At 42.4% G+C, this 66,645-nt stretch overlaps 6 protein-coding genes and 2 long non-coding RNA genes across 8 annotated transcripts; 4 read left to right on the top strand and 4 right to left on the bottom strand.

The window, feature by feature from the left end:
• Positions 1-6,101: 6,101 nt before the first annotated feature.
• On the top strand, positions 6,102-11,272 carry LOC133736873 (disease resistance protein RPV1-like). Its single transcript, XM_062164473.1, has 8 exons — positions 6,102-6,805; positions 7,055-7,722; positions 8,363-8,790; positions 8,930-9,661; positions 9,770-9,891; positions 10,047-10,218; positions 10,410-10,487; positions 10,570-11,272. The coding sequence occupies exons 1-4, from the start codon at positions 6,189-6,191 to the stop codon at positions 9,641-9,643; spliced, it is 2,427 nt and encodes an 808-aa protein (XP_062020457.1). The 5' UTR covers positions 6,102-6,188; the 3' UTR covers positions 9,644-9,661; positions 9,770-9,891; positions 10,047-10,218; positions 10,410-10,487; positions 10,570-11,272.
• A 16,604-nt stretch (positions 11,273-27,876) lies between these two features.
• Positions 27,877-28,668, top strand: LOC133737204 (B3 domain-containing protein Os03g0184500-like). The gene is made up of 5 exons (XM_062164812.1): positions 27,877-27,921; positions 27,992-28,023; positions 28,118-28,289; positions 28,385-28,501; positions 28,645-28,668. Exons 1-5 carry the CDS (start codon positions 27,877-27,879, stop codon positions 28,666-28,668), a joined length of 390 nt encoding a protein of 129 aa, XP_062020796.1.
• A 216-nt stretch (positions 28,669-28,884) lies between these two features.
• LOC133739498 (uncharacterized) lies at positions 28,885-29,988 on the top strand. Its single transcript, XR_009860661.1, has 4 exons — positions 28,885-29,045; positions 29,124-29,210; positions 29,462-29,745; positions 29,851-29,988. It is a non-coding gene; the product is annotated as an uncharacterized LOC133739498 (long non-coding RNA).
• Positions 29,989-30,039: 51 nt separating this feature from the next.
• Positions 30,040-38,649, bottom strand: LOC133739497 (uncharacterized). The gene is made up of 2 exons (XM_062167277.1): positions 38,511-38,649; positions 30,040-31,421 (listed from the first exon to the last, which is right to left on the bottom strand). The coding sequence occupies exons 1-2, from the start codon at positions 38,647-38,649 to the stop codon at positions 30,703-30,705; spliced, it is 858 nt and encodes a 285-aa protein (XP_062023261.1). The 3' UTR covers positions 30,040-30,702.
• Positions 30,196-30,681, bottom strand: LOC133737203 (uncharacterized). Its single transcript, XM_062164811.1, has one exon. It carries the CDS (start codon positions 30,679-30,681, stop codon positions 30,196-30,198), a length of 486 nt encoding a protein of 161 aa, XP_062020795.1.
• Positions 38,650-40,312: 1,663 nt separating the features above from the next.
• On the bottom strand, positions 40,313-41,014 carry LOC133737202 (uncharacterized). The gene has a single exon (XM_062164810.1). The coding sequence runs from the start codon at positions 41,012-41,014 to the stop codon at positions 40,313-40,315; it is 702 nt and encodes a 233-aa protein (XP_062020794.1).
• Positions 41,015-42,721: 1,707 nt separating this feature from the next.
• On the top strand, positions 42,722-43,734 carry LOC133737201 (B3 domain-containing protein Os01g0234100-like). Its single transcript, XM_062164809.1, has 2 exons — positions 42,722-42,923; positions 43,034-43,734. The coding sequence occupies exons 1-2, from the start codon at positions 42,842-42,844 to the stop codon at positions 43,732-43,734; spliced, it is 783 nt and encodes a 260-aa protein (XP_062020793.1). The 5' UTR covers positions 42,722-42,841.
• Positions 43,735-49,420: 5,686 nt separating this feature from the next.
• On the bottom strand, positions 49,421-51,852 carry LOC133741093 (uncharacterized). The gene is made up of 2 exons (XR_009861599.1): positions 51,600-51,852; positions 49,421-50,811 (listed from the first exon to the last, which is right to left on the bottom strand). It is a non-coding gene; the product is annotated as an uncharacterized LOC133741093 (long non-coding RNA).
• Between the last annotated feature and the right edge of the window lie 14,793 nt (positions 51,853-66,645).

Raw genomic sequence — 66,645 nt, 5'->3', positions numbered from 1 at the left:
GCAAATCAAAAAAAAAAAAAAAAAAAGAGCTGCACCCAAAATTTAATTAATTAAATTGTTGCACGTTCTGTTAGTGTTACTTTTTGAATCTCTTATTCTTTTCATTCCGTTGCATATTCTGTGATTTTGCTACTGTATTGTTAAGATGGGTGGTGATGACAGTGAAGGTCAGAGTTCCAAGATCCATGAGGTCCGGAAGGTTGAGGTTTCTGTCCCACAAGGCTTCACCAACCGCCCTCGTCCTCAATGCTCTTATTGCAATGACCTTGGACATGTTCGAGAGACTTGTTGGAAACTGAACGGGTACCCTAAAAAGAAGGGTTATCGTCCTAAAGCGAAGGCAGCTGCGGTTCAACTAGTCCACGGACCAGACTTCTATGGTGTGGCCGGACAGGATCATCGTACGACAGGTGAGGCTACTCCTACAGCCTCTATAGCTGGTCGTGGTATGATTGGTATGGCTTTAAAGGTTTCTAACTTTGTTGGTTCTGATACATGGATTATTGATTCTGGTGCCTCCGATCATATGACTTATGATAAATCATATTTTACTGAATTGTCTTCCCCACCAGTGTCCTATGTAACCAATGCCAATGGTGAGGCTTTCCCCGTGTTAGGGTCAGGGTCAGTTCGTATTACTCCTACTTTAGAACTTCATAATGTGTTATATGTGCCTGATTTGTCTCATCATCTGATATCAATTCCCCAGTTGAATACCGAGTCTAAATGCTTCATCACCTTTTATCCTATGTATGTGATTTTTCAGGATCTTATCACCAGGGAGGTAATCGGTCGGGGGTATCTGAGGGGCAGGTTGTTTCATCTGGATCAGACATACGCAGGGGAGAAGCCAGGAGCACAGTCCCGCGCCGCTTTGACTTCGAGTTCTGATAAGCTAAGTGAAATTTGGTTGTGGCATCGCCGTTTAGGGCATCCTTCTTTTAGTCTCATGAGAAAAACCATGCCTACGTTGTTTATTGGTGTGGATGAGTCTGTCTTACATTGTGAAACATGTGTTTTGGCCAAGAGTTATCGTGCTACTTATTCTCCTAGTGTTTCTAATAATAGTGTTATTCCTTTTGAGTTGATTCATTCTGATGTTTGGGGACCTTCTAGAGAGCCTACCGTATCGGGTATGAGATACTTTGTGTCATTTATTGATGATTGTACGAGATTGTCATGGGTTGCTCTTCTTAAAACCAAAGATGAAGTATTTCCAGCTTTTCAAACCTTTCGCACTCTTGTTCAAACACAATACCATAGCACCATTAAAGTTCTTCGTTCAGACAATGGGGGAGAATATGTTAATCATTTTTTCCAAGAGTTTTTTGAAACCCATGGGATTGTTCACCAAACTACATGTCCACAAACACCAGAACAAAATGGAGTGTCCGAAAGGAAAAACCGTCATTTACTTGATATGGCTCGTGCCCTTCTTTTTAGTGCTCATATGCCTAAGTATCTTTGGGGTGATGCTGTATATGCTTCCTCCCATCTTATCAATCGTCTTCCATCTAGTGTCCTTCAGGGAAAAATTCCCTTTGAGGTTCTTGCATCTCATGTCTCCTTACCTTCATTTCATAATCTTCCAGCTCGTGTCTTTGGTTGTGTTGCTTTTGTCCATGTTCCTAAAAACCAGAGGTCTAAGTTAGATGTCCGGGCACTTAAGTGTGTGTTTGTTGGCTACGGAGGTTATCAGAAAGGATACAAGTGCTATCATCCACCTACCAGAAAGTACTATGTCACTATGGATGTTACTTTCTTTGAAGACATGAGTTATTTTTCCTCTTCAGATACAGCTCTTCAGGGGGAGAACTCATTTTTTGAAGAGCTGTATCCTGGAGAGGGGGAGGAATCAGAAGGAGGAGCAGAAGTCACACAGCCAGGAGGTATTTTGACGGATCCAGTTGAGAATATTAGCTTGCCGCCACCTCTAGCAGCAGAAGCTACAGACATCCAGGCACCAGTTTCAATCACTGAGAATGAGGTTGAAGACACAACTGCCCCTCCTACCATCGCTTCTACCCCTGACCCACTGCTTCCTGGTATTGAAGATCACTCATCTGAGGTGTGTTCACCTACTGGTACTAATAGTAGTGAGTCTAATGTTGAACAGTATGTGTTGCCAAATAGGTCTACTCGAGGTCAACCACCCAAAAGATATGAACCCACTGTTCATGCAAAATCAAAGTACCCAGTAGCTGATTACATGTCCACTAGGAGATTGTCTAAGTCATATGCATCATTTGTGAATCAAATATCTGCTGTATCAGTACCTAACAAAGTACAGGATGCGTTGGGAGATCCGAAGTGGAGGAAGGCAATGGAAGAAGAGATGGAGGCGTTACAGAAGAACGATACTTGGCAGCTTGTGCCTTCACCACAAGGCAAGAAGGCTGTAGGTTGTCGTTGGGTGTTCACCGTCAAACATAATGCAGATGGATCAGTGAATCGATATAAAGCACGCCTTGTAGCGAAAGGTTTTACTCAGACATATGGGATAGACTACGATGAGACTTTTGCTCCTGTTGCCAAGATGAACACTATTCGGGTTCTGCTCTCATTTGCTGCTAGTTTAAACTGGCCACTCCGACAGTTTGATGTCAAGAATGCATTTCTTCATGGAGAGTTAGCCGAGGAAGTGTACATGAGCCTTCCACCTGGATATGTAGTTGCTTCTCCTGGTGATTTTGTATGCAAATTGAGAAAGTCTCTGTATGGTCTCAAACAGTCACCTCGTGCTTGGTTTGGAAGATTTTCACAGTTCATGCGGAAGGTTGGTTACAGACAGAGCAACTCAGACCATACCTTGTTCCTCAAACATCAACAAGGGAAGGTAACAGCTCTAATTATTTATGTGGATGATATGGTAATTACTGGCAATGATACTGTTGAGATAGATAGACTGCAGAGACAGCTAGCCTCTGAGTTTGAAATGAAGGACTTGGGTGAACTTAAGTACTTCTTAGGAATTGAGGTAGCCAGGGGGAGAGAAGGAATCTATCTATGCCAGAGGAAGTATGTCCTTGACTTGTTGACAGAGACAAGTTTGTTGGATTGCAGACCTGTTGATACTCCTATTGAGCAGAATCATTGTTTAGCCGAGCATCCTGACCAGGTACCGACTGATCGAGCTCGCTATCAGAGGTTGGTTGGGCGCTTGATTTATTTGGCTCATACTAGACCAGATGTTGCATATGCAGTAAGTGTGGTGAGTCAATTCATGCATAATCCAAGTGAGAGTCACATGGAAATTGTTATGCGAATTTTGAAGTACTTGAAGTCAGCTCCAGGAAGGGGAGTGCTGTTCTCTAAACATAACAACATTCTTGAGGTTGGTGGCTTCACAGATGCAGATTGGGCTGGAAATATTACAGACAGAAGGTCGACATCAGGTTACTTTACCTTTGTGGGAGGTAATTTGGTTACATGGAAGAGTAAGAAACAGAAAGTTGTGGCACGTTCTAGTGCTGAGGCAGAGTATAGAGGTATGGCTCACGGAGTGTGTGAATTGCTGTGGCTGAGAAATCTGTTACATGATCTGGGTTTCAACTTCAAAAGTACTATGCAGTTGTATTGTGACAACAAGGCAGCCATTGACATATCACAAAATCCAGTACAACATGATCGTACTAAACATGTGGAGGTTGATCGTCACTTTATAAAGGAGAAGCTAGATGCCAAAATTATTAGCTTTCCTTTCGTTCCAACTGAAGAGCAACTTGCAGATATACTTACCAAAGGAGTTTCCAGGAAGGTGTTTTATGACTCACTATGCAAGTTGGGCATGGTTGACGTGTATGCACTAACTTGAGGGGGAGTGTTGGCGTGAGGGAAACATGGAAAAGTAAAAGTGGAAGGAAAAGTAAAAGTGGAAAAGTAAAAAGAAAAGTTGCCAAGTAAAAGTGACTTACCTGCCTAATTTCCGGATCTGTGTCTATTACCTTCACTATTAGAATAGTATACACCTTGTATATATTTACCTCTTCTGAGTAAGAGCTTGTAAGAGAAATATAGGAATTCAATCATTTCTGTTAAACATCAATACAAATTATTCTCTCAATCTTGTTGTCTTTGACTTTATTTCCCTCTAAATTGGGGTGTCTTGGGTGAGATTATGCATGTGGCTTGAGAAGCAGTCTCATGTGGAACTCGTGTTAGTTCGTATTTGGTGATTGCTAAGCTGTCTTCCCTGCTTATAAAGATGGTACAACTTCGCAGACACCATTGTGGCAGACTGGCAGGAGAATGCCATGTGAAGCACTTTGAAGAAAATTTCAGATTTTAGCAGCAAGGTGGCCTGGTGTAACACAGTTGTCCGTCTGAGTTCAATTCTCAGTATCATGAGAAGCACTGCCACTGCCCACAAGGAGTCTATATCACAAGTTTACTACCAATGTGAGTACATGATTACCGTCTTCTTCTACTTTGTGTACTCTTGCATTTTCTGGCGCCATTGCTCTTTTGTGTTAAATGGTAATACATATTTAGCCAGGTTGTCCAGTTCTTTTGGCAATTACTGATATGAGGATGTCTTCCTCATTTTGTAGGCAATCAGCTCACTTTTGCACAGGTTGCATTTGGTTTAGAAGATCTTACCTCAGCATACAGGAATATCAGAAGTATCAAACATCCCACAATATAGGAAATTCTTGATTTCGTCAATGACATCTGTCGACCACCTCTTCCTTTTTGGTCTGAGAATTTCTTTGTTTGATAATAAGTTAAGAATGTAGCATTCTTATTAAAGAGAGATCAATTGCTAAATAAGGTTCCCTGTGATACACCTTTTACATTACAAATGATATTTTAGTCTCGGGTATGTCCTAGGTAAATTGGTAAATCAAATTTGTTGGTCCAAAAAAAATTCCTAGTCTTATTATAAAGGAATTTTTTTTACTAGTCTTCGACTGGAGGGCAGTGAAGAAGTAAAGTATAACTTTCTTGGTAATGACTAATGGCCACTGTTTTCTATCCATTCATTCTTGAAAAATGGTAATACCACTAGCTTGCTGTGGTTTCGGACTTTCTCAACTTTGGATAAGAAACAAGAAACTTGACACATCACGTAACCGACCAATGTGGTTGCTTGTTTCTATCAAAGATTCAAAGCCAACAGGTATTTCTTCTTCAAGCGTGTCTGTACTGTGTGCATGCTTCTTATATAAATATCGACCATACCTAGCTAGTTCCTATCTTCAAAACAATCCCAAGTTTCAGAACAATATCTCACTCTCTAATTTCGGGAAGTACTTGAAGTTGAAGATTTCTCTATCTTTGATCTATAATCGTTGAAGATTTCGAGTCATGTCTGCGCTGGTGTATATGTGGAGTAATGAGACCAAGGAGCAGAGCCAGAAGGATCAAATCCTTTCTTCGAATGCCTCGGCCTCATCAAGCACTAATGTTGGGGTTAACCAAGCGAAAGGAAGGATGAGCTCGTCAACCTTGTTAGCTCCTGTTTTCGGCAGAGTTGTGCGTGTCAACTCACTTTTGACACGCTATTCGTCTGAAGCCTCAGTTTCCATACTTGTAGAGTGGTTTAGCCCTTGAAGATGGGTAGTTGTGTCAATTTATTTCTTCAGCTTTTTGCTTCTTATATTTTTCTTTGCTTGACTTTCAAATCAATGACAGTATTAACTATTAAGGTTTGTAATAATGAAAGTACATATGGTCAATTTAAGACCCCATAGAACGTCTCAGTACGTGTACGTGATATATATTGTCAAACTATTGACTTGAGAAGACCATTCTGAACTGTGTAATTAAGCCAACACTATGACAGAATCTAATTAAGATAGCTAATTACTGGTATTAATTATTATACAACTTCAGTTGTCAGAACTCAGAAGACAGAAAACAAAACTACGAAAGTGTTGAGATTAGAAAAGTAAGGCAGAGGGGACCCAACAGTCCATGTGAACGGAAAAAAAAAAGTTTGCAGCCATTCTTGACTACGTAACGTGAACGCTCATATGTATTCACACGTACTGAAGTTCCCACTGGTGTCTGTCTCCCACTTTCGCTGAAGGTGCCAGGAAACTGCTCTGCACATTGCCAAACCGAGAGGCCTGATATATATATATATATATATATATATATATATATATATAGTCCTTGACATAATCAATACCATCCTAAATTATTTCAATCCAGCCTCCTCACTCATCCTCCTGCAATCAAACACCATGGATCTGCGCTGGTCCCTTCTTGGCCTGGTGGCCTTTGCTTTATTTGTGAAAATTTCTAGGTCCAAGGATCGACCGGCATCACCAAACAACAAGAACAACATGGATCTGAGCAAACCTCAAGTCGGAGCTTCTTCCTCTTCCTCTTCTTCCCCTTCTTCCACCCATTCGTTCACACACGATGTCTTTCTGAGCTTCAGAGGTCTGGATACGCGCAACAATTTCACAAGCCATTTGCACAGCAATTTGGTTAACAAGGGAATTAGGACCTACATAGATAATGACCTTACAAGAGGAGAAGATATAACAAAGGAGCTTCTCGAAGCAATAGGAGGATCAAGGATTTCCATTGTTGTATTTTCTGCCAACTATGCATCTTCGAAGTGGTGCTTGGATGAACTTGTCGAGATCTTTGAATGTGAAGAATCCAACCAACAAATCGTTTACCCAATTTTCTACAAGGTAGAACCGTGGGAGATACGATACCAGAAGGGCCAGGTTGGTAAGGCAATTGCTCGCCTTAGCAAACACAAGGATAACTTAGAGAAGATGGACAGTTGGAAGGCAGCTCTTAGAAAAGCAGCAGATTTGTCTGGGTGGCAGATCAAGGATGGAGGGTACGTATGTTCAATCTCAAGCATCTCAACTTTATAATTAATGCAGATTTTAACATTCCACCATTAACAGATAGTTAACAAATTACATAATGTTTAATCTTACCCATGCATGAATAGTTTCACTAACTAATGAACTAGAATTAGAGTATAATCTTGACTATGATCTAGTCTGCCATTGATCCGTCCCCTAAAAAACTAGACATGTAGGAAAGTTTGATCTGAATATTTTATATGCTTTTACATTTGCAGGCATGAAGCGAATGTCATTGATGAAATTGTTAAACATATATCAACCAAAATAATGAGATGCACCCCTTTAAATGTGGCAACACATCCTGTTGGAATAGAATTTAGTGTAAAAGACATACTTAAGCTCTTAAATGTCGGGCAAGACAAGCCTCACATGGTAGGGATATGGGGAATTGGCGGAATAGGAAAGTCAACACTTGCGAAAGCTGTTTACAATTCAATTAGCAATAAGTTTGAACATAGCTGTTTCCTGGCAAATGTTAGAGAGGAATCATCTTCATCTGGAGGTCTTGTCAAGCTACAAAACAATTTTCTTAAGAATATAGAGAGGAATCCACCTAATGTGGAAAATGTTGCTAAAGGAATCACTCTACTGAAGCAAAAACTAAGCCAGAAAAAGGTTCTTTTAGTTATTGATGATGTGGACTGCTTGGGTCAGTTAGAAGCACTTGCTGCAGAGTCTGGTTGGTTTGGTCCAGGAAGTAAAATTATCATAACAACAAGAGATACAAATTGTGTAAGTCCTGATTCAACATATGAGGTCAAGGAATTAAATCATGAAGATGCTTCAAAGCTCTTCAATTGCTATGCCTTCAAAGGAGATATATGTCCGGATGGCTTCTTTGAACTTGCAACTGAGGTAATACATTATGCTAAGGGAAAATTTCGCAAACAGTACACCAAGTAAAGGCCACTAATAATTCTTATACATAAAGTTCCAAACCAAACATTTCGGTACACAAAATCTGAAACTCGACTCATTATCAGTACACGACGTCAATTTTTGACACTAAAATGTCCATTATGCCCTCAGTTCTTTTTTTTTTTTAATAAATTTTTTTTCCTTCGTTTTTTCTGTTATTTTTTTTTCTTCCTTCGTTTTTTTTTTCCTCGTTTTTATCTCTTTCTTTCTTTTCACATGACTAAATATTGGCTGAGTTACAAATATAAGTTGTAGGACCATAAATCTCACCAATTGGAGGGCAAGGGCGGCGTTGGAAGCGAGGGAGTGAGCGTGGAGGTGAGGAAGAAGAAAGAGATAAAAACGAAGGAAAAAAAAATAACAGAAAAAAAAAATAACAGAAAAAACGAAGGAAAATTAAAATAACAGAAAAAAAAATTTATTAAAAAAAAAAAGAACTGAGGGCATAATGGACATTTTGGTGTCAAAAATTGATGTCGTGTACTGATAGTGGGTCGAGTTTCAGATTTCGTGTACCGAAATGTTTGGTTTGGAACTTTATGTATAAAAATTATTAGTGACCTTTACTTGGTGTACTGTTTGCGAAATTTTCCCTTATGCTAAAGGGATTCTGTTAGTTTTGGAAGTTTTGGGGTCAGACCTATGTAGTAAAAAGGATAAGGATGTGTGGAAAGCTGCATTAGAGTATTACAGGAGATGTCCTAACAAAGATATTCAAAAAATTCTCCAAAGAAGTTATGATGGATTGCATGATCAGATACAAGAAGTTTTTCTTCATATTGCATGTTTCTTTAAAGGTCATGAAAAAAGTTATGTGATTGATGTGCTGCAAAGCTGTGACCTTCCCAAGTATGCTCTCGAAGTCCTCGTAGAAAAGGCCTTAATAAAAATTGAGAAAAACGATTGGATTTGGATGCATGATCTTATAGAGGACATGGGAAAAGAAATTGTTCGGCAAGAATCTCCTGAGATAGGAAAATGTAGTAGACTGTGGCTTCATGAGGATATTCGCGAGGTCCTTGAGGAAAACACAGTAAGTGATATTTAAAATTATTTAGCTTTATGATATTTAATACATCCTTGCTTATAAAATCTTGAAGAATTTTAGAATTTAATGCAAATATTTATTATGAGAATAAATTGCTTAATTTGATGCAATTGTTGTTAATTAGGGAACGGATAAAATTAAAGCCATCGTGTTGGGAAGAGGAGTTTGGAATTCACAAAGCATACAGTTGGACGGCGGAAGCTTCACAAACTTGAAAAATCTTCAAATTTTTGAAGTCAATGGTGATGAGATGCTTAGTGGAGAGAGCGTGGATTATCTCCCCAACCAGTTGAGGGTCCTTGACTGGAGTTGTTGTTCATTACGATCGCTGCCTGTGAAATTGACGGCTCTGTTGACTCTATTTTTCTCTTGTGCGAAATCTGAAGAATTCCAAGTAACATTTCCTGCAAGTGCTCCGCTTCCAAACTGGTTCACCTGCCGTCAGGATGCGAAATTGGATGTGAATGGTAAAGTGATAAATAAAGAGCATGAGTTTTGCATTGAAATTCCTCAAAACTCCAATTGGGACAACAAAGGGTTGGCTCTCTGTATTCAATCGTATTCTGATAAGCCTGATTTTCCTCCTTTTCTCACTCATTTGGTTCACATCAATGGAATAAAGTTTGATGAGAATCTCATGTCTAGGGATGAAGAAGTGTGGGTGCATTATATTCCATTCGTGACAGTAAAAAAGAGGTTGAGTGAAAGTGGGATATCATCACCTGATATGTTTCGAGTTATGGTTCGTCTTAAAGAAATTTTTATTGATACAGAAAGGCCTTTTGGGGTAAGCTGGGGAGTCCACCTGATCGAAGATTTGGAAGGAGAAGGCGGATGATAGTTCAGCTGACTTCCAGTAGGTTCATTATCTTTTTCTTTTTGTGTGTTTTGAGGCTTCTTTTATAGCCTACTATTTATCATTCTCAAAATCATATTTGAATCAGAAACGCATTCTGTTGTCCAGGTATATGCTGATTCTGCTGCCACTGAGGATGACATTCACACACCCAAGTTACAAAACACTTACCTCGGAAGAACTACTCCTTTAAAAGCATGATGCTTGATCATCATAACACAATGTGAAAGGTAGTTATTCCCTGTCTTTGAGATAATGGCACATGCATATGGTGTGTGTATATCATATATTGTTTCTACTTCTGAACTTGCCATGTGTAGTAGAACAGAACTAGTCCGGTTGAACACTAAAACATTTATGAATTTCCTCGACTTACTTCGTTCAGGAGTGTTCAATTTTGAGGAAATGATCTAGTGAGTCGTTGGAAGCAAACCTCTAGAGCATGATCAATGGAGTTGATAAGACCAACACTGAGGGTATCTATGTCTGAATTCCTTGTTTGTTCCAGAGCAGTAAAGACACGCACATTGATCAATATTTCAGAAATGAAAGGACAGGTACACAAAAAGCCTTACACTTGAACTGATCTTTTGGTTGAAATCACGTTTTAGATTGGCTTAATTTAGATCTGCTAGTAACATCCAATAAGTGGGCTGCTTATAAATTGCTCGAGATTGTATTTGGTAATTGGACCTAGTCTGCACTCATGTTTGTAGCCTTTGATTTTTGATGGTTTCTTTTTTTGTAGGGAAAAATCCTTATGCAATGTCTGTATTAAGTTGAGTTGCAAAGGAACTCGATGCTCCAGATATGGCTAATACAATAGGTAATTGCTTTTTTTGGGTGAATTAGTTAGCTAGTTGCTAATAATGGATTTTATTAACAATGGAACTTTTGTATGTATTCAGAGCAAGTGGATTATGTACTTCATTAGCAAGCAAGGTTGGACATACCATGGATTTCATTCAGTTTTTCCTAAGAAGAAGGCAATACATGCCTGTTGCAAGTTTGAGTTATCCTTGATAAAAAGGTTCAAAGGTGTAGAAGAGTTGAGGAAAACAGCATTTGAGCCTCTTAAAAATGTCCGCCCAGATTGAGGAGGACATTGATGCAGAAGAGTTGCAGGCGGGTGGAAGCATTTCACCAAGAGCTTATATTGGAACAACATGGTGATCGATCAACATATATAAAATGCTGAGGTGAACTACATATTCCTTTTGAATCAACAATTAGAGATGGTTTATGAGTTGCTATCATCTGATTAATTAAGGACCCAGCAAGTGTGGGATGATATGCTCAACTTGGGGAAGGAATTTTTCTGTTCAACTGTGGTACAGATTTCTGCTTCCATTGGAGCTTTTAGAGGAGACAGTCTCGTTTGACTACTTTTAAACTTCTTTCTTTGTTTATTTTGTAGAGAGACTGATCTAATCAGTGGGATGCCAAACTGATCGAGATTTAATTAGTTTAGGACAGGGATTTACTCTACACTCATATTTGCAACTCTTGATATTTGACAAGATGAAAATCAGCAATGTTGTCCTCTTAATGCAAGCTAAGATGAATCTAGAGATCTGGTCGAGACAATAATGAATTACTGAGTTTACGTAACTTCTTTTTCTATAAGCGACTGCTGCAGACAATCTTTGCAATTAAGGGTTGGTCTTATGGGATTTGAACTTTTAAAGGTGCTGTCTCCTAATTACACTAGCAGGCAGCCCGCGCTTTGCTGCGGGTGAGTGAATGCCCATTTCGCTACCATTTTCTTTTGTATATATGCAGCTTCTTCTTCGTCTTCTTGTTCCACTACTGGGTCCTTGAGATCAACTTCTCTTTTTTCAGACACTAAAATGGGTTTTCGTTTCCAATTCCTGTGAAATTGAACTGCCTTAGAATTTGAAAGGGTACACGGAGAGCTATATACTGCTAGTAAATACTTAATCAAACACAAATGAAAAATTGAAGATGTGTCACTTTGCATCCACTCATTTATAGAGAGCAATTTAGTATGAATTTGATATCTAACAGGTTTGAACAAAAAGCTATCAAATAATTAGTACATAGATAGATCAAATTCATCTCTTGAAATTTTTACAACAGATAAGGAGGCTGCTCAACTGCTTATTAATTTGAAGATGAATAAATAGCTTCTTTGAGAGGCCAAGTACTCTTCTTTTTGTTAGTGTTCAACAGATCAATTTCATTCTCATAATCCTACACCAGAAAATTTGTAAAAGTTGATGCTCCCCGCTACTTGAGTGCTGCCAACTCAAATGCTTTTGCTGTGGATTCTTCTTCGTCATAAGCCCCTGCATATACATTTTGTGTTAGATGATTGAAGATATGTATATCTGACAATTAAGTGGTTTTGAGCAGTCTAGCTTCTTCCTTTGTGTTGGGTTCCAAGACCCTTTGTTCCATAAATGAGCTTCATATCTCCCCATCCATCTATGCCTGACCAGTTCTTTACCAAATCCTCTTCTCTCACCCATTAGCATGAGAATAAATGATCTCATGTGCTAAATGTGCCTGAAATCACAAACCATAGAATTTGAGATTTAGTCTGACCTAAGACCTCGTAAATGTAAGAGAATTGAGTTTTAAAACTGTTTTACTTACCGAGATAAAACCATGCCTCAGAGTCAAGTACTCATAGTAACTGCCTGAAAAACTGTCTGAAGAAGCACACCTGATAAGAAAAGAAGAATACCCTTAAACCTTGTTGTCATAGCTTTTACATACTGGATGCATTACTGAGTTAATTATTTGTAAAATCCAACAATTGCAAGTACAAATTCCTATTAACAATGCAATAATGCTCGACTTCAAAGTAGTGCTTTACGTACAATGCAAAGGAAAACTGATGACTGGCTCCAGAAGTTCAAATGACTCTTTCCGAATGATGTATCCCTTGCATACCTAAACCTTTCTGAATCTGCAATGCAAACACTTTATAAGGTATAATCCAAGAAGTTCTAGCGACTAAGAAAGCTAAAAATTTGTCAACCGGTATCTGAGATGACATTATAGATTGCAAAAAGGAAAAAAAGTATAGGTCACAAAAGCTTAATTTGTAGGAACACTTGATATGTAAAGAAAGTCAGCCTGCAGACTAACTAATTGATTTGCATAGTTAAGTGAATCATCATGTTGAAGAAATGGATGCATTTAGCTTTTAAGTGAAGAGATTGAACCAATTTACCATTACTAAACTGGTATGCAACTATTTTTGTCTCTTTCTCCCAATACTTCGATATTCTCAATATTAGTCTAGAAAAACAAAAACAATGAATTGTTGAGAGAGAGAGAGAGAGAGAGAGAGAGAGAGAGAGAGAGAGAGAGAGAGAGAGAGAGAGAGAGAGAGAGAGAGAGAGAGAGAGAGAGAGAGAGAGAGAGAGTACCTTGTGCCTCCCAAAGCTGAGGTTGTGATGCAGTAGAGCACATGAAAAACTGCAAGCACAAAGATAAATACATGGAGGTGGTGAATCCCATATACAGATAAAAGGCAACTTTATATATGAATTCAGAGTTGGAGCTTTGAAAATGTCCCATAAGAAGGTCCATAAAATTACCTTTTGATCCACACAATAAGCTAGAGAGTTCGCATATCTCTCTTGAAATAGTTGCCTAATGTCAGACAATGTACGGACGTACTGGTAAATCAGAAAATCTAGCTACAGCAACCATCAGTAATGCAACAGCTTCCTTACATTTCTCAGGGCATTCCCTGCAATGATAATAATGGAGCAAATTAAACATTATAATGAGTTAATCAGTCCTCTGATAAGAGACTTTGAGGCATTCCCTGCAATGACAATACGCGATATCGGCCTGAATAAGAATTGACCATGACTTGTAAACTTAATCACTTAATAGGTCATCACATTGCTAAAAAGGCATAAGATATTCATCAATTTCATATTATTTGGTAGTCGAAAAATCAACGAAGGGAAATGTACACAGATTTGGGACATACAAATAGTTTGTAGACTGTTAATCTCCCATCTAGAGAAAGAAAAATTACTAATTTTTTGAATTTTGCATCTGCAGTTCACCAAACAAATTTCTTACAGCATCATCAAATGCATATTTCATGCTTTCCATATGACAAATTCGTAAGACTTGATTCAAAGGCACATTTCTACCTTTCAGAAAAAGAATGTGATGGATGGTCAATTACATTATAGTGTTGTAATTGAACGGTATAAATCATATTTCGTTTACTGTCATCTTAGCAGCAGTTACTTTCGTTCATAAAAAGACTGGATTCTTCAAAGCTAAAATAGTACTACAGCATCTTAAATTCTCAAAGTCTTTGAAAGACCAATCACAAATAAACTTGTACCTCACACATCACATCACATCACATAAACAGATCGCATAAACAACATTAGAAATTAGAAATCCAACCTGTTTTGGCTGAGATTCTGCTGCAAAACTCATCTCTTCTCATCCCTAAAAATAAAAAATAAATATGAAAACCCTTTCAATGACCTATACAAATCAATAAAACCTTAATCAAAATCAAAACCAATTCCCTACTTTATATCCCAATAATCCTAAACCAAAGAATCCAATTCTTCACCTAACATAATTTCTCAAAATCAATTCCAGATCCCACTCAAATCAGACTCCGAACCTCCAGAACAAAGAACCATGCAGGAATGAAAAGAAACAGAAATCAAAAGGAAGAAAATAAAACAATACCTTTTCCAACTGATAGATATACTTCTTGATAGCTAACCAATCAATTATTCTCACATCATACATCATAGAATTGACAGGATTCAATGTGAAAATCGTACCTTGGAATTTCGATCAGAGCGTATCTAATTGCTGAAGGCTCTCCCTCTTCATCTTCTTTTCCCTTCTCTCCTCTGCATCTTCGTTCCTCCTGTCGGCAGAACCCAGATCAAAACCTCCTCAATATCTCCGTCTCCTCTCGTTTCCTCTTACCCTTCTTCCCTCTTCTGCAGTATTGAGAGTTCAGATTTGAGAGAGAGTGCTTCAGTAGCTGGCAAATGAAGCGGACAGTTGGAGGGACAATTCCGACCAAGCGTCTAATTATTACCACCTAACTCCTCCACCTCCTAATTTAAGAATTAAGACATTATTAAGTCACTCTAGAGCTTTGGACAAAAGGTGCAAGAAAAAAATATAAAACAAAATGCCTCACCCTTGATTTTAAATTCTAGAGCTTTGACACTTTAGCTGCTGGTGTGTTTTAAACGTGCACAAAAGGAGTTGGTCAGCGAATAAAGAAACTCTGGTTTGCAACTGAACTGGAATGCAAAATAAATATGCAAACCAAATGAATTTTCACAAAGAAACTCCGGTCTTTTGTGGACTGCAATGCCTCACACTTCACAAAGAAACTCTGGTTTGCAACTGGACTGGAATGTGAAATAAAGCAGGAGTAAACATCGAATAATCATATAGTTAAAGCCTGTCCCAATGCAAGAAAGAAATATTAAAGAAATGGCTCACCCTTTATTTTAAACTCTGCAGCTTTGACACTTTAGTTGCTATTCTGTTTTAAACCTGCACAAAAGCAGTTGGTCAAAAAAAAAATGTGAAAATAAAACAGGGTAGGTACCATTAGCAATTTAGCATATCGGTAGTAGTTCAGCAAATGTATTAAGATATTCAATACTGTTATGCAAAATTCCATTAGATCACCTTTCTCACACACAGCCTTTAAAGCATATTCACTCCTTCATAAATTGATACATCTATCACATTGTCACACACAAAATCTTGCACTTTTTGGAATTACTTTTTTCTTTGTCAAATCCCAAATCCCGTTCTTTCCATAAAAGAAAAAACCCACATGTTTATATAAATATAACCCACATGATTATTCAGAGCACCGCCGTGCACTTGCACCAACATAAATGAATGGTTAGATTGCATTAAATACACTTTTTGTTTATTAAAAATAAAGTTGATAATAAATATCAATGGTTGAGATTATTTTATAAGGGTTGGGTCACTTGCACCGTCGGTGCATAGAATAATTTCCAATGACAAAACACCAAATATCTCATGTTTCATGGTTCAATCAGGTGGCCTTTTCAAGTCGAACTGTCAAATTTGTAATCAAAATTAGTTGTGAACAATTTTCTGACTTGATGCATGGAGACAAAGAGGGAACAAAGAGTCAAATTTGTAATCAAAATTAGTTGTGAACAATTATTACCACCAAACTCCTCCACCTCCTAATTTAAGAATTAAGACATTATTAAGTCACTGTTCACAATTCTGTCTGATTATGGAACCAAGATTATTTTCCCCTTCTAAGTTTATCCAACCCAGATTATTTTCCCCCTTCTAAGTTTATGCAATTCAGAGAACTTAACCAATATCAACAATCCAGTTAGTTGCAGTCATAAAGATTGAAAAATCAAGGCGAAATATAAAACAAAAACAGGCAATCACACCAAAATTCTTACCACACGCAAAAACTCAGCTCCTAACCAAACATCCGATAATGACAACAACAATAAAACACAAAATCTAAACTAATAGTTTTTTTTTTTTTTTTTTTTTTTGCCCTTTTTCTTCTCCTCACCAAGAATTATAAAAAGTAAAAACTTCTATCCAATCAATAACAGGTTGTCAAACATGCTCATTTATTTCAATTTTAGTTTCAAATTATGTTTCCAACCACTCAAACTCACACTACTCCTATTCATTTACCTTTGTATCTTTCTAACCACCTAAATAGCTACAACCTTTGCTATTTTTGTAATATAATTGGGGTATAGTGTCTTTTACGTTAACAGAGAAACCTATTTGTCATGTCCATACTGAATCTCTACTTCATATGCTAAGAGATTGTCCTAGAGTTACTAAAATTTGGCAGAAGCTTAACTGTTCTAATAGTATCAAGAGGGCTATGCAGCTTGATTGGGTAGGCTGGTTAGCTGCCAATGGTCACTGCTCTATGAAGTGTTATGGGGGTATGAACTGGAATGTTCTCTTTACTTTTACATGTTGGTATATCTGGAAATGGAGGAACACAAATGTCTTTGAAGAAGGATTCCAGTTTCCTATTAATCCAACTAAAATAATCATTGAAAGTGCTACTGAATGGTTTCTTTCCCAAGAGAAGAAGAACGTAGTGAATGAACAAGCTTCTGTGGCTCTGAAATGGCTGAAACCTGCTAATGGATGGGTCAAACTGAATGTGGATGGTGCTAGATCCAATCTTCATGGAAATATTGGAGCTGGAGGGGTTATTAGAGATCAGTTTGGAAATTGGATAAATGGTTTTGCGGCTCATTTTGGGCATGGTGAAGTTTTTGAAGCTGAGGCATGGGGTATGCTTCTTGGATTAAAATTGGCGGCTGATATTGGCATGGACAAAGTGGTTGTGGAATGCGATTCTAAAGTTTTGGTTAACTTGGTGAATAATGGGGTGGATGAGCTGCACCCTTTGAAGACTGTGATTGATTATTGTCTTCACCTTCAGGCTGGTTTTTCAGAGTGTATTATCAGTCATGTGTTTCGGGAAGTTAATACGGTTGCTGATGCACTATCAAGATGCAATTTATCTACTGAGATCGGTGCCGTCTACTTTGAGCAACCTCCTCCACAGATCACTAGTTTTTTGTTAGATGATTTGTGTGAAGTCCTTAGATACAGGAAAGTTGTAACAGCCATTGGCTGAGGTTGGGTTGTGTTTTTTTTTTGTTTCTTTTTGGGTCCTTTGGACCTCCACTTATCCAAAAAAAAAAAAAAAAACTCTGGTTTGCAACTGGAGTGAAACAGCATAATTCAACAGGTCAAAAATTTCAAACAAAAAAAACCAACAGTATCTGATGAGAAAGACACTAAACTCTGTCTCTTACAAATCAGAGAGATTATTCAGAGCACCGCCGTGCACTTGCACCAACATAAATGAATGGTTAGATTGCATTAAATACACTTTTTGTTTATTAAAAATAAAGTTGATAATAAATATCAATGGTTGAGATTATTTTATAAGGGTTGGGTCACTTGCACCGTTGGTGCATAGAATAATTTCCATACAAATCAAACCCAAAACCAGCTCGATATTCTTCTCGAGCAGTGAGGACAAACATGCCTTTTCTAACTCTAATAAATAGTGTAACAGTAAACTCACCCTTTAAATATAGAATAATTTAAAAATGTGAACTGAGCTCATTTAATAATAGTTCGAAATTAAGGTAATAGTCAACTCAAAGCAGAGCACCACAATATCTGAGATAACTTTACCTTGGGCTATTTAATAATTAATGGAGTAAAGTTGACACGACACGACAAACACGATCAGATAATAATGGGTTAAAAGTTGGGTTTGACACGAAGACATAGCACGACGCCACGACCCATATTAATTTCGACAATCGGCTCCCATTTTAGGCAAGCTTCTAGTCCCCTAGCGTGTCTCACTTGCATCTTTCTCTATTCTACAGTTCACTCTCCAAGCTCAGAGTCTTTGAGTGAGAGAGAGAGAGGGAGTCCATGGCTTTTGTAAAAGAGCAGAAACAGAGCTCCAAGGTAAATGCTCTGTCTCTCTATCTCTACTTATGTTTTAGACGTGTGTATGGGTTTTCTTGTTAGCAGAGTAAGTAAGTGAATGATCAACTGTAGGGTTTTGCTTCGCAGAATAAGAGGGCAAGATCATCAAACAATGAAGAAAAGCAGACGATTAGAAACAATGTGAGAAGAATTACGTTCTGTTTTTCCTCTGTTTCTTTCCCCCTAATTTATTTCTTGTTTCTTTTCGGTTTCTTTTGCTCTTCTTCCCAGTTGTGAAATACACAAAGGCATGGCTGCATGAATGTAAAAACTTTGAATCTTTCTAAATTTGAATAGAGGATAGAGTGCCCTTTCACTAAGGGATCCATTTTCTTGGCCATATTCAGGGATCTCTTGTGGAGTTGTGAGACACTGAGACCCATTTTTTGATGGGGAATTTGATTCTACACCCAAATTCACACACCTCTTATAGAATAAACCCATCCATAAGAGTGTTTTAATATACACCCAAACCAATTAATTAGGTTTATTCAAAATAAAAAAAAACCTATTAAATAGGGTAAGTATTAAAACTCAATGTTGTTAAGAATTACTGAAGCTGCCATTATCAAATTCCCCATTCACCTATTAAATAGGATTAATAGTCAAAATCATCTAGCTGTTGTAGAGAAACTGAAATTGAGAGAGAGAAATTCGCTGTGTATTCTCATTGATAATAGGGGCCTCTTTATATAGAGGATTACAATGCATAGAATCTCAATCGTACAAGGAAAGTAATCATACATTGAATAGGAATCTAGATCCTTCTAATTTAACCCTATTACCACTAGGTCAAGTAACCTAGAGTTTGGGCCAAACACAAATAGAGATATCCTTAAACACTCCCCCTTGTGTTGTCCAAACGCGGTGCTTCTCTCGTTGCCTCGTTAAAAACCTTGCTGAGTAACAAAAACCCAGTGGGACAAAAATAACCTCGGTCGAAGGGGAAAAAGAGCACAACACACCCTTCACGTTTCGAGACCATACATGTAGACATCTCCCCCTGATGTCTGCATCTCCCCCTGATGACTACGGTCATGGGAGTTCGGATAACTTCCGTAAATGATGCTACCAACATGTTTCTCGAAAGTGGAATTTAGGCAATGACTTAGTGAGCAAGTCTGCCACACTGTCCTCAGATTGAACCTAGTTCACTTTGATCTTGAGGAGAGTCTGTTGTTGCTGATTAAGCTTGGTGTTGTCGCTTTGATGTAGCCTTGCTTCATTTGTTCAAAACAAGCTGCATTATCCTAAATGCTCGTAGGCTCATCTATGGTAGACTTCAAACCACAATTGTTCGAACATGCGTAATTATGGATCCAATCCATATACATTCACGAATGTCTTCGTGAAGAGCAATGATCTCTGCATTGTTCGAAGATATAGCGACTAGGGTCTATTCTGTAGACCTCCAAGATATCGCAGTCTTTACCCATGGTGAACACTTAACCAATTTGGGAATGACCTTTGTGTGGGTCAGAGAGATACCCAGCATCAGCAAAATCTTCCAAAACGCTAACTTCGTTTTGGGATGGGGAGAGGGGACGCAGACCAGTGTTGGCGGCGTTCCTGGTGTGTGATGGGTCTGAATCCATCATCTCTCTGTAGGGATAGAACAAACCCATATCAATCGCACATCTCAAGTACTGAAAGATATCTTTTACAACAATCCTAATGGCGTTGCGTTGGCGCAAAGCTATATCTTAGTTAACAAGCTTACTGCAAATGAGATGTCCGGTCTTGTGCATTTAACTAAGTACAATAATGCCCCTATTGTACTCAAGTAAGGCACTTCTGCCTCTAGCAAATCTTCGTCATCATCCTTTTGACGAAGAGGATCCTTTTCAGGATCAAGACTACGAACGATCATGGGGGTGCTTGAAGGCTTGACGTTGTCAAAATGCCTAAGCATCTATCAACACGATGCTCAAGTTCCAAACCGAGACATAATCGTGTTCTCCCAAAATCCTTCATCTCAAACTCGGATTTCTAGTGTTCAGCGGTTTCCCTTAACTCTTTAAGGGCTTCCAATGAAGATCATGTCCAACATGAACCGCGATAGAATCCGAAACTTGTTATGGAAACGCGTGGGCATATCCCTTCCTAATCAAGTAGTCACTTTAGTGAGCGTTTCAACCTCTTTGTAACGCGCTCCGTGGTCTAGGGCCACTTGACTTGGGTAAATGAAGTTCACCATGAACCTTCATGTATATTCCGTATCTAGATCCCCATAGAGATACGTAGTGACCACATTTGTAAGCTGCATGTTCAGTTATTCGGAAACTACCAAACTGACAAGGTAGTGGAGTGCAATGACATCCATTACGAGAGAATATGTCTCATCGTAGTCGATTCCAGGGCGTTTTGTGAGAAGCCTTGCGCCATAAGGCGAGATTGCCATCTCTTTTTCTCATCACGCTTTCTAACGAAGACCCATTAGTCAATAGGTTTTATGTCAGGAGGTGTTGGCATCACTAGCTCAGAAAACCTTCCTCTTCGTTAGAGAATCCATCTTAACCTGGATCGCATCTTTCCATTTGGGCCAAATCTCTCTACGTTGGCATTCATTCATCAACGGAGCGTGGTTCGATATCATCAGACTCAACAAACTCATGCGCAGCGAAATGCGTGACTACATCATCAATTATGATGGAGTTTCTATCCCACATCTCATGTACACTAGTGTAAGTTTCATAGAGCTCTATATTCTCAGGAATAGGGTTCTTACGTTGAGGCATCCCCCAACGATAACCATAACCCGGAAGATACTCATGAGACGGATTTTGAGTCTTGATGATCAAAGGATTGGAATGTGCCAAAGTATCCTTCGAACCCACGGGCCTCCCATGCATCCTAGCTGGGGCCATGGCCTGTAACGCCAGAGTGCCACTCTCTATGGCGTTGGCGCCATGCCTACCTCTGTGTAGGGTGGCGCTATGTCCTCTCGTAGGGACGTCCATCCTTGCAGGCATGTTTGCAGCATATTTGTGTGATCTCGTCACTTTAACAGGGATCGAGATGAGACATAGTGGGGACAGACTACGACAATTCCTGTCGTTCTTGTTGAACATTCGTGTTCGTATCTCCCCCTAACGACGGGAAGACTGTCTCATCAAAGTGACATCCGCAAATCTAGCGGTAAGGAGATCGCCTACCAAGGGCATTAAGTGGCGGACGATTGTTGGAGTCTCAAATCCAACTGAGTTGCTCATTCGTCTGTAAGGACCCATTATAGAGCGTTGTGGCGGCGCAATTGACACATAAATGGCTCACTCAAATGTGCGTAAGTACAAAATACTTGTACCCAGTCACTAGCTGTAACGCAGAGAGACATTGAGTGGCGGTAGGTCGTAGACGAATTAGCATAGCTGCATGCGATATTGCATCACCCCAGGCGGATATTGGTGCGCATTACCAATGTCCGGACTACCATCGTAGTCGTTTCCGCGAGACCATTTGGGTGTGCTCATGGGAATATGATGTCCAACATCAGTCCCAAATGCAATAACTATCGAAAGTCTTCGATGTAAACTCACTAGCATAGTCAAATCCAATTGACTGAATAGGATGATTCGGGGAGTGAGCCCGTTGTCATATGATGTGTGCTAGGAGTGTTTCATAAGCAGCATTACAAGTGGACAATGGCACAACACGTGACCAGCGTGTTTGCATATCAACCAACATCATGAGATATTTAAACGTCCGCAAGTTGGTGGAATCAGTCCACAGAATCCCTACGGATTCTATGTAAGAACATAATGAGTATTTTCATATCCTTTGCATAGGACGGTCTCAATCCTAATTTTCCTAAGGAAGTGGCTTTGTAAAATGAGCGAGAGGCCTTAGAAGCAACCAAGGAGAGTTTTGGTTGGGCCTGAGCGTTTGAAACGCATATTGAAGCAAAGTTTGTGACTACATCACCCATCATGGTGTCATGACCATGGGAAGTGGCATCCATGGCGTTATAACCATGGGGATTGACATCCATGGCGTCATGGCCATGGGTAGCGCCATATATGGTGTTGTCATGAGGGACTTGGGCGGCCATATGGCGCTCCAAGACAGCTGCAGCGCCAGATGCTGCAATTGTTGCGATCTTGCTAAGTCCAGGAATCAATTTTTGATTCTTGCTTCATTTCGCTCGAGGGTGTCCATGTGAAGTCTTTAGTAGACGGATCACCATATCATGACCAGGGTGACTTATCCTGTCGAGACAAAGCCAATATGTGTCTAAATCCAAGAGATCTTCTCTCATAACTTTATTGGATTTAATAGCTCGAATAGTGACATAGAGTCCACTAGAGAGACACATAAACTTCTCTAAGATGCGCATTCGTTCGCAATCATTAGAGGCATTACAAATGAACTCATTTCTGTTCTCTACATGCGTTTTCGCATGGAATCCGTTGGCTATCCATAGGTGCGAGTTGCCCTAGGAGCGTAGAGAGTTTCTGTGACATTAATCAAGGTGCCATTTGGCAAAGAGAACTTGGGCTATTCCATGTCCTTGAATTAATACTGATGGCCCAGCCATCGTAGTCACAAAGTAACATGCTCATGAATCAAAATGGAGTCATAATGAAAAGAACTCAAAATTTTATTCATAAGCCAACGGAGTACATCATTGTCTCTTAACCATTAGGAGAATCTAATCCAAATGCTTAGCTAATGCAAAACAATGGTAGCGTCTAACTTCTTTCGGTAATTCCAACGCAAATGTGACCAGGTGAGTAGGGAGATGTCGGTGGAGCAAAGCTCGCTTAATTACCACTTATCTCAAAACCTTCCTAGACATCACATTTACATTGAGTACGCCTACTTTGAAGAAAGACTAAACCATAGGCATCTACTACAAAAATAATATGGCAATTGCCTACATCTCTTGGAAAATAAAGACTTAAACAGAATTGGCGATCTATTGATCCCAGCCAGATTCGTAGTCTTCAACCCTTCACTCTAGATCATCTTCTTGATCTTCTTGTTCTACATAGTGAGCTTCTCTTGCTTCACAATATGTTTTGTAGGCGGTGACAATTTCTTCACGAGCTCTACAAATGTGTGCCCAATGATCAGACACTCCACATTGAGAACATACATCTCTTTGCTCAAACTCCATTGATTGAGGCGCTTTGAAAGCGTCATTTAGATGGCTCTTAATGTCGGTGGCGCCACCAACATGGCCAGAGGCGTTGCCTCCCTCTCTCTTTCCACGTTGGCCTCTTCGGTTCCGTGTTTGCCTATATTGGCGGTTACCTTCCCAAGTAGAGCGATAATATGGATCAGAACTTCCATAAGTATTAGGGTTTCACTCTTGGCGCATTCTCTTAGGGGCGCGACTATAATTGGACTCCGGAATATGCTCTATTTCCACGGATCTCGAATTATAGTTCTTCACAAGGATGTTGTCATGCTTTTCAGCGACATTCATAGCTCCAATGAGCTCATGAAACCTTGTGATCCGTCCTGCAGCAATATCGATTCTATAGTTCTTAGCAACCATCAATGCAGAGACGGGGAAGGTAGAGAGAGTCTTCTCAATCAACATCGCATTTGTGATCTCTTTATCACAGAATTCCATTAAGGATTTAATGCGAAGTGCTTCCGAGTTGTAGTCAAGAACTGACTTGAAATCACAGAAGCGGAGGCAATGCCATCTCACTTCTAGGTCAGAAAGCAGGGAGTCACGGACGTTGCCAAATCTTTCTTCGAGTGAGACCCACAGTCTTCTGGGGTCTTCTTTATTCATACACTCGTACTGGAGCGAATCATCCATGTGACGAGTCATTAGGATGATGGCTTTCGCCTTATTTGCCTCTAAGGCTGCTCTATTTGCTTCCAAAGTTTGAGCTTGCTCAACAGTTAGCACGTCCTGGCTAGGCTCGAGAATCGTATCCAGAATTCCATCGGCCTTGAGATGCTGGTGGACATCACGAACCCACCTGTGATATCCAGAGCCAGTTGTTCCCAATGAAGCAAAGTCCAATTTGTTCAGGTTACTCATCCTGAAAGAGAACAAGGAAAAATGGTTAGTTTCGGAGCGGAAAAAGCTACCACGAAAACATATAAAATTCCTGAGCGTAATTGCTTCCAAGAAAATAGGAATTTCCGAGCGTAGTCGCTTCTAAGAAATTCGATTCCAAGAGGGATTGGATTAGATCGAAACAATGATGTTTGTGGTCGATCGTATTCTTCTCAACAAACTCTAAGTTTGGAGGACTCTACAAGCTCTAAGCTTGGAGTGAGCACGAACCCCCACAGTTCGGCTTTTGGTCTCCCCTATGAAGAAGAAAGGGGGGTAGAAGAAGGGAGGTTGCAAGTCCCCGAGAAAAGAAGAAAAGAATGAAAAAAAAAACTTCAAAAACGGGAACTTTTAGAAAAGTTTACCTTGAAAATTGGCCGGGAAATTTGACAGGAAAAGTCACTGTAGATGGCCGGAAAAAGGTCACCGGAGGTCGCCGGAAACTGGTGGCCGGAGTTAGGCAGGGCTGCTGCAGGGGTTGTGCGGAGCTGCTGCGGGGCTGTGCGGAGGCTGTGCAGGGCTGGCAGGCAGATGCTCGGCAGGTGCTGCGCAGGGGTTGTGCGGAGCTCTCGGCAGATGTCGACAGGGGCAGGCACAGGGGTGTGCAGGGCTTTCGGCAACTGTCGACAGGGGCAGGCACAGGGGTGCGCCGGGCTCTCGGCAGCTGTCGGCAGTACTCGGCAGGACTCGGCAGGAGGCTTGCAGGGGCTGTCGGCAGGTGCGCGTTGGGCTTCTCGGCAGATGCTTGCAGGGCTGTCGACAGAAGCTCGGCAGCACTTGGCAGATCTCGGCAGGGGCGTGCAGGGACCTCGGCAGGACTCGGTAGGACTCGGCAGGTGCTTGCAGGGGGCAGGGGCCGGTCCGGTTTTTCCGACGGCCGGTTCAGGGGCTTTCCGGCCGGTTCCGGTGGTTCCGCCGCCGGTTCCGGTGGTTCCGCCGCCGGTTCTGGGTTCCTTGAGGCTAGGGCTTCAATATGTGGGGTGGTGGATGTTGGAATTTGAGGGCTACGAAATTAGGGTTTTCAGGGTTAGGGTTTCGTGCTGATAACGTGTTGTAGAGAAACTGAAACTGAGAGAGAGAAATTCGCTGTGTATTCTCATTGATAATAGGGGCCTCTTTATATAGAGGATTACAATGCATAGAATCTCAATCGTACAAGGAAAGTAATCATACATTGAATAGGAATCTAGATCCTTCTAATTTAACCCTATTACCACTAGGTCAAGTAACCTAGAGTTTGGGCCAAACACAAATAGAGATATCCTTAAACACTAGCAAATATTATGGAGTTTGATTGACGTTATTGTTGGTATTACATTCACTTTAGGTTTTTATCAGTACTTAATTTTAGGTGTTTACATTAATGTCATTATTATCATACAATGATGAATTTTTGTTATGTTTCTTCCTATATATAGAAGCTAGTGAATTCATTCGTCATTTTTTCTTTGGGTGGAGACCTTTCACAAAGTTGCATATGATTTCAAAGGATGATTTCAAAGGATGATTTCAAACGACCTATTCATGAGGTTTATTTCATCATTTTCTTATGGGTTAGAGACTTTCTTTCAAATAGGTATATATATCATATTCGTAATTCAAATTACCTATTCATCAGATTTATTTAGTATAATATCTTTGTTAATCTTTTGATTTTGTGTAAAGCTTGAATTGGATGGATTTTTAGTAATTAGAAATTTCAATTTATGAATCTGGTACAAAACTTAGTTTCATTCCTTCAAAATAGAATCGTTGTTTCTAATTACCTGATACTTAGATTGCTTTAATATGTAATACCTATGATTTAGATGTTTGTTTTTGTAGTTTTAAATTATTTGTGTCACTCTATATCATAGGTTGTTTATTCCATAACCTATAGTATTGACAATTAATATACCTATATTTTGGATATATGTATTTAAATCCTAATAGAGTTTTACCTTTGAAATAGATCTATGAAGGTAATTTGCAATTGTATAAGGAATCACAACATGCAGGGCACTAGTAGTTGGGAGATTTATGAAGACTACATTGCAAAGTGCTAGTCGAGATGACGGATGAAGTGTTATAATGTTCTTTATATTAGGTTCGAAAATGTAAAGTTTATATTTCAATTGTAAAAACAAATTTAAAATTGTTTATTTCAATATTGGATGAACATCATTTATGGTTGTACTCATTATCCCTATTTCAATAAATTTTTAGGTTTATTCCTTCAAAAAGAATGTGTATTTAAATTATCTTGATATTAGAAATAAACTTCTTAATATTGTAAAGTTCAATTTCAATTGTAAAACAATGAATGATAATAATGAGTTTGCTAAATTATAGTGCAAAAACTCTTGCACATTCAAAATTATTCAATGTGCCAAAATTAAGGGATAATTATATATTAAGCAAACTCTACAGTTACACATAACTATTATGTGGTCATTGACCACCTCATAGAATCAGGCACCTATGTGGAGAAAAATGTAGGGGCGGAAAAAAAAAATCTTAAAGCAATCAATCTACATCAAGTACATTTTACATGGGCTAATTACATTAACTTGACCATTTTAGAAAATTAATGAATATGGAATGATTGTATAACTACACCTATTAGAACGGATAAGCAGAATAACATACCTTAATGAGAGGATGTTTAATCATGTCGAGAAAGAGAAATATTTATATAATAGGAATATAACAGAATCTGATGATACACAATAGCAAATATATAGAACATTAACGGTTAAACACATTAACAGAATCTGATGATACATCGGAAAGGAAGAAATATAGGATAATTAAGGCAATTAATCGTTTCAAATAAGAGAAAAATCAAGGATTAAATTGATTGTATTAAATTCTAAATATTTAAATTCAAAAAATAGTCAACAACTATATTTGAGGAATATTTTATTTATTCAATCAGAAGGGCAAAAAAGTCAAACTAAAAAATGTGAAAAATGTTAATTATAGATTTAAAACCTATAAGGAATGTTCAATTATGTGAATTGGGTGTAGATTAAAAGAAAATATAGGGATGAGTTTTTCTTAATAAGAGCTTTGTTTTTTGGGTTTTTATCTAATTTTCTCTTTTTTGATTACATATCGGTATCTAATCTCGACCGTTCAGTTTTTAAATCTCATATATCAATTTTGTAAATTTTCAACCAGATGATCGTTAATGTGTTTATAATTGTGATTTATCATTTTAAACATAAACGGTTGAGATTAGACAGATTCAGTTCGTTCATTAGTTTGATTTAGTTCGGTACCTTAACAATTATCAATTTAGTTGAAAATTTACAAAATTGATCTATTCATAAAGACCTAAGAACTGAACATTCGAGATGCCTATGTGACCAAGAAGTTGGTCTAATAAGTGATCCCTTACAATTATTAGAAAAATAGATCTCTCACTAAACGGACCTTACGGACCCTGCTTTTGTATAAATGTGCTTTACTAGGTAACATTTAGTTGTTGAACAAATGCATGCCTTTTATAGCAACCATAGACTTCTTGCAAATCACAAATTTTGATCTGTATGTTCATTGTTTGTAAATTCCAAAATATGTAAGAAAATGGGACCTTGTTCCACATTATGGGGTCCAGAACTGTATATTTGATCCTTAAAGATAACCCCAAGTGGAAATCGTTGCGATGAACTTGCCAGGAGTACCTGATTACCTTCAGTGTTTGTTGATGGTAGTTTCTTTTCTTCGCAAATCGATTCAAGCTGAATTAACTGAATTTTTATACAAATTCTGAAATACAGGTGATCAATGTTGGTTCAGTGAAGTCTGATAGGTCAGTCATTTAATTAAATTACGTTATGTTTCTCCCAAGTCATATTATGCCGGAAAGTAACAATAACAATTGATCATCAATCCTTTACCAACAGTAGCGAACAAAAGAAATTTAAGAGAGCCACAGAAGAAAGTTTATATGAGACTTCTGAAGCTCAGTTTTCTGTTCTCGAAAGAGCAAATGAGGTTGCAGCAAACCTAGATCCTCAGTTTCCTAGCATGGTCAAAGTTATGTTGCCATCACATGTCTCAGGAGGATTCTGGCTTGTAAGTTGGACTCACGCTGTTAACAGTATTACATGGAGGCTAGGGAAGGACTAGTATGATGATACATTTTAATGTGCTTAACTTTTGGTTGGCAGGGTCTTTTTAAAACATTCTGCATTAAGCATTTGCCAAAGCAAGACACAATGTTTGTTTTAGAAGATGAAAATGGCGAGAAGTTCGAAACGAAGTATCTTGTCAAAAAGAGTAGTCAAGTAACAATTAGACATTCCCTTGTACCGTTAAGCCAATGCACACAGATCCTACACTTTTCATTGACAAAAGAGTAGTCAAGTAACAATTAGACATTCCAAATGAACCAGAAGCACTATACTCATGTTTGTTCCCCTTACATTAGAAGGAGATTGAATCCTTAATCTAGCCTAATCCTATCCCTATTTCTCATCCTCACTCACCACCTAGACTGACCTCAAGGGATTTTAAAACCCATATTCATTTCAGAAAAAAAAAAACCCATGTAATTAATCAAAAATAACTTAACGATTTAGGATTTTTTTTTTTTTTTTAGGGGGTTGAGGGTTCGAGTACACTTGTTTGCTTGGAAGTTGAAATACCCCATATATGTGGGAGAGGGAGACTAGTGCTTGTTCAGAAAAGGAAAAACCAGTGCTCAACATGAATGTGGAGGACCAATGCTTCGAGCATTTCTCAGACCAAGACGAAGAAGACGACGATTTTACCATTTTGCAAATTTCTTCTCTCCGTATACCACAATTTCACCCTTCATTCTCTCCATCGGTCTCTCTCGTTGTTTCTTCTCTCTCTGTGAATATACGTTTTGTAAACGCTCAATGGTAGTTTGTTCATGAATAGCAGGTAGAGCAGAGGAAGCTATTGGAGACCCAGAAAAAGGTGTTCAAGACTCGGACAAGTCCTTTTAGTCCAACCCATGACACCCAACGAGTGAGTCACAGCGCTTTTCACAACACCCTTGTTCACTTAATTAGTCCTTCTAGTCTTCGTTTTTGCTCTACTTGGATCATATGGGAAAGTGGGAAACCCAGAAATTGTTCAAGCCAAAGAAATTTTGATGATAATATTATGTTCAATCAAACTGTGTATTCTGCTGTGTGTCATGGCGCTTATATCCTAGTTATTTTGATGGTAGTTTTATTAATTAAAAGAATTGAATGTAGTTTTGTGATTTTTGACAGAAAGTTCCTGGTGACCATCAGAAGCCTCAAGAGTAGGGTGTATTCACCAAAATGTTTAGTTAATTAGCTTATATACTTTGGTGCTAGAAGTATTGAGTTTGATGCATTTGATTGATTGATTGCCTAGCTGTAAACGGAAGAGAACCATGTTCGAGAATGTTGACAATCCTGAAGATTCTTCAGTCAAAATCCAAGTTGAAGAGATCAAAGCAAAAATAGGAGTGGAATGCCCCATCTTTGTGAAGGCTATGCAGCCATCAAATGTTGCCAGTGGCTTTTTGTTGGTAATTGAGTCTAAATTAAAAGCATTTTAGCAAGTTTAGAAGCATCAGACTTGGAGTGCTAGATAAACATGATTGAAGCTTTGCACTTAATTTTACTATTGACAGGCATTGCCTAAGCAATTCTGCCATTCGCATTTGCCATCCCATGATGCAACAATAATTTTAGAAGATGAAACCGGGGAGAAATACAGAACAAAGTTTATTGTGCAAAAGGACAAGAGCATACTGAGTAGTGGATGGAGAAGGTTTTGCTTTGCTAACAAGTTAGTTGTCGGTGATGTTTTAATATTCCATTTTTTTTTTTTTTGGGTCAGAAGATCATAATTGATTAAGCCACGAGGGCAAGAGGAAGTACAAGAAGTAGACAACACTACAGGGAAAACAGAGGAAACTAGAAAGAACAACACAGGAAAGAGTTCCCAGCAAAAGAAGACACATAACAAGTCCAACCTAACAGTCAAGAGAAGAAGGGGGACCAGGCAGGCCATCATTCCTCAAGATAGAGAGAAGAGAGGTCGGGGGCCTGTTGGCCCAATCCTGGGAGCACAACCTCAGTTTTGCTAGCTTCGCCGCTGCGTCTGCAACACGGTTAGCTTCTCGTGAGATCCAGTTCCACTTAATCCCTCTGAAGAGAGGTTGGAGATGAGCCACCATAGCAATCATCGGGGAGATCCTCCAGTTGGGATTCACAGAGGGGTCCTCCATGGCCGAAATTACCTCCTGACAATCACCTTCCAAAATAATCTGTTGCAGCTTCAAGTGTGCTGCTAGTTGCAGGCCTTTAACAACAGCAGCTGCTTCTGCTTCAATTGCAGAATTGAACTTTTCATGGATGCTCGCCCCCGCTATAGAGAAACCCATGTGGTTCCTTATAATGACCCCTATCCCACTATTAAGGGATTCACTATCCCAAGCTCCATCGACATTTACTTTCATAGAAGGGTAGGTGGGGGGATGCTAGGCAAGATTCCGGCCTGGTGGAGAAGAAACAGAGGGTGCATTCCCTTCCAACTTGGATGCCTCTACCCATTCCGAGAAGCAACGTCTGGAGTTCTCAATGACAAACGAGGGGTTGGGAGTTACCTGTCTCAACACAATCTCACACCTGTGCTTCCAAATCTCCCACAAGTGGACACAAACTAACTGGACAAACTCATCAGCGCCATCAGTCAGAGAGAGACCCTTCTTTTGGATCCCAAGAAGCCAAGCCTCCAAGGAGGTGATGCTCTGTTTCTCCGGAATATAGCTCAGGGGACTTCCAAACCAAACATTGGCTGTCCACGGGCATAGCAGAAGGGAGTGCTCTGGAGTTTCCGGGAATTCACCACAGATGGGACATAGAGGAGTATTGGTTATCCTATGTTTGTAGACATTCTGGGCGGTGGGGAGAGCATCAGAGACTGCTCTCCAGAGAAAGTTGGAGATCTTTGGGATGTTTCTTGGGTTCCAGATCAATCTCCAGATGCTTCGATCAACCCGGTGAGATGAGGAGGGCTTACTGGCCTTCTTAAGCTTGGACGAATCAACCAACCTGTGATAACCACTTTTAATAGAGTAAGTCCCATTCTTTGTATGGGGCCATACCAGGATGTCATCAACTGCAGGTCTTCCAATAGGAATTGCTTTGATGGCTCTTATATCCTTTGGTTCAAGGAAAGGCTCAAGATGCCCAATATGTAAGATCAAATATGGACATAACACATATCATCATAAAGTAATTGATGATTAGCTTAATATCAATCCTAGTTTAACATGGATACAAACAGTAAATCAATACTAGTGACTTAATGAAGTAGTGTATCAATTCATTAAGGATAGTAATCCATTGCTTAGTCGACAAGAAATGCTATAAGTTGTGATACATTAGGAATCTAATAGTGAAACCTAAACCGACAAGGAATGCTTTAATGGGAAGCTTCTTGAGGTTTAAGTCTCATATATATATACAGATGAATTGGTCCCTGATTACAACCACGACTATTGCATAAGTTCTGTCCATTGAGAAGCAAGTTGGTAAGTAACAGAAGACCATATTCAGTGATCGTGTTTAGCAGCTGCATAAGATGGAATCCATGACAGTAATTGCAGAAGGTAAGCCTTGATCTTTTTATGATTGTTGTGCATATGTTGTGAGCATGTAACTATGGTTTTACAATTGGTATCAGAGCATAGGCTCACAAATATGAAAAATCGTTTTAGGGTTTTGCAAAACGAACATAAAATTTTTAAGGGTTTTTTGCTTTACGGCTCAAGTAACTGATCAGGTTACTGACCGAGTCACTGGTCATGTAACTGATCAGGTACCTAACCAAGTAAGTAACTGACCAGGTAACTGACCAAATAACTGGTCAGGTACTTGATCAAGGTAAGTTACTTAAGTCGACTGCTGCATCTGGTTAATTATAAAATTCACGCTTCCGCTATGATTTTTTTTTTTTAGCAGCAAATTGGGGAAAAAGCAAAAACACGTTTTTCTGTGAAAATTGTTTTCGATTCATAGCATGATAATTAAGTTTTGATTGTGCCCAAGAACCCTAGTTGCATTCCCGGCGTGCGTTAGGCTAGAGTAGATGGTGACCGGATGAAATTTACAATTTCTTGATTGTTCTGTGGTTTCTTGGAATCGAAAGAATTTAGATTGTGCTTGAATATGCATGATGAATTGATTGATGATATGGTATTGTATCTGTGATTGTGTAAAATTGTATGAAGAACAGAAATCTCCCAGATTTTGTTTACACGTTAAAGTTGACAGATACAAGAGCTTAATTTTCTTACAAGGATGAATCTGGATAGAATGTAAAGTAAAAGAGCTCATATGTTTTGTGGTTTTCTGTTGGCATAAGTGATTATGATGCACAAAGCATCCTTCATTGATGTTGGCAGAAAACATTGATCAGGTACGTGTAACTGGTCAAGTAACTGACCAAGCAACTGACCAAGTAACTGTACCTGATCGAGTAACAAAACTGAAATTGTGTTTTGTGTTTTAAAACTATGCTTCAGTTTTATCTTCCAAAGAAGTGGTTAAGTATGGTTTTAGAATACAAAACAGCAGTATGCATGCTTGATGAAAATAAATACGGATACTTAGAAATTTTTCTTCTGTCTAAAGATGTGGATAAATTTCTTTGGATAACTTGTTTTCATTGAACATGGCATATTGATAAAGAACTCCAGGATATTAAGTTTCTGCTCAAAAGTGATGCTTAATATTGTTTTTGTTATGGACTGACATGAATGCAAGTATGGTTGTTTAGGTTTTCTGTATGTTCTTGTTTTGGTTACTTAAAGCTAAATAAAACACAGAAAACTTAAACATATTTTCTTTACAAACTGAGAACTCACTCGAATTTTTGTTTTGCTCCTTAGGTAACTCTTACATGAACTTGAACAGTGTCTTGATGTTAACTGGAACCAACTATAGAGCTTGGCTAGACTCTGTGGAAAATTATATGGGAATGCATGAGAACATAGACTACTGCTTTACTGAGAATAAGCCTGAAGAGTTAAATGAAAAGAGCACCAAGAAAGATACTGACCTTTACAAGAAGTGGCATAGATCCAATAGAATGGCTAAGAACCTCATCAGAACATCTATGTCTAAGACTGTCAGGGGAAGTATAGAAGAGCCTGAGCTAGCATCAGATTTTCTGGAACTCATAGGTGCTAAGTTTAAAGAAAGTGAAAAAGCAGAAGCAGCTAGGCTGACTAAGGAGTTTCATGATTTGAAGTACATGGGTTCAGGGGGAGTTAGAGAGCATATTATGAAGATGATCAATATAAATGGCAGACTCAGGGAACTCTTAATGGGGGTTAGGGATGAGCAAGTAGTGCATTATGCACTACATTCCTTGCCTAACAGTTTTAGTCATCTTAGGACCAGTTACAACTCTCAAAAGGGAAACTGGACTCTAGATGAACTTATATCCATCTGTGTGGATGAGGAATCTAGGATCAAGGAAGAAAAGGAACCTGCTACAACCATTAACCTCATTGAGAAGCCTAAAAGGAAAAAGCCCCAGAACAAGCTCAAGCCTACCAAAGCCATAACTAAGAGTTCAACAGCTGCAGTGGCCAAGGAAAACAGGTCATTCAAGTTCAAGTGCTACTTTTGCAAAAGAGTAGGACACATGAAAAAGGACTGCACTGGCTATAAGAATTGGTTAGCCAAAAAGGGTAAGATTTTTTCTAATACAGTTTTTTCCTTAGAAATTAATCTTATAAATGTTGAACCACAGTCTTGGTGGATAGATTCAGGCTCACCTATTCATATTACTAATTCTTTGCAGGGATTCATAAGGAGGAGAATCCCAAAAAGTGATGAAGTGAACCTGTGTGTAGGCAACGGCATGAGAGTGGCAGTCAAGGCTATTGGAACCTTAAAGCTCGATTTAGGATTAGGAAAATTATTAGTTCTGGACAATGTTTTTTATGTACCTTCCATGAGAAGGAATTTGGTTTCAGTTTCTCTTTTAGTAAAATCTGGTTGTAGACTTGTTATGGATAGTAATGGAATTCTTATTTCTAAAAATTCTGTTCAAATTGGTTCTGGTGTTATTATGAATGATTATTTACAGTTAAATTGTTCAATGGCTCAACAAGAAATTTTACTTGTTGAAAATAACACCAACAGTACTAGCACTTTAACAGGTGTTAAAAGAACCAAACTAAATGAAAAGTCTGCATTTTTATGGCATAGAAGACTCGGCCATGTTTCAAAAGAGAGATTGAAAATTTTGGTGAAAAACAACATCCTAAATGAACTTGATTTTTCTGATCTAACAGACTGTGTTGAATGCTTTAAGGGAAAAATAACTAATACTAGAAAGAAGACTGCATATAGAAGCCAAAATTTATTAGAACTCATACACACCGATATATGTGGACCATTTAGGCATCAAACTATCTGTGGGAATGTGTATTTTATCACATTTATTGATGACTTTTCTAGATACAGTTATATTTATCTACTTTCAGAAAAGGCACAAGCATTGAAAGCCTTTAAAATCTTTAAGTCTGAGGTAGAAAATCAACTAGAAAAGAAAATCAAAACAGTGAGATCAGATAGAGGGGGTGAGTTCTATGGCAAGTACACTGAATCCGGCCAACAAAAGGGTCCATTTGCCTTGTTTTTGCAAGACAATGGAATTAAAGCTCAATATACAACACCCTATAACCCACAACAGAATGGTGTTGCAGAGAGAAAGAATAGGACCCTTTTGAACATGGTTAGATGCATGATGTGTACAACTGGTTTGCCAAAATTTTTGTGGGGTGAGGCTTTAAAAACTGCAAATTATATTTGCAACAGAACACCTAGCAAAGCAATAGAAAAGACTGCTTTTGAGCTTTGGTGTGGCAGAAAACCTAGTCTTCATCACTGCCATGTTTGGGGATGTCATGCAGAAGCTAGGATTTATAATCCAAGCTTGAATAAACTTGATCCTAAGACAGTTAGTTGCTATTTTATAGGTTATCCAGATAAATCTAAAGGCTATAAATTATATTCTGCTCATCATTCACCTAGAATTTTTGAAACACATCAAGTAAAGTTTCTAAGTGAAAAAGTTCACAATACAAACCTTGAGGATTTAACCTCAGATTTTGAGGAAATTGTGTCGGATGAGAATATAAGTGTTGTATTGCCTTTAGAACAAGATGTAACTGATCGAGTCACTGGTCGAGTAACTGACCACGTAACTGTCCCTGATCAAGTAACCGGTCATGTAACTGGTCATATCACTGACCATGTAACTGACCAAGTAACTGTACCTGGTCATGTAACTGACCATGTAACTAGTCAAGTACCTATCACTGGTCAAGTCACTGACCAAGTAACTGTCGCTGGACAAGTAACTGACCATGTCACTGGTCAAGTAACTAACCAAGTAACTGTCACTGGTCAAGTAATTGACCCTGTAACTGATCAAGTCCCTGTCAACCCTCAGCCTAGAAGATCACAGAGAGCAAGAAAACCAACTTATGGGGAGGAAGATAGTGACTACATTGTTTATCTGCAAGAAGCAGAAATTGAAATGGACTGTGCAGAGGACAATGATCCAACTACATTTAACCAGGCTATTGAAAGTAATGAATCTCACTAATGGCAGCTAGCAATGGAAGCAGAAATTGATTCCATGAGCCAAAATGCAGTTTGGGAATTAGTTGAACCTGACCCTAATCAGAAACCTATAGGTTGTAAATGGGTTTTCAAAACCAAAAGAGATGCAAATGGCAATGTAGAGAGACATAAAGCAAGATTAGTTGCCAAGGGTTTTACACAGAAGGAGGGCATTGATTTTACTGAGACTTTTTCTCCAGTTTCTACAAAAGACTCGTTTAGGATAATCATGGCTTTAGTAGCTCATTTTGATATGGAGCTGCACCAAATGGATGTTAAAACAGCCTTCTTGAATGGTGAACTAGATGAAGTGATTTATATGAGGCAGCCAGAAGGTTTTGTGCAAGCTGGAAGTGAAAACTTAGTATGCAGGTTAAGAAAATCAATTTATGGCCTAAAACAAGCTTCTAGACAGTGGTACAAGAAATTTGATTCTGTGATTTCTACTTTTGGATTTACAGAGAATCTTGTTGATGAGTGTGTTTACTTGAAGACAATTGGGAACAATTTTATTTTCCTAGTACTCTATGTCGATGATATACTTTTGGCTAGCAGTAATTTTAAACTGCTTAAAGACACCAAGAGCTTTCTGTCAAAGAATTTTGACATGAAAGACTTAGGAGAAGCATCCTATGTACTAGGCATTGAGATTAAAAGAGATAGAGCACAGAGACTACTTGGTTTGTCTCAACAGAATTATATCACCAAAGTTTTGAAGAGATTTGGTATGGAGAAGTGTGCAGCTGGAGAAGTCCCCATGTCCAAGGGTGATAAACTAACCAAGAAGCAAAGTTCCAAAAGTGATGTTGAGAAAGAAAATATGGAGTCAAAGCCTTATGCTAGACTTGTAGGAAGTCTCATGTATGCACAAGTCTGCACTAGGCCAGACTTGTCTTTTGCAGTAGGGATTTTATCGAGATTCCAGTCTAATCCAGGCCATGAACATTGGGTAGCTGGGAAGAAAGTGTTGAGGTACCTGCAGAAAACAAAGAATCACATGCTAGTTTATAGGCAAGTGGAGGATCTGAAACTCGTTGGATTTTCAGATTCTGATTTCGCAGGGAACTATCCAGACTCCAAGAAGTCAACTTGTGGATATGTGTACATGCTAGCAGGAGGTGCAGTTGCTTGGAAAACCATGAAGCAAACACTAGTTTCAACCTCCACCATGCAAGCTGAATTTATTGCAGTATATGAAACTGTGTGTGAAGGACTTTCGATCAGGAATTTCTTGATGCAGACCAAAGTGTTAAGTCACATTGTGGCAGACACACTTGTGATTTATTGTGATAATGAAGCAGCAGTTTTCTTTAGCAAGAACAGTAAAAGGTCAAATAATTCTAAACACATTGATTTAAAGTATTACAGTGTTAGAGAAAGGGTTAAGCATGGTGAGATAGCTGTTTTGAGCATTGACACGAATTCGCAGCTAGCAGACCCCTTCACCAAGGCCTTGTCAGTAGCAGCATTCCAGAAACATACAGCCAGCATTGGAGTTTTAGCTAATCTAGATGCTTAGGTTCAGTATAGAGTTAATCCAGTTGGAGCAATTTAAATTTCTAAGGTTTTTGAGTTCTTGTATTTTTTTAGTTGTGATCTTTTGACTTTATTTATCACAACTTATTTGTAATGACAGATTTTATTATTAATAAATTTTGAGGTATTTTCAGATTCTGGTTATTGCTGCAGTTTTTGTTGAATGTTCTGAAAATTATCGATTTTGTGTTTAAAGTTATACTTGCTATCAGATGGCTTAAATCATGTGAAGCATGATGTTAAGGTTCAAGCAATATTTTTAAGCCATCAGTGTTCAGTGAATTTGCTTGAGTTTCTGGTTTTAGAAACATAAAGTAGGACCTAATATATGTTTACTTGTTGATACACATTAACATATATTGTATCACTTCTGGTTGAACATATGTAGATTGCAGAAGCTTGTGTTAGTGGTTTTGAAACTCTGCATTTTTGCTAAAATCAATGCCCTCCTTCTATGTATACTGTTTCTTGCTCTACATAAGTAACTGTGATCTGACCATGTTGGAATGGATTTTCGATTTGAGTTTGTTATCTGGCGCGCACTTCAGTAAGTTAAGTAGGTTTTGATGTTCTCTGGTGCAAATCATCGAGCATGATATGTGTGAGTCCAAGGGGGAGATTGTAAGATCAAATATGGACATAACACATATCATCATAAAGTAATTGATGATTAGCTTAATATCAATCCTAGTTTAACATGGATACAAACAGTAAATCAATACTAGTGACTTAATGAAGTAGTGTATCAATTCATTAAGGATAGTAATCCATTGCTTAGTCGACAAGAAAGGCTATAAGTTGTGATACATTAGGAATCTAATAGTGAAACCTAAACCGACAAGGAATGCTTTAATGGGAAGCTTCTTGAGGTTTAAGTCTCATATATATATACAGATGAATTGGTCCCTGATTACAACCACGACTATTGCATAAGTTCTGTCCATTGAGAAGCAAGTTGGTAAGTAACAGAAGACCATATTCAGTGATCGTGTTTAGCAGCTGCATAAGATGGAATCCATGACAATAATTGCAGAAGGTAAGCCTTGATCTTTTTTTGATTGTTGTGCATATGTTGTGAGCATGTAACTATGGTTTTACACAATATTCCAACATCTGTTCTCATTGACCAAATCAGCTACCAAGAGAGGAGTGAAGCGATTTGAGGTGTCGATTGGTTTAATCAGGCCCCCATTTTGATTCGGAACCCACCTGTCATTCCACACATCCACAGTTCTCGCTCCCATTGTTAATCTGCCAAAAGGCGTTATCAGTAATGGTGTCCCGACCTGCCAGCATGCTATTCCACACCCAGGAAGGGCGTGAGCCCTTCTTAGCCTTCAAGAAACTGGACTGATCAAAATATATACCTTGCTTTGACAATTCTGCACCAAAGAGAATTAGGATTTCTAATCAAACGCCAACATTGTTTGGCTAGCAGGGCCTTGTTGTAAACTTGAAGATCTTTAAAGCCAATGCCTCCATCAGCCTTTCTTTTGCACAAAATATCCCAAGCCTTCCAGTGGGTCTTTTGATGCGAATCAGAAAATCCCCACCAAAAGTTTGAAATGTCTGAATTAATTGCACGACAGAGGGTGGCAGGCATGAGAAAGATGGCCATTGGGTAGGCCGGGACAGCCAATGCTACTGCTTTGATAAGAACTTCTCTTCCAGCTTGTGAGAGGACGTTGGCCTTCCAACCATCAAGTTTCTGCCGGATTCTTTCTCTAATGTATGCCAGCGCCTTGCGTTTCGAGTTACCCCAGAGGGTTGGGAGGCCCAAATAGACCCCAGGATCATCCGAGAAGGGTATCTTTAGCGTGTTAGCTATCTCAGATTTATACTCCAAAGGCGTATTGGCAGAGAAGAAGATGGATGATTTGTCAAAATTTATGGATTGACCCGAAGCCAGGCAATAGGCATCCAGAATTTTACTCAAGTGCAAGCAATTTCTCGGATTGGCCTTCAGAAAAAATAGAGCATCATCCGCAAACAGCAGATGAGACAGGCTTGGACAATTTCTACTCAATTTCACCCCCTGTAACTGATTTCTTGTAATGGCCGCGGCTACATTCCTTGAAAGGGGGTCCCCCTGCCTCAGTCCTCTTGAGGGTTGGAAAAGCGGTCCCTGCTTGCCGTTGATTAGGAGAGAAAAGGAGACCGAGGAAACCACACTCATAATCAACTTAACCCATCCTGCATCAAAGTCAAAACGGAGAAGGGAAGCCTCCAAAAAATCCCACTCAACTCGGTCGTAAGCTTTATTCATGTCAAGCTTTAAGGCTAGCTCATGGTCCAACTTCAACTTTTTCAGCTTTAGGTAATGGTAGGCCTCGTGGGCAATAATCAGATTATCTTGAATTTGCCTTCCAGGAACAAAGGCATTTTGGGTCTCAGAAATCAGCTGAGGCAGAAAGGCCTTGAGTCTATTTGCAAGGAGTTTTGAGATGATCTTCACCGAGTTGTTACATAGGCTTATGGGACGGTACTGGTTCATTTTCTCCGGATGGGGACCTTGGGGATAAGGATGATATTGGTACGGTTTAGGGAGGCCACCTCCAAGGTTCCATTTTGGAAGCAAGAGACAGCCCTGTTAATATTGTCTCCTACAATGGACCAAAACTTGCTATAGAAGTGACCAGTAAACCCGTCCGGACCAGGGGCCTTGAAAGAGCCCAGCTGCTTTACTGCCTTCAAAATTTCATCCGGAGAAAAGGGTCTTGTAAGACTTAAATTTTGATCGGCCGAAACCTGTCCCTCCACCGCATCCAAGATGTTTCCCCAATTTCTAGGGCCCGATGATGAGTAGAGCTTGCCAAAGAAACTAGAAAAGGCTTCCTTGATCTGGTGCTCCCCGCTTATCCAAACATCCGTATCTACACAAAGGCTATTAATTCGGTTCCTCTGTCTTCAAAATAAGGTGGAGAGGTGAAAGAACCGGGTGTTTCTATCTCCGTTTAGAAGCCAGTTGATCCTTGCTCTCTGCTTCCAGTAACTCTCTTCCAGTCTCCAAGTATCATGTAACTTTGAGATCAACTCAACTTCCCTGTGTCTTGATGCAACCGAGATTAGGCCCTCTTGAACTTTACTAAGCTCCAGAGTGAGCTTTTCTATAGCAGGTTTGTTGTTTGGAAACTTCGCTCTGCTCCATTTCACCAGGCTTCTTCTACACGCATCCAAATTATCGGTCCAACCCATGGAAGGATCCCCCCGTATCTCTGTGTCCCAGTTTGCTTTAATCACCTCCTCACACTCAGGGTCATCACTCCAAGACGCCTCAAACCGGAATTGCTTCGGGGCCTTGGTAATGCGAGGCTGGGCGTAAACGACCAATGGGCAGTGATCCGAGCCGATTCTTGGTTCATGGTAGACCAAAGAATCAGGCCAAGAGCATAACCACTTTGCGTTCCCCACCACCCTGTCCAATCTTTCACGAATGACCTCAGAGGCTTCTTCTCTCTTGTTTTCCCACGTGAATCTAGGGCCAGTGAACTTCAATTCGAGTAGAGCATTACGGTCCAGAAAATCCTTCAAGTAACGGACCCTATTCCAATGCCAGGGGATTCCTCCCTCTTTCTCATCATTAGATACGATCTCATTAAAATCACCCATACAGATCCATGGGATATCAGCAGACACATTAAGGCAAGAGAGGGAGGACCAAAATTGCTCTTTTTCCCCATGGTAGGGGGGCCCGTAAAAACATGTAACTCGTATGGAAGTTCCCAAATTTGAAAAATGGATCAAAGTATCAATTAAGTTTCTGCTTTTGGAAATTACCTCGACACTGACCTCTGGACGCCACCACAAAGCCAAGCCGCCAGCAGAAGTTTGTGAAGGGTCCACAGTGATACCTTTATAGTACCTCAAACGACGCCTCAACTTATTGATTCTGTAGCTGGACTGTTTCGTTTCACACAAAAAGACCACGGACGGAGAATGAGAGCGTAAGAGCTCCCCAAGGGTCTGGACTGTCAAGGCTCGTCCCAGGCCTCGACATTTCCAGGTCAATAGTTGACTCATTGATCCCGTGTGGCTGTTGGCCAGCCACCACCGCCATGAGTTGAAACAGAAACCTCCGAATCAGGAATAAATTTTTGGGGATCACATCCAAGCTCCTCCGAATCCTCCAAAAGTTCCACACGTATCTCATGAAATTCCCCCAAATTGAGATCTGTATTTGGGAGATAGCCATAATTCCTCTTCTCTGATCTTCTGGAACCTCCCGTTGGTATCTTTCCACCAGTACGGTCCTCCCTCTCAAGCTGTTTACCTCCTCGTTTGCCTCCCCTGCCAAACCTACCTTTGCCCTTAGATCTACCCTTTCCCTTTGGGTCCACACGGCTAGACGTGTCAGGCTCCACGTGAGGAATTTCGAAGGAGGAAAGAAGCTTTGTTTTGGACTGCCTGAACGAGGTACAAGGGTTGATCTGAGAATTGGGTTTTTTCTTTGGGGATGAGTTGGGAGACTTTGGGGTATGGACTGGATGAGCGAAGGTAAGGGGGGACTTGTGGGATCACGTGGATTTGGTTTTGGGTTTGGCCAGCTAGAGGGAGGATGTTTCTTAACCAAATCAGCACCTACAGGGAGAGCTGGGGTGATGGGCTGGCCTAATGAAGAGCCCACAATGGCTGAAAGGGTCTCATGAGAGACTGAGGGGGGTAACATGGGCTTGGGGGGGGGGGGGTGGGCCAAATGAAATTGGGAATCCAGTGGAATAGTAGACTGAGAGGGGTGGGGCTGCTCACATGATTTACTGGCTTTCTTGGTCCATTCGACATGTGTCTTCGTGGTGGTGACCGCCACCTTCAACCAATGAGGACGAGGAAAAGGGGTTACCGTGGTTTTCGGAAAGGGAATCTAGCTTCCTGTGTCAGGGAGCAAAGAGCAGGCTGGGATGTGCTCCATCATGGGGAGGCAAACAAATTCTGAAATTGGGTCAGAGCTTTCTGCCTCAGCTGACATGGGGGCCAGATCCAGGGACCTGTCATTTTCATTCGACGATGTCTCATAGGAATGGCCTTGGGGTCTGCAGCTAGGGCCAGCCTGTACACCATACGGTGAAATGACACCTTGATACATGTGTCTTTTGGTCTGGGGTTTCCTTCGGCTAACCCTCGCCGAACGATCTAGCCAGGATTGGCGCTTGACTGCCAGGGATCTTCTCTTCATCCACGGCCCATACCAAATTTTACAAGGTATGCCATTTCTTTGTTTAAAATTTTACAAGACTTTCTTGGTAAAACCCCCAAATTTAGTCGGACATATTTGATTAGCCTTACTGTCCACTTTAGTTGGTTTTCATAATTTGTGAGGATGAAAGCTTATTTTGATACCTTTGAATGTGGTGTGTCAATCTGATTTCTTGATATGTATATCCTGTGCAGTTCTAGTTTTTAGTTGATTGTTCTCTGTACACACTGTTACAGGTGTACATAATGGGAACACATAGTTTAGCTGAAGTGGAAGCGGCTTTCAGCCTCTTGAAGTTCGGTTACTGCACCAAACAAACAGCTTTTGGTACTCTCTCTATTTTACTTTGCTCCTACATAATTTTTTTATTATCTCTTAATCACTGCATGAGAGAACCTGGAAATTCTAATATGATGATATGATGAAAAATTATGCAGAGGAAATACGTCCAATGCCTCTTCCAAAAGATGTCTGTCAAGTTCATATTGGTGAGAAGACAAGTTTGACATTAGATTCTAATGCTGCACTGATAGATGAGGAGTACAATGAAGAATTTGGCTTCAACATTTTAGAAGATATTGGACTTCCAATACCAACTACTGATTTTGGTGATGTTGAAAATACCGAGGATTTTACCATTCTCGTGAATGGCGTGAGTATAAATTCTTGTCTCTCTGAAGAGATCAGAAATAGGTATTATGATCTATGCTGCTCACAAAGGTCATTTCTGCACAACCATCTCCTCAAAAGTATTAATGGTAAGTTAGCTGCTGAAATAATAACCGAAACGATTAACATTGCTAATGCCATTAGAGCTTGCAGGCTTTCCACCGCCCACAGTGCTTATGTATTGTGGGAAAAGACTTTAGATGCCTTTGAGATTTTGGGTATTAATGTTGGATTCTTACGTGCTCAGCTGAAGCGGCTTCTGAGCCTTTCTTTCAGGACCAAACAGGCTCTGATAAGGAAATCAAAGGAGGCTAAACTTGAGCAAGCTTGTGCAAAGGACAAGGTGATAACTCTTGAATCCAAGTATTGGAAATGGAAAGAGAGGGTGGTAAGTGTTGATGCTAAGATAGAGGCTCTAAAGGAAGTTGCAGAGAGGCGTGAACTTTTCTTCCAGGAAGAGGCTGTTTGATGCAGAATGGATGGCAGTCCAATTGGAAGAGCAGTTTGATCGTGTGAAAGGAGGAAAACGAAAAGTGACTAGTAGACACGCGATTGCACAGTGTCTGATTGGGGCGTGCCATAGCTTTCCGGAAAAGGAATCGCGCTAGAAAGCAAACTCGTCGCTATGTGTCACGGGCCGAACTTTGCAATGCGCAAAGCGGACCGTGCGGCACTTGCTAGCAAGCAAGTCAGCCAAGTGAGTACCTTGCAAGGAACAATGAAAGCCACACGATATTAAAATAGTGCTAGTGACAAGCAAGAACACAATTATATGAATGTTGGGGCAACCACGAAGAACAATGAATAATCGAAAGGAAAGATCAAAGAGCAATCTCACGGGGCACAGATGATTGAATAATTCCTCTTTTATTGATGGTAAGACGGTAAGGGAGGCAAAAGTACATGTGCTTACCTATACTAGTTCCGTAGTCCAAACTATGCCGACTAGGAACCCCTCCCTATAGAGCATATCGGCCTTACATGAACCTGGCAGGAGGAAACATGAAAAAGGCCGAGGAGACTAATTGTTAAATAAAATAAATTACATAATTTGTAAATTACCAAAACAACCCTAGCACGTAAGCAAACCAACCAAAGGCTTAACTAATGACCCTGGACAAGGTTGCTTGCGGCATTACAAGTGCGGCCCCTAACATCCTCCCCCACTTAAGCTGTCGGCGCTCTCGACGACTGCCTTGATCTTGAAGTCTTCAATCTTCTGCTGGAACTTCTTCTTCAGGACGTCAGCATTCTCCCAACTGGTTTCTTCATCTCCCAGACCTTTCCACTTGACCAGGAACTGCTGGCATGGGCGCCTTGACACTCGGATCACTCTCTCTGCTAGGATCTCCTCCACTTCTTTCGGCTTTGGTGGTCTGATGTCGACGTGCTCCCGAACAGGCTGGTTGCGTGCTTGATCTTCACAGTCTGGCTGGTGCGGCTTGAGGTTGCTGACGTGGAAGACGGGGTGAACTCTCATCCAGGCGGGAATATCGACTTTGTAGGAGCACTTCCCCACTTTAGCAATGATGGGGAGCGGTCCTTCATACTTCCTGAATAGTCGTTTGTCTCTGGAGCGCAGGAACCTGAGTTGTTCCGGAAGCAGCTTGACAAGGACCATGTCCCCTGCCTGAAACTCCCTGGGCTTGCGGCCTTGATCTGCCCACTTCTTCATTCTCCCCGCCGCTTTCTCTAGATAGGCTTCAGCGATCTCGGCATTAGTCTTCCACTCTTTTGTGAAGTTGAAAGCACGCGGATTCGCCCCTTTGTAGACTTCTTGCACCGTATGCGGCAAGAGAGGCTGTTGGCCAGTGACAATTTCAAAAGCACTCTTGTTGGTGGATGAGCTCTTCTTCGAGTTGAAACAAAATTGTGCAACATCGAGCAATTGCGCCCAATTCTGTTGGTTGGCATGAACGAAATGGCGCAAGTACTCCTCCAACATCCCGTTGAACCTTTCTGTTTGCCCATCAGTCTGTGGGTGATAACTTGAAGATATGTTGAGCTCAGACCCGAGCAACTTGAATAGCTCGGTCCAGAATGTTCCCGTGAACCTAGTGTCTCGATCGCTGACTATGTTCTGAGGCACACCCCAATACTTTACAACATGCTTGAAGAAGAGGCTTGCTGTGTCTTCCGCCGAACAGTACTTTGGGGTTGGCACAAAGGTGGCATACTTTGAAAACCTGTCAACCACAACCAGGATGCCTGATAAGTCTCCCACCTTCGGGAGGTTAGTAATAAAGTCAAGGGAGACACTCTCCCACGGGCGAGTAGGAATAGACAGTGGTTCCAACAGCCCTGGAGTCTTTTGGCGCTCAATCTTGTCTTGCTGGCATGTCAGGCAAGTCTTGGTGTATTCCGTGACATCGTCTCGCATCTGGGGCCAGTAGTACCCCTGCTTGAGGAGTGCATGGGTCCTCTGCCATCCAGGGTGACCTGCCCACAGGGTGTCGTGACACTCCCTCATAAGCATTCTTCGCAGTCCGTCAGCTCGCGGAACAAACACTCGTCCTCCTTTGGCCATCAATATGCCATCCTCCATCCAAAACCGACGGCTCTTCCCTTCCTTCACCATTTTCATGAGGGATTGCGCCACGGAATCCTTCTCCAGACTCTCCTTGATACGTTGCTTGATGTCTGTGGCAATGATGCTGCTCGACAAAGTGGCCAACACCTTGAGGGTGGCAAGGTCAGCCTTGCGACTTAGAGCATCAGCAACTTGGTTTGTGTGCCCAGCCTTGTGTTCGAAATGGAAGTCGAACTCAGCGAGAAACTCTTGCCATCGAGCTTGCTTTGGAGTTAACTTCGGCTGGGTCAGGAAGTGGCTGACGGCTGAATTGTCTGTCTTCACAAGGAACTTTGACCCCAACATATAGTGTCGCCACATCCTCAAACAGTGAATTACGGCTAGCAACTCCTTCTCCTGAGCCGCGTACCTCCTCTCAGCTTCCGAGAGTTTATGACTTTCATACGCAACAGGGTGCCCTTGTTGCAGCAGGACTCCTCCTAAGGCGAAGTCAGAAGCATCTGTCTGGACTTCAAATGGCTGGTTCAGGTCGGGTAAGGCAAGACCGGATCTTCCATCACGGCCTTCTTCAAATCTTGAAAGGCCTTCTCACAATTACTACTCCAGTCCCATGTCACTCATTTCTTCAAGAGTTCAGTTAAGGGGGTCGTCTTCTTTGAGTAATTCTCAATGAAACGTCTGTAGTAATTGGCCAGCCCAAGAAAAGAACGTAGCTCTTTCACATTCTTGGGGTTTCTCCACTCCTTTATGGCTTCTACTTTCTCCATATCCATCCGGATTTGACCCCTTTCAATAATGTGACCTAAAAACTTGATGGTCACTTGCGCGAAGGAGCACTTTTCGCGCTTGACATACAATTGGTTGTCCCGCAACCGTTGGAACACCAACTTCAAGTGCTCTACGTGTTCTTCTAGGGTAGAGCTGTACACCACTATGTCATCCAGGTACACTACCACGAACTTATCTAAGTACTCGTGGAAGACTTGGTTCATCAAAGTGCAGAATATGGCTGGCGCATTGGTCAACCCGAACGGCATCACCAGAAACTCAAAGGCGCCATAACGGGTGACGCACGTTGTCTTGGGTTCATCTCCTTCTGCAATGCGAACTTGATAGTACCCCGAGCGGAGGTCTAGCTTTGTGAAATATTTGGCACCACTGAGTTGGTCAAACAGATCTGCAATCAGAGGGATCGGGTACTTGTTGCGCACCGTGACTTTGTTGAGAGCCCGATAGTCCACACACAGTCTCCAACTTCCATCGTGCTTCCTTTGAAACAGCACAGGTGCACCAAAGGGGGCTTTAGATGGCCTAATGAATCCCGCATTGAGCAGGTCTTCGAGCTGCTTTCGAAGTTCCGCCAGTTTTGGGGGCGCCATTCTGTAAGGTGCCTTTGTAGGTGGTTTGGCCCCCGGAAGCAGTTCGATCTCATAGTCCACACTCCTCCTTGGAGGTAATTCTTTGGGAAGTTCAGGAGGCATCACATCTACAAAGCTCTCCAGTACCCCTTCAATCTCCTTCGGAATCACTTCTCCTTTAGTCTCATCCTTTATCAAAGGAACTGCTACATAGGTAGGCTCATGACGCTTCATGCCTTTCTTGAACTGGAGGGCGGACAAGAGACGGGGTTCACTTGGTTGCTCAATTCTTGCCGGAACCACACACGGCCTTTCTCCCATAATAAGTAAGTGTTGGGCACTAGGAATGGGAATAGCTTTGTTCGCCAACAAGAACTCCATCCCCAATATGACATCAAAGTCGTCCATCTGGACAACTACGAGGTCAGTCTTTCCTTGCCAGTGACCCAACTTGAGTGATACCCCTCGAGATAGTCCAGTTGTAGGTGAGGCCTTAGAGTTCACAGCTTTCGTGCGGCCAACATCCTTCTCCAACTTCAGCCCCAACCTCCGTGCTTCAGGTTCTGACACAAAGTTGTGAGTGGCCCCTGTGTCAACCATCACGCTCTTGGCTACCTTTCCATTAATACTACCATCTATGAACATCAAGCCTTTAGCCTGGGACTTCTTAGGTGATTGTGGTCGCTTCTCCACCGCACCCAAGAATCTTAGAGCTCCCATGTGACCAGGTTCCTCCTCTGGCTCTTGCTGATCTTCCATTTCTTTCGAGTGAATATGAGCCTGTAGGGCAGAGAGGGCGGTCTTATGAGGGCACTCATTCACTCTATGCGGTCCTCTGCATAAGAAGCATGCTAGTGGCTTTAGAGCATAGCCTGAGGGATTAAAGGGTCGAGGGGTGAAGACCCCTGTCGAGGCAACAGGCTTGGACGTTGCCGTGTCCCTCGTATTCACTACTCTCCTGTCCCCTCCTCCTGAGTTGGAAAACTTGGACTCCGCTCCCCCACTTCTACTCGGTCCAGGCCTTACATTTCTGTTGACATTCACATTCGAAAACTGCTGAGTCTTCTTAGTAGAGTTCTCTTCGAATGTGTAGTCCGTCAACCTTTCAGCAGCAGCCTGTGCGGAGGCCAAATCTTGGACTCTCTGCCGCTGAAGTTCGGTCCTCGCCCATGGCTTTAAGCCTTCCAGGAAATAAAACAGCCGATCCTTCTCTGACATGTCCGGGATGTCAAGCATGAGCACCGAGAACTTGTTTACAAAGTCTCGGATGTTGTTGGTGTGCTTGAGCTCCCTTAGCTGCCTTCTAGCAATGTACTCTACATTCTCGGGGAAGAATTGAGCTTTGAGCTCCTTCTTAAGATCCTCCCAGGTGTCAATGGTGCATACCCCTCTTTGTATGTCATTATACTTGGTCCTCCACCATAGTTTAGCATCTCCTGACAAATACATTGTCGCCATGTTCACCTTCACCTCTTCCGAGTCTGGCTTCACTGCTCGGAAGTATTGCTCCATATCAAATAAGTAATTCTCAAGCTCCTTGGCATCTCGCGCCCCTCCAAAAGCTTGAGGTTCTGGTATCTTTACCTTCCTGTAGTCCGTCACAGGTTGGTTTCCCATCGCACGGATGGTTAGGTTGAGCTTGGTATTCATCTCCACCAGCTCGTTTCTAAAAGCATCAATGGTGACTCAGACATCTTCTGCCATATTGTCCACAGCCACCTGGAGTGTGTCAAGGGCATCACTGATCGCCCCCATTTGCTCGTTCGGAACAGGAGCTTCTTCCTAATTTCTCTCCCTTCCACTACCTCGAGCATTCCAATTTTCAAGGGCCACAACTCGGTCCTTCAGGCTCTCCACCTCTATCATCCGCGCCGCCAACTCATCTAGGTCGACGCGGTCCAACACATTTGTGATATCAATCAACCTATCCGGCACTCCCGCAAGTTCTCAGAGTTGTTGGTCATACCAATCGAATCTTTGTTGGTTTGTCATCTTCCCCGACATCGTAGTGAGCTTCTTGAGCCGAGTTGGCTCTGATACCAACTGTCACGGGCCGAACTTTGCAATGCACAAAGCGGACCGTGCGGCACTTGCTAGCAAGCAAGTCAGCCAAGTGAGTACCTTGCAAGGAACAATGAAAGCCACACGATATTAAAATAGTGCTAGTGACAAGCAAGAACACAATTATATGAATGTTGGGGCAACCACGAAGAACAATGAATAATCGAAAGGAAAGATCAAAGAACAATCTCACGGGGCACAGATGATTGAATAATTCCTCTTTTATTGATGGTAAGACGGTAAGGGAGGCAAAAGTACATGTGCTTACCTATACTAGTTTCGTAGTCCAAACTATGCCGACTAGGAACCCCTCCCTATAGAGCATATCGGCCTTACATGAACCTGACAGGAGGAAACATGAAAAAGGCCGAGGAGACTAATTGCTAAATAAAATAAATTACATAATTTGTAAATTACCAAAACAACCCTAGCACGCAAGCAAACCAACCAAAGGCTTAACTAATGACCCTGGACAAGGTTGCTTGCGGCATTACAAGTGCGGCCCCTAACACTATGCCACGACCTGTGGCCTTTTTCGGGCTTTCGGGGTCGTTTAGGGCCTCAAAATTGCATTTTACTGTTTTTCGTAGTTTCAGTTTCGTAGTTTGTTTTGGGCTTGTTTTATTTTTACCCGTGGGCTTTAGGGTTTCATTGTTAGTCGCCCTAGGGTTTCTTTTCTCATATATATGCAACCTTAAACGGCTGCAGAACTATCTTTTATCATATTATCAATTAAATTGAGAATTTTCTCTTTTATCTCTGGTGGACTCCAGAACCTTTGTTTTAGGTTTATTGCTTGTAAACCTAGGTGATCTTTCCGACTGCGTCAGGTGGTATCAGAGCAGGTCTTCCCTATCTCTCTTATTTACCTTGGTAGCAATGGGTGAAGTTACGAAATCAGATCTTGATGCTCTTACCGCTTCTCTGACTGCAGCGTTTACCACTGCCATCAACACCATGAACAATCAGATGAACAATCAGCTGAACAATCAGATTGGAGAAATTCGTGGACTGTTGGCAGCCTGAACAACAAGGACAAGCTGACCAAGATTACAAAGTCAAGGCTGAAATTCCCTTCTTTTCGGGCAACTTGGGTGTAGAAGATTATCTGGATTGGCAGCTTCAGGTGGATAGATTCTTTGAGATTATGGAAGTGCCTGAACACAAGCAGGTTAAGCATGTTGCCTGGAGATTGAAGAGTACTGCTACAGTTTGGTGTGTTAAATTGCAGAACACTCGAAAGAAGCAGAGGAAGCAGGGTGTTAAAACATGGTTAAGAATGAAACAACTGATGATGGAGAGATTCTTGCCAGATGATTATGAACAGATTCTGTATAGGTTGTATATTGAATGTGTCCAGGGAACTAGGACAGTGGCTGAGTACACCGCTGAGTTCTTACGCTACTCAGAGCGTAATGAACTAGGAGAAACTGAAGGCCAGAAGGTGGCTCGTTATGTCAGTGGGCTGAAGCCTCTTATTCAGGAGAAAATTGGGTTGCTGATGGTGCTAAAATAGCCTCACAATTTAACCCTATAAAATGTAGTTGTCAGTATAGGATAAGCAGGGATCGTTCAGTCCGGGGATTGTAGGGTACACCTGTACAAAAAGGTCAAGTAACAAATAAAAGAATAAAATGGGGGGTTTTGAAATTTGGTTTCTAATCTACTTAAAATAAAAATGAAACAAATAAAACTATCTACAATGATCGACTTACCTAACCTAGACCAATACCACTCGGAAATTACTAAGTGTAAAAACAGAAAATCCATTTCAACATGCTACAAAGATATGCCCATCTTAAATGCTTAGATAAGAGCCCAAATGAAAAGCCTTAGCGGATCAATCCATTTATTTAATTCATTCTAATGTGGTCTTGGATCAGGTTAGTCCTTACCAAGCCCAATACTTCTAATTTTCGAAAACACTTAGCGTAATTCTCTTAACTAGTAGTAGTATTTAACCCTCGAATCAACTCACACGTGCAAATTAACCATTACACATAGAATTTAACACGTAATTTCTAGAATAGTTTAACCATTGAACATGGTTTTTACCACTTTTTAGAACTAATTGCTACTTGTTTAACTTAGCGCCTTAACAAATAACAATTACTCTTGGTAAATTAAGCAAACACACAAGAACTCTCACCGTTATTCTAGCATGCAAACTAATTAACCTAACTCTTGAAAATTACCTAAACATGTAAAAGGGCACAAGATTGTAACATGCATCATAAAAGAATTATCAAAATCAACTCAATAATAAACTGAAAATCTCAAAAATATTAATAAAAATATTCTAAAAATTTCATGTCTCCAATTACACAACTCACAAATCCAAACACAAAAAACCGAAACAAAAATTGTAAGTAGAGTCATAGTTACATTTTGAAGCCTTTTCCTCAGCGGCTTGGCAACAAGGTGATGAACTCGTCTCTACTATGGTGGTGGAGCGTCCTTGACTTAGCGCCTAAGAGCTTCGTGGATTGATGGATGGATGATAGTCACGGTCTTGTAGGTGATGGAAGTTTGAGGAGTGAATTGGGTAGAGTCTTGGAATAGTTTTTGGCTAGGAAGTGATAACTAAGGAAAATGAAGAGGAAAATGGTGAGACAAAGAAGATGAAATGGATGAAGGAATGTGTATTTGTCCTAATGAGGGGATGTGTATTTATAGGCTGAAAATGATAAATGGAGGGTGAAGATGAAAAGAAATGAAGGGCTAGATTTGATAGACAAATGTGTAGACATCAATTGTTGACTTAGCCTACCAAAAATGACTTAGAAATAGTCAAAAAGTTTTCCCACATGTGATAAATGGGACATAAATTTTATCTCCACAAAATGTTCCGATTTTGACTATGACTTCTTCATAACAAATGTTTCTCCATGAATTTAGATCATGCTGTCAAATTTTCAGAACTTTTTTCCATGCCGTTGGGCCGGAATGTCTGCTGGACTCCATACAGGTTCAGTTTTCCAGTTTTGTTTCTGCAGAAAATTAGGCTGACTGTTTGAAGGCCTTCCACTTCTATTTGACTCTTGCACTCTTCATAAGAAATGTTTCTTAGGATGTCTAGAATGGATCCGGAAGGTTTCAGCTCATTTAAAGTTCATTTGGTCAGGTGACCGCTCCTCCTTACTTGACTCGGTCTTTCCTAGCCGGAGTAGGAAAATGTGTAAATTTTACTTTTTAGTGCATTTCCATTTTTCTCCATCATTTCTAGGTAATTATGGACATAATGCTCATTTCATCTTCATCTACTCCAATGTACCTAAAAATAGAAATTGAGTTAAAAATCGATTCAGTTAAGGAAATAACTAAGCAAAATGTGAGGAATTAACTATTAAAATATCACATTAAAATGCTCTTATCAGTTGCAGACTGTGTGGACTGTGGCAGAAGCTTCAAACCTAGCATTGAAGGCAGAGTTGTTAGAGAAGCCTACACGAGCTTCTTCTTTCCAGAGATATAACTACCAAAGGAGCACAGATTTGGTAAATGCCTCAACTGATAAGGGTAAAACCACACTGCAGAGAACAGAAGGTGCTTTTAGGGCTTCCAATCCTCATTCTAAAGGAGCTGGCAGTTCTAGCAATCCACTAGGCTTCCAAAATAGAGCTCCAAATCAGAAGCCTAATAACCCTTATGCTAGACCTACAACCGACATATGCTATAGATGCAACAAGCCTGGGCATAGGTCTAATGTGTGTCATGAGAGGAGACAAACTGCTCTTATAGATGATTATGATGAGGAGGAAGAAGAAGGTAGAAGAGGTGATGAATATGATGGGGTTGAGTTTGCAGTGGAGGATTCTCCTGAAAGGGTGAATATTGTGTTGCAGAGGATCTTGTTGTCACCTAAGGAAGATGGGCAGCGGCGCAATATTTTCAGATCACTTTGTTCCATTAATAACAAAGTGTGCAATTTAATTGTGGATAATGGGAGCTGCGAGAATTTTGTAGCCGGAAAATTGGTAGAGTATTTGCAGTTACCTACACAGCCTCATGAAACACCTTATTCTCTGGGATGGGTCAAGAAAGGTCCACAAGTTCGAGTTGCTGAGTCCTGCAAAGTACCAGTATCTATTGGTAAGCATTATAAAGATGAAGTTTTGTGTGATATTATTGATATGGATGCTTGTCATATTTTATTTGGGCGTCCTTGGCAATATGATGTGGATGTGACTTACAAAGGCAGAGATAATATTATGATGTTTATGTGGAATAGTCATAAAATTGCCATGGCTCCTGTGTATCAATTTGAGAAGTCTGGAGTAAAGAAAGGGGAGAGTTTTCTAACCTTATCTAGCAGTGAATTCGAGATGGAGAAGGCCTTTAAAGAATCTGAAGTTATTTATCCAGTGGTGATTAAAGGGTTGTTAACTGCAGAAAAGGAAGAGTTGGTGATTCCTAGGGAAGTGCAGAATATGTTGAGAGATTTTGAGGAGTTGATCTCGGATGAGCTGCCCAATGAGTTACCACCTATGAGGGACATTCAGCATCAGATTGATTTGGTTCCTGGAGCTAGTTTGCCAAATCTGCCCCATTATCGCATGAGTCCTAAAGAAAACGAGATTTTGAGGGAGCAGATTGAAGACTTGCTGAAGAAAGGGTTCATTCGTGAAAGTATGAGTCCTTGTGTAGTTCCAGTCCTCCTTGTTCCTAAGAAGGGTAATCAATGGCGAATGTGTGTTGATAGCAGGTGTACATACTAGGGAAGTCTCAACTAAGTTTGGCACTATCGGCTGGGCCCCATCGGTACTCCCATGTACTATGCCATGGGCCGGGTTCACGACCCACCATGGCGGGGCTCATTTGGGATGCCACCCCGGGCACCCAGGGCCCTGGGCAAGGCCAGCACAGCCCAACTATTTACACAACAGGAGGACTGATATAGCATCAGAAGAACAACTAGTGTCCCACATCGAAGATGGGGGAGACTTCCTTCACATGCTCGAGTATAAAGGCATTAGCACAACCACCTTTTACGGGTAATAACTCCTTTTGTCCACTATTTACTTGATACGCATCTATATTAGTTTCTCATTCAAGCATCGGAGAGGCGTAAACCGTCCGGTACGGTTTACCCCTCTAAGCGTGTGTTATTGATACAGGATTTAGGAGTTGGATCGGTACCCCAGACGGTATAGCATTCTGTGAGAGGTACCCGGAGAAAGCCACCAGAAACATTGGCGCGCCAGGTAGGGGGACTATCATGACTGAGCCGGAAGGAACGGCAGGAGAGGGTAGAAGTGTCGCCCGGGCACTAATATTCTCTCCGGGTACTTCATCAGCAGAAGCGCCAGGTGTTGAAGAAATTCATGGTCTCGGATCCTTGGACCCGCATGTCCCGGACCAAGTGTCTCCGGTATCGGAATTAGAATCCATGCGGGCGGAGATAGCAGCCTTCAGGGAACAATCTAGGATCGATCGGGAACAACAGAATACCGATAGGGAAACAAACCGCCTTACGCAACAGAAGATGCAGGATCTGGAAGATGAAAACACAGCGCTGGCCCGAGCACTGGACCGGAGGCACCAGCACAACGAGGCGCTCACCCAGGCCCTGGCTAGAGCATCCCAACCAGCAACAGGCGTGAACGCTGCCCAGCGGGTAATCCAAGTACCGGTAGAATTATTCCCGGAAAGCTTGAGGCATCTACCACCACCACCGTTACCACAGCAAGTACCGAATATCCCCCCGGTAACCGACGCAAACACGGCATTACTTGTGCAAATGAGCAACTCTTTGCATGCTCTGCAGGCAAGGGTGCAGGCCACAGAAAACAGGGACACCTGGAGGGCCATGGCCACCTACGAGGACCGCCCGGGTCCTTTCACCCAACAGGTTAGAGGAGCCATTCGAGCGGATATGTCGAAGCCACTGAAGATTGACTACACGGGGGTTGGAGACCCCTACCAGCATCTACAGGCCTTCCGCTCGCAAACAAGCGCCAAGGGATATACGGATGAGGTGTGTTGTAATATGTTCCAGGAAACCTTGTCAGGGGAAGCTTTGAGTTGGTTCTACGAACTCCCGGTCGGTTCTGTAGGGAATTTCAAGGAGTTAGCTGACAAGTTTGTAGCTCGATTCATCTTACGCACCGATGGGATACACACACCAAAGGGCCTGTTAAAGGTCCAGCAGGGAGAGAATGAAACTTTGAAGTCTTTTGTAAATCGGTGGCAGGCGGCTACCGCCAAGTGCCGGGACCTTAATAAGGAACTGGCCGAGCTGGCTTTCAGGAGAGGCTTAAGGCGCGGAGAATTTCTCTATGGGATTAACCATAATCCTCCAGCCAACTACGACGAGCTGATGGCCACTGCCATCAGACACGCCCAGGCCGAATTCGAAACCTACGGGGACACCCCCATACCAGAGCTAAGGGTGCCAACCCCGGCCTCAACTGTCAAGGATGAGCCACGAAAGAGGGAGTGGGCCCATAGTCATGACAGGTCACCCCATACCTCGAGCAAAAGAAGCAAAGAGTCCTCATCCAGGACTAACAGTTATGGGACCACTCACCATCAGCGGGAGCCAAGGGTACAACAGGCCCCGCGAACACCACCACCACCCCGGTATGAGGTGTTCACAATCCTTAACGCTTCATACGAGACTATTTGGAACGAAAGTAAGGATGAGATATCGGGCCCACCCCCAAGGAAGTTCCCGAAGAGTAAACTTACCCAGCAAGATACCGGAAAGTTCTGCACTTATCATGAGGATGCCGGACACAATACCAATCTCTGTGTTGCTTTAAAAAATACCATCGAGTCCCTTATCCAGAGGGGCAAGCTCCAACGGTACCTGCCTGCTAAGGAGATAGGAGCGGTGGACGTGTACGGCCAAATCTTCACGATCCACGGTGGGGGCCCGAAGGAATTACATCCCCAGAGGAAGAGGCGAAATTCTAGTTTCGGTCATCCGGAAGTTTTCAACTTCCACAAGGCCCCGCGGCAAGACGGTGGTACCGGATGGACATCGGTGACATTCCTGCAGGAGGAGGAAGCCGATCTGAAAATACCCCATGATGATCCCTTCTTAATCACGCTCCAAATGGACCATTATATAATGTCCCGGGTGCTCGTGGACACCGGGGCCTCAGTTAGCGTATTATTTCGCGATGCGTACAAAGCTTTGAACAGAGGGAGAGCCAAGCTGTCGCAGGATAATGAGCCCCTCATTAGCTTTTCAGGGGATATCGTCCAACCACTCGGATCAGATTACCTATCGATCACGGTAGGCGAAAGCCCAAATTGTTCAACCATAAAAACAGAGTTCATCGTGGTGGACTGCGTCTCATCCTATAATGCTATCCTAGGCCGACCGGCACTTTGGCGTCTGAAAACCTTCATTGCAGGTCACATGCTGATGATGAAAGTGCCAACCCCGGTCGGCATTGCTACGATCCGGGGTGACCAGGCCGCAGCAAGGAAATGCTATTCATTGACCGTATCTCGCGGTAGGGGAAAGTCTGAGATGTTGCCCGTGGCTACTAACCCTCTGACGGACAGGTACGAGGATCCCAGGGATGATACCGATTCAGACGAAGAACGGCCCGGTGCCGTAGAGGACATTGAGGAGGTGGTGCTATCAGAGCAGTTCCCGGACAGGACTGTTAAGATAGGTACTAAGCTGTCTCCGGTTATCAGGGAAAGGTTGATCTCGTTCCTCCGCTCAAACTCATCTGCATTCGCCTGGTCATATGAGGACATGCCCGGTATACCAATGGAATTAGCCACGCACAATCTTAGTATTATCCCTTATTCAGCACCGGTAAGACAAAAGAGGAGGGCCTTCACACACGATAAGTACCGGGCTATCCAGGCTGAAGTAAAGAAGTTGATGGCCATCAACTTTGTCAGGGAAGTCACGTATCCCCGGTGGTTAGCCAACGTGGTCATGGTGCCAAAGAAATCTCAGGGATCATGGCGCATGTGTGTGGACTACACAAACCTCAACCGGGCATGCCCCAAGGATAGCTTCCCGCTCCCGCGAATTGACCAACTAATCGACTCCACTGCTGGGTACCGGTTACTCAGTTTCATGGATGCGTTCAGTGGGTACAACCAAATTCGAATGAACCCGGCAGACGAGGAGCACACTGCCTTTACCACAGACAAGGGTCTCTATTGTTACCAGGTCATGCCTTTCGGATTAAAGAACGCAGGTGCCACTTATCAGCGACTCGTCAACTCTATGTTTGAGGAGGTTATCGGTACTATCATGGAAGTTTACGTGGACGATATACTGGTAAAAAGTTTAACTCCGGAGGACCACGTAACCAACTTGTCAATCGTCTTCACCATCATATTACGCAATGGTATGCGGCTTAACCCGCAGAAGTGCATCTTCGGGGTCGAGGTAGGAAAGTTTCTCGGGTACATCATTAGCCACAGGGGGATCGAGGCCAACCCGGAGAAGGTGCAGGCTATATTAGACATGGTATCCCCAACCTACCGGAACGAGGTCCAATCTCTTACAGGCAAGGTGGCCGCCCTGTCAAGGTTCATCTCCAGGCTGACGGACAAGTGTACTCCTTTCTTCAAACTGCTAAAAACCTAGCACGTCGAGGTAATAGCCTGGACAGCTGAGCACGAGACTGCTTTTATTGGCTTGAAGGCGTACTTATCAGCGGTACCTCTACTTTACAAACCTGTTCCAGGAGAAATGCTCTACATATATCTGGCGGCATCTTCAACGGCTGTAAGCTCAGCTCTGATTAGGAAGGACTCCGATTGCGAGTACCCGGTGTACTATGCTGGAAAGGGGTACACTGGTGCAGAATCCAGGTACCCGGACATTGAAAAAATAGCACTGGCCCTCCTGGTATCGGCCCGGAAGCTTAGGCATTACTTCCAAGCACATTCAATCACCGTTTTCACTAATCACCCGCTGAGGCAGGTTTTGCAGAAACCGGAGACATCGGGCAGGTTAATTAAATGGGCCATCGAGCTGGGAGAGTTCGATATCAAGTACCAACCCCGGACAGCTATCAAGGGCCAGGCAGCGGCAGATTTTATTTCTGAGGCGATTCCCTCCCATAACCCTTCCCTGGAATCACCTGAACCACTAGCCCCGGATCCGCCTCCACCAAGCACTTGGCGATTATATGTTGATGGCGCATCCAACAAGAAAACAAGTGGAGCCGGTATCCTGCTAATAAGCCCGGACGATCAAGTCTACGAGTACGCCCTCAAATTTGCCTTCAAGGCATCCAACAACACCGCAGAGTACGAGGCACTCATAGCAGGTCTGCAGATCGCCCGGGAACTAGGGGTGCAGCACCTTAGTATTTTCAGTGATTCCCAGTTAGTCGTAAACCAGGTCAGCGGTAACTTCGAGGCAAAGGAACCCCACATGTCCTCTTACCAGGCTCTGGCTCGGGCATTAGTGCAGAGATTTACTTCCTACATTTTTACCCAAATACCGAGGGCAGAAAACGACAAGGCAGACGCCCTTGCTAAGCTTGCATCAACTTCCCCAAGTCCTACCTATGGAGCCACTAAAGTCGAAATACTCGAGAGACCTAGCACTTCTAAAACTGTGTCAGAAATATTCGCTGTGGATCACACAGCTTCGTGGATGGACCCAATTTTGAAATACATGGTCGACGGCCTGGCACCGGATGATAAGGTCGAGGCCAGAAGACTGCAGTTAAGGTCAGCTCGATACACGATCATGAATGGCAAGTTATACCGGAGAGGCCACTGCTTCCCCAGTCTGAGGTGTGTAACGCCGGAGGAGGGTCACAAAATAATGAAGGACATACATGCTGGCGTATGCGGTAACCATGCCGGAGCCCGGTCTCTCGCACATAAGACCCTAAGGGCAGGATATTTCTGGCCAACCATGTCGGCCCTAGCCCAAACAATATCCAATTCTTGCCACAAGTGCCAAATGTATGCAAATATCCCAAGGGCACCGCCCATAGCCCTCTCCATCCTCCTGGCACCGTGGCCGTTCTGTCAGTGGGGTTTGGACTTGATTGGTAAACTCCCCACAGCAGTAGGACAATTCAAATATGCCATCGTCGCTGTGGACTATCAAACAAAGTGGGTTGAAGCAGAACCTCTTGTCGCCATCACCACGGAAAAGGTAAAACATTTCTTGTGGAGGAATATCTACTGCAGGTTTGGAGTCCCGGACACCATAGTCACGGACAATGGTACCCAGTTTGACAATGATGAATTGAGGGCTTATACAGAAAACCTGGGCACCAAGATCCTCTATGCATCCCCGGCTCACCCCCAGACCAACGGTCAGGTCGAAGCTGTCAACAAGATAATCAAGAAAATACTGAAAAAGAAGCTCGACGAGGCCAAGGGTCTTTGGGCTGCTAAACTCCCGGAGGTGTTGTGGGCTATCCGGACCACGGCAACAGAGGCCACCGGAGAGACCCATTTCTGTATGGCTTTCGGATCAGAAGCGGTACTCCCTATTGAAACACAAATCCAGAGTCCCCGGATCGAATACTTCGATGCGGGCACCAACTCAGAAGGCCTACAGCTCGATGCTGATTTACTCGAGGAACGAAGGGATGTGGCACACATGCATAACTTGGCTAACAAGCGGAGGATAGCCCGCTATTACGACGCCAAGGTAGTATCCCGGACACTGAAGTTAGGGGACTGGGTCATGAAGCAGGTCTACCCAGAACCCCGGGGACTGGATCCATCCTGGACAGGCCCTTACGAGATCATTGAAGAGGCAGGCCCCGCAACCTTTTTCATCCGGGATACGAACGGGGTTGTTTCCCGGCATCCATGGAATACCCAGCGCCTGCGGTACTATTACAAGTAGCTCCGGGAGCATCTTGTCCTAGCTTTTGCTTTTTGACCATACAGCTATGGCAAGCTACCCATCGGGTACTCATTCTGTATTTAACCACCATGTGGTATTTGAATGGAAAAATGAATTATTCAGACCATTTCTAGCATTTTTTTTTACCTACCCCGGACATGCCCGGACATAGCTATTGTCAGTTACTCTATTCCGGTAATAAGTGATGCAAGTAAATGCTTAAGGTACAAAATCCTAGAAATTTTAATTCCTTTCCAATTCCCATTCAAATTCAAAAAATTTTAATCCACAAAAGCCTGGACTACCAAGCACAGGAATTACGCCATTGTTCAAGGCAAGGATAACTTCTACTAAAAAAAAAAAACATATACAAAAAAAGGAATCCAAGTACTACTGCTCCCCACCGGTACTCTGGGATCCACCGGCACCAGACCTGGCTGCCGCATCCTTGTCTTTCTTCTTCTTCTCAAGAAGGCCCCGCCTGAATTTGGCCTCGTCCAAGTACCCGGCCGCCACCCATTCCTTGAACTTCATGATATCAGCTTTGTCTTGGGCAGCAGCCAGCATGGCAATGAGCTCTTCGGAGGCCTTGTACTCCTCTACGGCCTCGTGCTTCTCCGCGGGAAGACGCTCCTCCAGGTAGTCTGCTTTCTCCTTCCAGGATGTGGCAGACTCCGCAGCCTCTTTTTCGGAGTCCCGGGCACTTTTCACCTCTTCCCGGGCCTCAGAGATTTCAGATTCAAGCTCCGCGATTCGCTGCTTGGCCGCGTCCATCTCGGCAAACAGGGGAGTAAAAGACTCAATCTTCTTCTTCAAGGAGTCCCGCTCCTTCTCCAGCCTGGCCTTCTCGCCATGAAGATACTTCACCTGCCCGGAGAGATTGCTAACCTCCTCCTTCAGTTGAGTATCTTCCTCGCTGGCATCCACCGCGTACACATTGAAGAGTGCCTGCAAGCACACCGATTAAAATGTATATATAGTAATAAAAGGCTACAAGGGTAAAGCAAACCCGTACCCGCATCATGGATTCCCGGGCAAGACGGCGATTCTCTTTGGGAGTATTGTCTTTGGCCCGCACCCGGTCGAGATTAATATCCTTCAGGTCACTAAGCATGGCCCGCACGAACTTCTCATCAGCAACCCCGTACTCACTCAGCAGCTGCTTGATGGGCTTTTTGGGGATTACCGGAAGGGCAGGAGACAACAAGGCAAGCGAAGGCGACGACTCAGGTACCGGGTGATCCTTCTTCTGTCTCTTAGCACCGGATCCCTTAACGTCCCGGCCGGTGTACGTCACCTCATGCTTCTCGCTTCGGTGCCGATGCTTGTGAGATCTCTTCTTCTCACCTGGAAGCAAGGCCTCATCACTCCCAGTGGAGCGGGAGGAAATAGATACGGAGGCCGGTGCTTTTTCCTTTCCGGTATCAGCAATGGTAATGACGTCAGCAACTGACGGCTGTACGACTTGGGTCGCGGGAGCTTCAGGATCAGGTTCCCCATACCCCGCATCAGTAAGCTCCAGTAGGGTCTTTTCAACGGACCGACCCGTAGTTTTCGACCCTAGGTCGACTTCAATATGAAGGGCGTCTTCTCCCTGCCCCATCAGCATATCCATCAGCTGATTATCATCCATTTTGTCCTCCTCTTTTCCTTTCCGGGGTTTCCTCTTCGGTGCTTTCACTGCAATCAGTTCGAAGTTAGTCAAGGAAAAAGGACAGGGTGACATGCAAAACGAAAAAAAAACCTTTCAGCCTCACCGGGAAGCCATCCTAGTCCTAGCCTATAAAGTATAGAGTGCCGGATGAATCTATAAGAGCTCCTCTCCTTCTCATTCCAAACTGCATATACCCGGGCTATCCTCTTCCTTTCTACCTCAGACAAACTGTAGGCCTGGTCACCGATGGCTTGGAAGGTACCGGTCAGCTGCCACTTCTTATTTTTAATTTGCCACCGGCCCCCAGCTAGAAATACTTTATTCCTCCACCTTTTGCTCATCGAGGAAGGCATATCGGTAACTAGTGGTTCGTAGTCCCTAGCAGCAAATGTCACCGTACCCGCACAGGACAGCTTCCTCGAGTACAGGACCCTGTGCACCGCGCGAAATTCATTTACGGAAGGCCACCCTTGTTGGCACAAATCCCACATGGCCAACATACTATATATTTGGCGAATAGCATTCGGGGTCAACTGCCCCGGTGACAGGTTCAGCATCCGCAGCAGATACTGTAGGCACCGGGGCAGAGGTAGCGATAATCCTTGGTGGAACTGGTTCTCGTGCAGCGCCACCCACCCCGGGGCAGAATTTGCGGCCATCTCTCCATCCTTGAGAGGCCTAAGCTCCACTGTATCCGGTATTCCCCACTTCAGTCGCATGGCGATGATCTCCTTCATCGTCATACTTCTCCCGGGTTCGTCGCATACGGTCCCGTCCGCAAGTGTATACCTAGGCTTCGGTATGCCCTCGGGAATTGCCACCGTGACTCCCGGGGCCTCCGCCGACCCTCCCTCGCTCTCACCCTCGTCGGACTCCTCACTGCTCTCCGAGAACACCCCAGTCGAGGATCCGGTATTCTCTGCTAATTGACTTACTTGCGCTAAGTACCGATCGATGTCCACTTCAGCTTGCCTGGCAGAGGACTGGTACGACGATCCCGCATCCCCACCCTTGGTTTCTGATTCCATCCTAACTACGATACCGGGGACTTCAAAACTCGATGTATCTGGAATCAGAAGCACAAGGGTTAGCCTAGCCAGATCTAAGACCATGTTGAAGCGCGGATCACTCCACACTTCAAACAAAAAACCCAGAAAAAACCCAGAAATTCAAGCAAAGTCCATAAACACCCAATCGGCCGTAGCAATTCCTACCCACTTTCACATATTGCTTATTCTGAGTAACCCAGAAACGCAAACAAAAACAACCCAGGAAAAACAAAAAAAACATGCCAAACGGAAACACACAAGAGAAACCAAAAACCAAACCACATTCTCTTACCTCTTTTCCTGCAGTCGCTAATCTGACCAAGGCCTTCTCTGTGATCGCACCTCAAGGTTTTCGTCTACACTCCTCACAGCAACAGAGGCACACAGAGAGAAGGTAAAAAGCAAAACTCGCAAATTCTCAGAATTTTGGAAAGTGAGAAGGGAAACAGTCTGTTTCCCTCTTAAATTCAATCCCTAAAGCATCAGGGCCGTTGAAGACGAAAAGACCTCAACCGCAAGATCACTACACGTGTCCCACGTCTCGAAAACCGTCAGTTGAGGGGACGGGCATTTATTGCACTCAGTCTGCCCCACGTGGCTGACATACACCGCCTACCCCATTGGGTACCACGAGGCTCACATCCTCTACCCCATCGGGTACCAGAGCCAAGTCCTCTCTCTACCCCATCGGGTACCGGAGGCTCACATCCTCTACCCCATTGGGTACCGGAGGCTCACTTCCTCTACCCCATCGGGTATCAGAGCCAAGTCCTCTCTCTACCCCATCGGGTATCAGAGCCAAGTCCTCTCTACCCCATTGGGTACCGGAGGCTCACTTCCTCTACCCCATCGGGTATCAGAGCCAAGTCCTCTCTCTACCCCATCGGGTATCAGAGCCAAGTCCTCTCTACCCCATTGGGTACCAGAGGCTCACATCCTCTACCCCATTGGGTACCGGAGGCTCACTTCCTGTACCCCATCGGGTATCAGATCCAAGTCCTCTCTCTACCCCATCGGGTATCAGAGCCAAGTCCTCTCTACCCCATTGGGTACCGGAGGCTCACTTCCTCTACCCCATCGGGTATCAGAGCCAAGTCCTCTCTCTACCCCATCGGGTATCAGAGCCAAGTCCTCTCTACCCCATTGGGTACCGGAGGCTCACATCCTCTACCCCATTGGGTACCGGAGGCTCACTTCCTCTACCACATCGGGTATCAGAGCCAAGTCCTCTCTCTACCCCATCGGGTACCGGAGGCTCACATCCTCTACCCCATTGGGTACCGGAGGCTCACTTCCTCTACCCCATCGGGTATCAGCGCCAAGTCCTCTCTACCCCATTGGGTACCGGAGGCTCACTTCCTCTACCCCATCGGGTATCAGAGCCAAGTCCTCTCTCTACCCCATCGGGTATCAGAGCCAAGTCCTCTCTACCCCATTGGATACCGGAGGCTCACATCCTCTACCCCATGGGGTACCGGAGGCTTACTTCCTCTACCCCATCGGGTATCAGAGCCAAGTCCTCTCTCTACCCCATCGGGTATCAGAGGCAAGTCCTCTCTCTACCCCATCGGGTACCGGAGGCTCACATCCTCTACCCCATTGGGTACCGGAGGCTCCATTCTCTACCCCATCGGGTATCAGAGCCAAGTCCCCTCTACCCCATCGGGTATCAGAGGCAAGTCCTCTCTCTACCCCATCGGGTACCGGAGGCTCACATCCTCTACCCCATTGGGTACCGGAGGCTCAACCCTCACCCTATCGCAGCGTGTAGATTAGCTACCTACAGCGTAACCCGCTCAAGATATCCCTTGAACGGGAACTTGGGGGACTCTCTATAGGCACACTAGTGCCAAACTTCCGAGACAATAATAAGTCCCCACCCAAGAAACATCTTGAACGGGAACTTGGGGGACTTGTACATACTAGGGAAGTCTCAACTAAGTTTGGCACTATCGGCTGGGCCCCATCGGTACTCCCATGTACTATGCCATGGGCCGGGTTCACGACCCACCATGGCGGGGCTCATTTGGGATGCCACCCCGGGCACCCAGGGCCCTGGGCAAGGCCAGCACAGCCCAACTATTTACACAACAGGAGGACTGATATGGCATCAGAAGAACAACTAGTGTCCCACATCGAAGATGGGGGAGACTTCCTTCACATGCTCGAGTATAAAGGCATTAGCACAACCACCTTTTACGGGTAATAACTCCTTTTGTCCACTATTTACTTGATACGCATCTATATTAGTTTCTCATTCAAGCATCGGAGAGGCGTAAACCGTCCGGTACGGTTTACCCCTCTAAGCGTGTGTTATTGATACAGGATTTAGGAGTTGGATCGGTGCCCCAGACGGTATAGCATTATGTGTGAGGAACCCGGAGAAAGCCACCAGAAACAGCAGGGCTATAAATAAGATCACTGTGAAGTACAGATTTCCTATTCCTCCTTTGGAGGACATGCTTAATGAGCTGGAGGGTTCCAAGGTGTTTACCAAGATAGATCTTCGTAGTGGCTACCATCAGATTCGAATCAAGCCAGGGGATGAGTGAAATACAACCTTTAAGAGCAAGGATGGCTTATATGAGTGGATGGTGATCCCATTCGGGTTGTCTAATGCACCTAGCACCTTTATGAGGCTTATGAACCAGGTTCTTCGTCCTTTTATTGGTTCGTTTGTCGTGGTATATTTTGATGATATATTAATATATAGCAGGACCAAAGAAGAACATCTGGTACATTTGAGGCAGGTTCTGGGAGCTTTACTGGAAAATAAACTGTACGTTAACCTGAAGAAGTGCACTTTCTGCACAAACAAGCTGCTATTTCTGGGTTTTGTGGTTGGAGAAGAAGGCATTCAGGTTGATGAAGAGAAGATACGAGCCATAAGAGAATGACCAGCTCCAAAAACAGTTTCTGAGGTGCGGAGCTTCCATGGTTTGGCTACTTTCTACAGGAGATTTGTAAGAAATTTCAATACTATTACTGCTCTATTACTGAATGTTTGAAGAAAGGCAAGTTCCAGTGGGGTGAAGAACAAGAAAAGAGCTTTGCTTTAATTAAGGAGAAACTTTGTACTGCACTAGTTCTTGCTCTTCCCAATTTCGACAAGGTGTTTGAGGTGGAATGTGATGCTAGTGGCGTGGGAGTAGGAGCTGTGTTGTCACAAGAAAAGAGACCAGCAACATTCTTTAGTGAAAAATTGAGTGAAGCTCGTCAGAAGTGGAGTACTTATGATCAGGAATTTTATGCAGTGTTCCGGGTATTGAAGCAATGGTAGCATTACCTAATCCAGAGAGAATTCGTACTGTTCACTGATCATCAAGCCTTGAAATACCTAAATAGCCAGAAAAATGTGAATAAGATGCATGCAAGATGGGTGAGTTTTCTGCAGAAATTTCCTTTTGTCATTCAACATAAATCTGGTACTCTTAATAGGGTCGCAGATGCTTTGAGTAGGAGGGCTTCCTTGATGGTCACTTTAGCTCAGGAGATTGTGGGTTTTGATCTCTTGAAGGAATTATATGAAGAAGATGTTGATTTTAAGGAGATTTGGGCCAACTGCAGTAACAATAATGCAGTTGCAGATTTATGTGAATGAAGGTTATTTATTCAAAGGCAATCAGCTTTGTATTCCTAGTTCTTCATTGAGAGAGAAACTAATTAGAGATCTGCATGGAGGGGGTTTGAGTGGACACTTGGGCCGAGACAAAAACTATTGCTAGTCTTGAGGAGAGGTATTTCTGGCCACAGCTGAAGAAGGATGTAGGAGCTATTGTGAGGAAGTGCTACACCTGCCAGGTCTCTAAGGGTAGTCCCAAAATACAGGTCTTTATCTACCTTTACCTGTTCCTGAAGATATTTGGCAGGATCTTGCTATGGACTTTGTGTTGGGATTACCCCGTACCCAAAGGGGTGTGG

Source organism: Rosa rugosa, chromosome 3 (assembly GCF_958449725.1).
Source record: "Rosa rugosa chromosome 3, drRosRugo1.1, whole genome shotgun sequence".
Lineage (NCBI taxonomy): Eukaryota > Viridiplantae > Streptophyta > Magnoliopsida > Rosales > Rosaceae > Rosa > Rosa rugosa.
Note: the sequence above shows the minus strand (reverse complement) of the source record. Positions and strands in the feature narration are given on the sequence as shown.

Coding starts and splice junctions, on each gene's coding strand:
- LOC133736873 (XM_062164473.1), top strand. CDS start 6,189: ATGGATCTGCGCTGGTCCCTTCTTGGCCTGGTGGCCTTTGCTTTATTT. Junction 6,806..7,054: donor TGGCAGATCAAGGATGGAGG/GTACGTATGTTC, acceptor TTACATTTGCAG/GCATGAAGCGAATGTCATTG. Junction 8,791..8,929: donor AGGTCCTTGAGGAAAACACA/GTAAGTGATATT, acceptor GTTGTTAATTAG/GGAACGGATAAAATTAAAGC.
- LOC133737204 (XM_062164812.1), top strand. CDS start 27,877: ATGAACTTGCCAGGAGTACCTGATTACCTTCAGTGTTTGTTGATG. Junction 28,290..28,384: donor TCTCAGGAGGATTCTGGCTT/GTAAGTTGGACT, acceptor TTTGGTTGGCAG/GGTCTTTTTAAAACATTCTG. Junction 28,502..28,644: donor TTGTCAAAAAGAGTAGTCAA/GTAACAATTAGA, acceptor CCCTTACATTAG/AAGGAGATTGAATCCTTAAT.
- LOC133737203 (XM_062164811.1), bottom strand. CDS start 30,681: ATGAAAGTAAATGTCGATGGAGCTTGGGATAGTGAATCCCTTAATAGT.
- LOC133739497 (XM_062167277.1), bottom strand. CDS start 38,649: ATGGGAGCGAGAACTGTGGATGTGTGGAATGACAGGTGGGTTCCGAAT. Junction 31,422..38,510: donor CAATGAGAACAGATGTTGGA/ATATTGTGTAAA, acceptor ATTTGATCTTAC/ATATTGGGCATCTTGAGCCT.
- LOC133737202 (XM_062164810.1), bottom strand. CDS start 41,014: ATGGGTGATTTTAATGAGATCGTATCTAATGATGAGAAAGAGGGAGGA.
- LOC133737201 (XM_062164809.1), top strand. CDS start 42,842: ATGGGAACACATAGTTTAGCTGAAGTGGAAGCGGCTTTCAGCCTCTTG. Junction 42,924..43,033: donor CACCAAACAAACAGCTTTTG/GTACTCTCTCTA, acceptor AAAATTATGCAG/AGGAAATACGTCCAATGCCT.